The sequence below is a fragment of the Hesperophylax consimilis genome, chromosome 28 (assembly GCF_061612785.1).
Source record: "Hesperophylax consimilis isolate HC1 chromosome 28, BYU_Hcon_1.0, whole genome shotgun sequence".
NCBI classification, from domain to species: domain Eukaryota; kingdom Metazoa; phylum Arthropoda; class Insecta; order Trichoptera; family Limnephilidae; genus Hesperophylax; species Hesperophylax consimilis.
The window spans coordinates 22,493,155-22,565,243 of NC_142863.1; the positions used below are offsets into that span (position 1 = coordinate 22,493,155).

The following is a 72,089-nucleotide window of genomic DNA, read 5'->3' on the forward strand; positions in this document are numbered from 1 at the left end:
CAAACAGGCCACTTTCTCTTTCATCATTATTTTAAAATCTCTTCCGTATTAAAAATCAAGCAACTTCTGTTTCCGTGCGCATGGTTTGTCTAGTCTGCGCGGGGCAAGTACCTAATTTTAAAATAATCTCATCTGCAATAAGTAAAAAGCGCCAGGCGGGATCTCCTGTCGAACAATAACCGAAACTAACTCTTTTTAACAGGTGGACTTTTTAACTACTGGTGGTTTTTGACAACTCGCGGTCGAGAACGCGCCTACCGATAATTCTCCGACTTTAAGGATTACTGATTAATATAATTACAAACTTTTTTTTATCAAATTAAATTTTTGTAATTTATTTTAATATGGACAGCCAACATTTATTATATTTTACAATGTATAGTAAAAGGGTGCGTATAAGCAGGCAAAGTTTTATCGAGTCGACCCACGAATTAGGGAAAGGAACGAAAATACCGCAATTGGCATCAATCTTATAATAGCTCTTTTTTATCTTATCTTCGGATATATATTATGTTTTCTAAATTTTTGAAATAATCTCTTATCTTTTTGAACTTTACAACGGTTACAATTTTATTTATTTATGTTTAATTTAAAAGAAAGTCAAACACCAAATACGAATAACCCGACAATGTTTGAAATTCTCCCACTACCCCCGTAGTAAGCGGAAAAGGTTGCTTGTGTCATGTTGGAGTCTTGGCCAGCCGAGGAATTGAATTTACGACGCCAGCCGCGATGCCAACTATATAATATTATTTTATTATTTAATATTTGTATTTTTAGAAGAGATATTTTTACATGTTTTATAGTGCCCTTAAGGTGATTTTGCACAAAAAAGGCGCTATAAAAATCATCAAAATATTTTATTATTATTATTTACAAAGGAATATAAAATACAGCCTCATTTCATTACTTATATTTTTTATATTCTATTTTCATTGTAACTTTTCATAAAAAGATATACTGCGTTGCATGTAAAAGACCTATGGGCGTGTAAAAATTAGATAATTATTTATAAATTAAATTGCGCGTTATTTACAAAGGAATATAAAATACAGCCTCATATCATAACTTATATTTTTTATATTCTATTTTCATTGTAACTTTTCATAAAAAGATATACTGCGTTGTATGTAAAAGACCTATGGGCGTGTAAAAAAAAATATATACATACTATATTAAAATATAACTTATTAATTTAGATACATGTTTAAATTACCCGTGAACACGGTGTCCGTAAAATTTGCAAAAATTTGAAACTAATTAAGTAGAACTTAATTTTTTTATGTTATTTTTACCGAGGTTGGACTTATGAACCAAAATCAGGTGAAAAATGAAAACGGAGGTAGGTAGGTATCAAAGATATTAGAAACTCTACTATTAGAACTTATACTTACAAAGATATTAGAAATTCTACTATTTGAAATTATATTTACCAAAGATATTAGAAATTATTCTTACCAAATATATTAGAAATTCTTATATCTTTGGTAAGTATAGTGTGGCTTCTGGAAATTAAAAAAAAATGCAATTTAATATTTTATTTGCGTAGTGCGGGCGCAACAACAATATTTAAATAAATGTGGTCAGCAAACTTTCATCAAATTAAATGAACTAGTTATTAAAAACAAAACAAAACCAATAATTTGATTACACGCATTTAACGCGGGTCTACAATTCCTTCGAATCGTTATTTTATCGTTAATTTTATCGTTTTCTTTCTTGCTTACATGGATATTTGTTTTTGTTTTTACTATCTATCTCATTATACTATAAAAACTCATTATTAGACCATAAATGCAAACGTAAGGTATATTTTCTATAAGAAATAAATCATTAAATAGCTAATAAGCAATAAACCTAACGGTTCCGGTATTTTGAAATAGAAAAATCAACCCGTAAAAAGTTCGTCTACTAAATATATGAAGCATCTATTTTTATCAAAAGATGTATTTGAAAATATTTTTTTTTTGGTTTGATTAAGGATTGAATCTTCCTCTCCAAAGACTGGAATCAACCGCGCTAACTAACTGAGCTAAATCCTGATTTGGTATTACCGGCATTTATTTTTTATATTAACTGCTATAATGGCATTCAATTTCAGAGAAATGCAAATATGTCCGCGTGTATTGACGTGATTGCCGCCAGTTCATTGTAATCAACAACGAGTCTATATGCCGAATTTCAGCTTATTTGGATGTTGGAAAATGGGTGAATTTCCACTTCATTCATACATTCATTTAAGAAAACGCAAGTGAAATTCAAGAAGGTGTATTTAAAAGTATAAAAAAATAATATTTAAAAAAAACACACACACGAACATATCTTCACAGTTTGAGAACTAATAATAATTGTAGACAAAAAATGTCAACAACAAAAAAAACAGTAAAAAAAACATCTGCACATCCGGTCGTCGCGCATCGGCAGTTTATATACTGACCAGCCTCGTTTACTATTGTATTATTATTCAAAAAGTAATATTATCTCATTTGGATTTCTTTTGCGGCAATTATTTGAAACAAATGTCTATTATTAAAGCCCGAACGAAACAGAAAATACAAAAATGACTGTTACCAGTTTCTACTTTGAGATTGAGATAACAATCCTTGGCTATGAATTCGGAGGTCGCGGGTTCAAATTACGGAGTGCGAATGTGAATTGATAAATTTGTATAATTTCACAATATTTATTAGTTTAAAATAATACGTTAATAACTATATCGTATATTTGCGGCACGTTCAAGAATGAAAATAGGTACTTTCAGTATCGCCATGTTAAATTAATAATGCAATATTTTAAAAACTACAAAATAGTTGTCAATAGTATGGTGTTTGAGGTTGAGATTACGATCCTTGGCTACGCATTTTTAGGTCGCGGATTCGAATTCCGGCGTGCGCAAGTAAATTTGATTTGAGCCTAAATTGTTGACGACTTAATGCGTTTGTATGTGTTCATTCCGTGTCATGGGGCATCAGAGAAGCTCAGACGGCTACATTTATATGACACCTCACAAGAGCGTCCCTGCCTGTGCAGTGTACAGACAGGGGAATTTGTCACCACCCGGTTGGGCGGCGTTGTGAGGCGGATTAAGGTAGGGGCTGTAGGAAGATATTTATTAATGCGGGCTTTGAAGAGGCTCGCATTATAGGAGGGAGGACAAACAGATGCCGGTAGCTCAAAATTGCTCGTTGATAAGCTAAAAGTATTGGAGAGAGGAAGGAGATGTGGAAGAGAAAGGTGGGGAAGTACCTGGTCACCAAACACGGCCATTTCAATCAAATTTTCAATTCTGAATGATGGTATTACACCAGGGCAATACTGAGAGTACCCTCCAATCTGGAACGTATCGCAAATATACCTTATATTATTTTTAAAGATAAATTGTGAAATAATACAATGCCATATCTGCTTTGTTACTTTTATCTATGGGTAAAACCATCTAGGTGCCTACCTAACACAAAAGTTAAAATGTGTAATGGAACAAGGAAGATATGCCATTAATCGTTGTTAGTTTGTGTGTAGTGTCGCCAACATCATACAAACTAACAATGCCCTGCATCTACACTCCTAAATAGTCACCAAACGTACCACCCGTGCAGTATGGTCTAAGCTCGATGACAGTTGGCAAGCTTCCATGCCATATCTGCTTTGTTTCTATTATCTATGGGTAAAACCATCTAGGTACCTACCTAACACATAAGTTAAAATGTGTACCGGAACAGGGAAGATAGGCCATTGATTGTTGTTAGTTTGTGTGCAGTGTCGCCAACATCATATAACCTAACAATGCCCTGCATCTACACTCCTACATAGTCACCAAACGTACAACCCGTGCAGTATGGTCTAAGCTCGATGACAGTTGGCAAGCTTCCATGCCATATCCGCTTTGTTTCTATTATCTATGGGTAAAACCATCTAGGTACCTACCTAACACATAAGTTAAAATGAGTACCGGAACAGGGAAGATAGGCCATTGATTGTTGTTAGTTTGTGTGCAGTGTCGCCAACATCATATAACCTAACAATGCCCTGCATCTACACTCCTACATAGTCACCAAACGTACAACCCGTGCAGTATGGTCTAAGCTCGATGACAGTTGGCAAGCTTCCATGCCATATCTGCTTTGTTTCTATTATCTATGGGTAAAACCATCTAGGTACCTACCTAACACATAAGTTAAAATGTGTACCGGAACAGGGAAGATAGGCCATTGATTGTTGTTAGTTTGTGTGCAGTGTCGCCAACATCATATAACCTAACAATGCCCTGCATCTACACTCCTACATAGTCACCAAACGTACAACCCGTGCAGTATGGTCTAAGCTCGATGACAGTTGGAAAGCTTCCATGCCATATCCGCTTTGTTTCTATTATCTATGGGTAAAACCATCTAGGTACCTACCTAACACATAAGTTAAAATGTGTACCGGAACAGGGAAGATAGGCCATTGATTGTTGTTAGTTTGTGTGCAGTGTCGCCAACATCATATAACCTAACAATGCCCTGCATCTACACTCCTACATAGTCACCAAACGTACAACCCGTGCAGTATGGTCTAAGCTCGATGACATTTGGCAAGCTTCCATGCCATATCCGCTTTGTTTCTATTATCCATGGGTAAAAGCATCTAGGTACCTACCTAACACATAAGTTAAAATGTGTACCGGAACAGGGAAGATAGGCCATTGATTGTTGTTAGTTTGTGTGCAGTGTCGCCAACATCATACAACCTAACAATGCCCTGCATCTACACTCCTACATAGTCACCAAACGTACAACCCATGCAGTGTGGTCTATGCTCGATGACAGTTGGCACGCTTCAATGCCATATCCGCTTTGTTTCTATTATCTATGGGTAAAAGTTTGTTGTTACCTATAAAAAAGCAAAAATTAACAATAAGTATTAAATATGTATTTTTTTCGAGATGAATTAAATTTTCACTCTTATCTTTCGAAAAACCCAGCGAAAAAGTTTCACAAAGGATTTCTTGAAGACGAAACATTACTTTATCGTAATGTACCAAATTCACAGCGCGTAAATATCTACATATTTGATATTATTATTTGTGCCATCTGGCGTCAAAAATATTAATAATTACTCATTATTCCAATGGAAGTTTCCTACTTACCATAAGGTCGAAAGTATGCTATATGTACACGAAACACCTCCCTGTGAAAAGCATTATTTGAGACCACGACGGGAAATTATATATAACGCATACATTGAGGACTGTCTTCAAACTATCGTCTGTACAGAATAAAAATATGTCTTCAAAGTATGCTATAGATGTATGTATCGATATATATTTTAAACGGTACATCATAGACGTATATAGCTGTGAGGGGGTAGTTTTTAAGGGTTGATTAAACAAAATGGCATTAAAAAAAAGTGTATATAATGTGGCTCAAAGTATGCTTTATACAATATATATATATATATATATATAAATTGTTAACAATACAAAACAAAATGAACCTTCGTCTATCCAACTGGGAAGAATTCCCGTTTCAGGACAGCCAAATTGTGTATTTAGTACATAATATTCTTACAATGGAATGGCGATGCTGTCAAAATAAATTTTGAGAACATTGTGGATTCCATTCGAAGTGACAGGATGTTTTCTATTTCCTTGAAAGAATCGCAAAGATGTAATTTATTACCAGGCTCAATTTGGATAACATTAGTAATTGCATTCAGAACAGATGAATGGTTTCTTTCTGCACATCACAAGTCTGAGATTCTTTCCAGGGCATTTTGGAAAACCTTTACAATTGTATGTAAAATAGTGTAAAAGTTTTTAAACCTGAGAAATTCTGGTAAGAAAAAGTTGTGAAATTTTACTTTTGATTTAGTTTTCAAACAGCATCCCGATCATTCCCTTTGAAGATACTAGAGGGCACCACTTCCATTTACAACAATCCTAAACTGTACAGGCATTGTGATTATAATATTATCAGAAGTTAAAATTTCTTCAGTGCTAGTTCTTACAGGGACTTTCAGAATTATTTTCATTGGCATTGGCATTTCAATGAGTGATTTTAGGATATTGTCATTTTCTCTGCCCCATCCGATAATACCGAATTCTAACAGCGATTGGTAATGAGCCATGTAGATCTTAATCTAAGTGTTTTTTACTGAGGACTTTTCTGATGGTCTTGAAAAATTAACTTACTCTTTAAAATTTTATTATTAAAATAGTAATATGCTCATCTTAAATTTTTATCAGATTTTAAACCTAGATAAGTTATATGGTCAACGTTTTCCAATGAGGGACAATTATTAATTCTGATTATTGACGCATTATTGCTTTCTTTGCCAATCTCCCATTTTTCACACGATCATCACTACTTGATGCCTGTGCTCTAAACATTACAATCCATTTGTTTAGAGAAGGAAATCTATCAAACGCACCGTCAGTTTCAGCACAAAGTCAGGGGGTTTGTTGGGGCTCCACACCAGAGGTGTCCGCCGGATTCCCCAACAGGAATGTACGGGGTCAGCAGTTGTGTACTGTCTGCATTACCTAAGGGCCCTTTTCTGAGAGGGTAACTTGACTCTGGCTTGGATGGAGTCCCCGTGCCTGAACTGGTCATGGGATAGTCCTATAATAAAATAAATAGCTTTTTTTTTATTATATTTTCTGTCAACTCCGCACAACAAAGTACGACCACCGTCTATCAAGAAAGTGTAAAAATTATAAATTTATCCTACTAGAGTAGTTCCTCCTGATAATATAGTTCTTCTTTGCATTACCTGACTTTCGATTCTTGTTATTTGTAAGGATTTAATCATCTCTATATAGTATAAAATAAAGTCTTATCCGCGTCTGTCTGTTTGTGCGCTTAGTTCGTCTAAACTACGCAACGGATATTGATAAAGCTTTCACTTTCATTTGGGGAATTTCTTCCTTTTCTTCCTTAGGTTTTAGAGATTTAGATTAGCAAGGCTTAAGAGGGTTCTTGATATGTGCCGTTGCCTCGCCCTTAAAGGCGGTGGTTAGGTCCTCGTTTCTGCACCACTTGAGGTAGTTTTATTTTTATTTTTATCAATGAATTTTATGCATTTGTGTATTTTTCTCTTGTTTCTGGCTTGATCTTCCAGAGATCAAGCCAGAAATGGATGATGAATGGAAGATGGCTTCTCTTGTTCCAGAGTTTTATTTCTTTCGTTAATTTATTTACCTTCATCCATCGTTGAGCGTGAAGGCTTTTATTGACAATACAGAATACACCAACACTTACACAATACAGAAAAAAAAGGTTTCAGTCTGGATCAAAACAAAAGGTGCACAAGTAAAAAAATAATTTATTAACATTAAAAAAGTCGAAAAATTTACAGTACATAATATATAAGTACAAACACATAATAAAAACAGATTTTCCACGCAGTATCTACCCATCATCCCCACCTTACTTAATGCGGTATTGTGGTCTAGAAAAAAAAAGGTTTTAGAATTGAGTGTAGACTGTCCAAACTGAATAGTGATAAATTGATGAAATGATAGAGTTATAGAATAGAGGGAAGTATGAGTACTGACAAGTAGTGAGAAGGCAACAAGTAACAAGAACTGAAGGACAGAATGCCAAACTGACTATAATCCAATTTCCAAGAGAGAGGAACAAGTTGTTCTTGGCCCTGGGTTGGCTGATTAGTTGCTAACTATCAATTACGTCATTTTAATCTCACCCAATGGTACATACATTTTACACGCACAAATACAAATCAGCAACTACGATTTCTCACTAACCAGTTCGCCGATTGATCTCAGATTTGTTATTTAACTTCAGTAAACTGGTTTTTTTAAAGTAGCAGAATAAGCTCGATAACATTTTAATTTTATTTTTTATTACTCTGATAGAAGTAAAAAAAAATTGGATATAAGTTTAGTAAAAGACACAAAATTATAAAAATGTGTTTTTCTTCTGTAAAATGTGTTTCCAATTAATAAAAATACAACTGATTTTAATATTATTAAATCATAAAAATCTCCTTTCTATAGAAATAATATAGGTATGTACCTACATTCCACAAAAAGTCATGTTTAAGTACCTTTAACTAATCCCAAGTATGCCTACCCACTGGCCTTGCCTGTGTGGGATTTTTGTTATAAATGTTGTCTGGGAACTCATAGTACAAACGGGAAACTGATGAACCTATCACATAAGTATTTTTTATTATGTGATCTTTCATTTTGGGGTAAATCGAGTCCGAAGTTGGAATTTATATATTTTTTTTTAAATTGGTAGTTGAGGGGTTAACACCAGCTGTTTATTGTATTTTAAAATTTGTTGAAGCGTCGGCCCGGCTACAAAAGTTTTTAATATAATTAATAAGGAGGTCTAAAACAAGGACCTAGACAACAACACCGCTTTCAGGCCACACAATACCCTCTATCCAGGGGATGTAGGTAGATATCCTTATATTGATGTGTGTGTAGGATGAAGCTGCACACGAGGATAACAACCCCACCAACAGGTGCATGCAGCCCACCCTGGGGCTGTTGGGTACCGTCAGCGGGGAGCCGTAGAACAAGTTCTGAGAACAAATAAAGCAATAGGTGAACACACTCCAAATGGCAGATTATTAATTCATTAATTAGTGGTAGGTAGTCAGTGTTTACATTTATGGTAAATGGAAATGGTAAACCTAACCTAACCTAACCTAACTTATCTTAACCTAACCTTACGTCCAAAAAGGATGTTTCCATTTATGTATTATTAAATAAAAACCAAAATTTCCTTTAAAAACTTAAGATTTGTTAAGTACAATCTCTAAAATCATAGAGCAACTTTTCGATTTGAATGATGGCCTTCCACCAGGGTGATACTGAGAGTATCTACAATTCCGGAACGTGCTGGAAATGAAATAAAGATAAATAATTTCACTAAAATTATCCGTGAAATAAAAATAACAATTAATTTTTAACTTATTTACGCACGCCACTGCATAGATTTTTTTTTTTTTTTTTTTTTATATTTACTCCACACAGGAGGCCCTGAAGAAAATAATTTCCCTCAGGGCCTATGTTATCTTTGGGGATGCTGTGTGGAGGGTCTTTTTGTGGAGAGGAAGGAGTGAACATGGGTCTTGAAGAGTTCCATGTTGTAGGAGGGAGGAAACACAGAGGCCGGCAGTTCGTTCCACAGCCGAGCTGTTGAACTTAAGAACGAATCGTAGAAGCGACCCGTTCTCATGTGACAAGTGTCAACTGTGTACAAATGTTGGGCGCGCGTTTGGCGTGTATCCCGACTACGCACCGGTGCCGAAGGGATCAATGACGCTAGTTCTTCAGAGCATCTTCCATTGTAATACCGATAGAACAAGGACAGCATACCTACCTGACGCCTGTGCTCTAAAGATTGCAGTCCGTTTGTTAAGATTGGGGAATCTATCAAACGGACCGCCCGTTTCTGCACAGAGTCAAGGGTTTTTTTCAGGTATTTTGGGGCTCCAGACCAGAGATGGCTGCCAAATTCGACAGTAGGGCGCACTTGCGATTTGTACAGGGTGAGCAGTTGTGTACTATTAAAGTATCTGCGGGCCCTGTACAGTACGCCCAGCTTCTGAGAGGCCAACTTTACTCTAGCTTCGATGGAGCCCCCGTACCTGAGCTGGTCACTTATAGTTACACCAAGCATATCAATGGAAGGCCTGTTCGGAAGATTGCTTCCGTTGAAGGAGACTAGATTATCATTTGGATCCCTTTTAGACGTAATCAGACAGGATTGGGTCTTTGAAACATTAAATTCGACGAGATTATTTTTACCCCAGGAGGAAATACTCTCGAGATAACCGTCCATTCTCTGCTTCAAAGCCCTCCGAGCCGTTGGAGTTTGTGTGCCCTTTGGGGGCTTGTCAAACAAAAAGCTATCATGAACTGTACTGTCATCCGCGTAACAATGAATCGGTGCACATGTCAAAAGGTCATTGATGTGCAACAAAAACAAAGTTGGAGACAGAACCGATCCTTGTGGGACGCCAGCATTTATGGAGTGCGAGGAAGAGGTGAAACCGTCAGCAACCGCCTGAATCGACCTATCCCTTAAAAAGTCAGCAATCCACGTACACAGGGATGCGGGAAGTCCGTAAGAATGCAATTTGTTGACAAGTCCTCGGTGCCAGACCCGGTCAAAGGCCTTGGATATGTCTAGTGCGACCGTTTGGGTCTCACCGTGACGTTCCAGGCACCGCCCCCAAACATGCGTCACATACGCGAGAAGATCACCGCACGAGCGGTTCCGCCGGAATCCGTATTGACGGTTGTTGATAATTTTGTTCTTCTCGAGGTATGTGAGCAGTTTGTCGTTGATCACACGTTCCATCACTTTGGACAGAACTGATGTGATCGCTATGGGGCGGTAGTTGGCCGGGTTGGAGCGGTCACCTTTCTTGGGAATAGGGTGAATTACCGCTTTTTTCCAACCAGAGGGCACAGTGCCACACTTCAGGGACATTTTGAAGAGCTTTGTCAAAACTGGAACTATTTCCGCAGCACACCTCTGCAATACCAGGGCAGGTATTCCATCAGGTCCACTAGCTTTGTTAACATCGAGCCCCCGTATGACGTGGAGTACATCCCGATGCCGGATCCTCAGCTTTTTCATATAGAAGCCGCAGTGAGGAACCGACGGCGGAACAGCACCCCCGTCGTCGAGGGTCGAGTTTTCCGCAAACATTTTCCCTAAAAGGTTTGCCTTTTCGGTGGCGGTGTTTGCTAGTGAGCCGTCAGGTCTGGTAAGAGGTGGCAAACTGGGTTTGCAAAAATTTCGACCTATTGAGCCCGCAAGCGACCAGAATGCTCTGCTGCCATGCGGGCAGGCAGCCAGCTTTTTGCTGATCTGCAGGTCGTGTTCGAATTTTGACCTATTGATGATTCTCTTGCATTCCTTTGCCAATTTGTTGTATGCTGATCTGCTTTCGGGCGTTCGAGATGTGTTGTAGGCTCGGTAAGCCGCGTTTTTTCGTCGAACTGCTTCGGAGCATTGTCGACTGAACCACGGCTTTGAGCCCACACCAGTTTCTTTAGTAGTCGATTGTATGAAGCCATCCATCGCCGAATTGATGACTTCACCAATCTCCTGGGCACATCTTGAAGGGTCCGAAGTCCGAAAACAAACAGCTGACCACGGAAAAGCATTGAAATGGGCCCGCATACCGAACCAATCTGCTGACCTATAGTGCCACACTTTTCTCCTCAGCCTCTCATTGGTTGGTCTGAGGCTAACGGGGATTGATGTCGTCACTAGGCAGTGGTCAGATGATCCCAGAGGCGCTGTGACGTCAATCTTATAACCGTGTGGCACAGTAGTTAAGAATAGGTCTAACAGATTGGAGCGGTGAGTCTGGACATCAGGAACCCTTGTAGGCTCCTGAACCAATTGCTCTAATCCGTAGCAAATGGCAAAGGATTCCGCCTGTCGGCCAGCCGAGTCCGTTGGGCCTGAGAACTTCAACCATGGTTCGTTATGAACGTTGAAGTCCCCCAGAACAACAAACTCGGCCGAAGGGTAGCGGGGCAAGAGATCATCAATAGTATCGCTCAAATGTTTGAAGAGCTCGGAAGTGTCTGATTCGCTATGGTTCGGTGAGCGGTATAGACATGCGTAGAATCTTGCCGTACTGGCAAGATTGACGCGCACCCACATTACGTCGAATCTGGAGTTTTCCAGACTCAATAGTCGCACACAGTTGACGTCAGCTCGACTATAGAGGCAGACTCCTCCTTTCAGTCGGAATTTGCTTGCGAGGGTAAAGCCCGGGCAGTCCAGATAGGAGGAGTCTGGCGGTTCGGCTATCTGAGTTTCGGATAGGAAAAGAAGGTTGGGACGTTGGGACAAAAGATGGTGATGGACGGAATTTAAATTTGTGTGCAGGCCGCGAATGTTGGCAAAATTTACCAACAGTTTTGGCCCGCACCGGGGACGCCTGCTACTCGCCGCTGTAAAGATGTTAAGTTTGTTTTTATGTATATTCATGATTTTAATTTTTTTTGTTTTTTTTTTTGTTTTGTTTTTTTTTTTGTTTTTTTTTATAGATAATAGGTACTTGAAATTCCTTCCATACAGATTTAAATAGAACTGACCAACTAACACCACTGACTTGGTTTACTTTGGTTCTAGCCCACTAAGCGCGCGCTCTGTCTCATCCCATTTTAATTCCATAATGGTAATGAAACAGTTCTGCATACAAGAATGACGCAAAGAATGGTCAGACTTGTCTATGTCAGGATAGCCCTTGGCACCAGCACCAGGAACTAGAGGGAAACAGCAGGAACAGAACACCAGTGTTTCCTATAGATGGACTAGACTCCTTGGAGACTAACCGATGGTGCGAGGATGTATACTATATGCTATATGCTTAAACCTGGGACGGCTTCGCTGGCCAGAACACCTGCCAGGATAGCCCTTGGCACCAGCACCAGGAACTAGAGGGAAACAGCAGGAACAGAACACCAGTGTTTCCTATAGATGGACTAGACTCCTTGGAGACTAACCGATGGTGCGAGGATGTATACTATATGCTTAAACCTGGAACGGCTTTGCTGGCCAGAACACCTGCCAGGATAGCCCTTGGCACCAACACCAGGAACTAGAGGGAAACAGCAGGAACAGAACACCAGTGTTTCCTATAGATGGACTAGACTCCTTGGAGACTAACCGATGGTGCGAGGATGTATACTATATGCTATATGCTTAAACCTGGGACGGCTTCGCTGGCCAGAACACCTGCCAGGATAGCCCTTGGCACCAGCACCAGGAACTAGAGGGAAACATCAGGAACAGAACACCAGTGTTTCCTATAGATGGACTAGACTCCTTGGAGACTAACCGATGGTGCGAGGATGTATACTATATGCTATATGCTTAAACCTGGGACGGCTTCGCTGGTCAGAACACCTGCCAGGATAGCCCTTGGCACCAGCACCAGGAACTAGAGGGAAACAGCAGGAACAGAACACCAGTGTTTCCTATAGATGGACTAGACTCCTTGGAGACTAACCGATGGTGCGAGGATGTATACTATATGCTATATGCTTAAACCTGGGACGGCTTCGCTGGTCAGAACACCTGTCAGGACAGCCCTTGGCACCAGCACCAGGATCTAGAGAGAAACAGCAGGAACAGAACACCAGTGTTTCCTGTAGATGGACTAGACTCCTTGAGGACTACCTGATGGCGCCGAGGATGTATACTATAGATGTTTCGCGTCTTTTACGGACCTGCATGGATCTAGAATGTCGCTAGATGTTTCTGATGTGAGCTCCTGCTACGTAAGTGTGAATGTGTAGTTTTATATGGATTAGCGCCCTATACCTGTTTTCCCGGCATCTTACTGGGAAGTGCTTTAAAAGTGTTCATCTCTTCATTTTTACACTATGGATGTCATTGTGATTGACTCGGACTATTTCAAAATGAACTCGCAAATTGTTTTATTTTAATTCGAGATTCAAGATATACCAAACAGATACTTGGAGGAATTCAGAAATTTATAAAAATGGACTCGCCCAAGTGTGTTTCAATTTTTGATAATATGAAGAAAGTTACCCAAATGATAATCCACGGGAGGAATTAATTAATAGTGGGAACATGATAAAGGAAGTAGTTTCTCCTTAATATTAGATACATTCTGATAGAAGTGAGTAATCAGAAGAAGAATAAGGACGGGTTGTTTCGAGGAATTTTAACAATTCATCGAATTTCAAAATTCATTTTCAAGTTCTGTGTAGGTTCTACTCAAGTTCTATTATTCTATAATAACTGGCCAGAGGCTTCACATAACTGAGAACAAAACTTGGATAGAACCTTCACAGAACTTGAAAATCAACTTAGAAATTTGATGAATTGTTCAAATTCTATGAAACAACCCGTCCTTAGAGATTGAATCTTGCAATACATAATTTAAACATTATTGTGAAGTCATAACTAATTTTTATATGTAAAATGATTATGTGTTATGTTTATTGAATTAAAGAAAAATGGTAGACCTTGTAGACAAGCTGCCATGGAGCAGGCAGCGGGACTACTCTTTGTTATTTATAAAATTCTTGTAATATCAATGTTTTATTATCAAAATATTAAATAATAAATACATCAGTATTATAATGAGCTTGGTTTACAATGCATCCCAGCGTTACATACCCAACATCCTTCAGTTGTGTTGACTGGGCGGCTGCAAATCTCCAGGTCATGTTTTACGCCGGCAGGGTGTCCATAGTTGCCAGCGGGGAATATTCTAGAGCACTCCTCCTCAGATACTCTCTGCATTGTCGTCTGAAATGTTGAAAAACGTACCAACTAATTGTTTTATCCAATGAGAACAATCCGTATAGTATTACAATGTGAAGTGAGGTTTTGAAAAAATGTGTTTTTTAATGTAAATACTGCACAAGTGTTACAACTGCTCCCAACCGTCTAGAATCAGTGGGACTATGACATCCTCAGTTGTGTAAAAAGGGAGGGGAAGGAGATGGCAAAGAGGAAGGTGGGGAAGTACCTGACTAATTAGATCTGGTCACCAAACACGATTACAGCCATTTCAAGATACATTCGATCTGAATGAGATCTTTCACCAGGGCGATACTTGCCACAAATATATATGTAAATTACTTTTAATAAATTTATTATGAAATTTACCACTAGGATTTGAACCAGATACTTCTAAGTGTGTGCTTTAATTAAGATTTCATTTGAATAAAATTAAATATTATTTAGTATATTTGCTCCTCTTCAGAGTGGTAAAATAGGAGAATATAAGACGCGCAAGTGGATGGTAGAAGAAGACCGGGACTCCCAAGGTAGACACGGCAAGTACTTGAGTCATCTCAAGAATCAAATTAACAGAACCTTTGTATGAATGTGCATGAAACAAGGTATGTTTGTTAAAACAGAGTTGTATGGCGGTCCATCCTCTCTGCCTACCCCTGGGGGAGACAGCGTGATGGTTAGATATCTATTTAAATACATAAACATTTAGTACCAGCCACAGCGGTCAATCTTATCGTTATCACATCATCAGTCATTGTTCATCATGAAGGCAGAGAAATGTGTTCTAACCTTCTGGGGAAGTGTGTTGAGTGAGCCACCCCACGAAGTGTGGATGAGGCCACTGTCAGGAAGAGTTGTGCCGGTGTGGAGACAGGCTGGGATTATACTGCTTGTGAATGTTACCCTGAAATGGATATAATTTATTTTTGTAAAACTGTCAAGTGGTAGTGCGATGCAATAATATTCCTTAACCCTTTAGGTGCGGTATGCCGATATTCCGGCATGACGCATGACACTCGTGAGACCCTGTCACCTGTTATTTGACATTGGAAATAATGGTAATAAAGTAACAATAAATTATAAAAATTTCATAAAAATAATAAATATCGTGACATTACTTTTCAACAGATTATTGACTGTAACATTGTAATAATAATTACGAATGGGTTCTAATGTCAGTTGTGACTCTGTCTGTAACTCTGGTTCAATGAACTCCAGAACTTACCTACATATAGAACTAACTTTAGAAAAAATTCACCAATTCCACGTAATATAATACTAAATAATATTTTATTACGTGGAATTTGCACATTATAATACTACATAATACATTCGCCCAATATAATACTAAATTTCAAAACATAGACATTTTTAGCAATAAATACACTTCACAAATATCGATTAGAAGTAACACGTACGATCGAAAATTATTACAATAGTATGGAATGAATCCAGAGCATCTCCTATCCTCATCCTAAATTCCTATTCCTCCCTTCCTCACCTAAAATATATATAAATATATTTTTTTTTTTATGCAATAAAACTCCATCTCCAATCAATTTTAATATAGGAGACTTTTTTGGCTTGACTGTTTTTAACATGTATATATTTATATTTTATGTATAAGCTGTTTGTCTCTTACCTTTACCAATAAATAAATAAACTTTGTTAGTGATTTTTTTAGGGTGTTATGCCATATTGCGCTACCTCATTCTTTAGCCCACTTCGGACAGCATTAAAGTAATTACAAATAAACATGTAATTTCATATTCGATTACACATCTGCCCTGATGATGAACACTATAATGCTGTCCGAAACTTTGTATAAAGAAGGAGGTAGCGCAACATGGCATAATACCCCAAAAATAAATCACTACAATAATTTTGGCCGAGAAATTCTCAAATCGTATCCAGAACTTTGGTTTTGAATTTAAGTGTCATTATTTTCGAAATTGGAACTGATTTTTCGACAATTCAGACTTTCTGTAATTTTTGAAGGGTCTGCGCTAGGTATCTTTCTACATAAGTCTAAACTGTTTAGTGTGGCGCACAGTTTCCACCCGCGCTATGCAAGCGAGTTCCCTACAGAGCATCAGACCATGTGAAGCAACAGTGGGCCTGTTCCGCTAGCAGGGCATGTAGCAAGAATGGAAGATAGGACAGGACATAGGAGTGTTTGTTGGTCGACCTACACTGAGGTGGCACTATACAGGTGGACCATGTATCCATGTACCAGCATCAGACCATGTGAAGCAACAGTGGGCCTGTTCCGCTAGCAGGGCATGTAGCAAGAATGGAAGATAGGACAGGACATAGGAGTGTTTGTTGGTCGACCTACACTGAGGTGGCACTATACAGGTGGACCATGTATCCATGTACCAGCATCAGACCATGTGAAGCAACAGTGGGCCTGTTCCGCTAGCAGGGCATGTAGCAAGAATGGAAGATAGGACAGGACATAGGAGTGTTTGTTGGTCGACCTACACTGAGGTGGCACTATACAGGTGGACCATGTATCCATGTACCAGCATCAGACCATGTGAAGCAACAGTGGGCCTGTTCCGCTAGCAGGGCATGTAGCAAGAATGGAAGATAGGACAGGACATAGGAGTGTTTGTTGGTCGACCTACACTGAGGTGGCACTATACAGGTGGACCATGTATCCATGTACCAGCATCAGACCATGTGAAGCAACAGTGGGCCTGTTCCGCTAGCAGGGCATGTAGCAAGAATGGAAGATAGGACAGGACATAGGAGTGTTTGTTGGTCGACCTACACTGAGGTGGCACTATACAGGTGGACCATGTATCCATGTACCAGCATCAGACCATGTGAAGCAACAGTGGGCCTGTTCCGCTAGCAGGGCATGTAGCAAGAATGGAAGATAGGACAGGACATAGGAGTGTTTGTTGGTCGACCTACACTGAGGTGGCACTATACAGGTGGACCATGTATCCATGTACCAGCATCAGACCATGTGAAGCAACAGTGGGCCTGTTCCGCTAGCAGGGCATGTAGCAAGAATGGAAGATAGGACAGGACATAGGAGTGTTTGTTGGTCGACCTACACTGAGGTGACACTATACAGGTGGACCATGTATCCATGTACCAGCATCAGACCATGTGAAGCAACAGTGGGCCTGTTCCGCTAGCAGGGCATGTAGCAAGAATGGAAGATAGGACAGGACATAGGAGTGTTTGTTGGTCGACCTACACTGAGGTGGCACTATACAGGTGGACCATGTATCCATGTACCAGCATCAGACCATGTGAAGCAACAGTGGGCCTGTTCCGCTAGCAGGGCATGTAGCAAGAATGGAAGATAGGACAGGACATAGGAGTGTTTGTTGGTCGACCTACACTGAGGTGGCACTATACAGGTGGACCATGTATCCATGTACCAGCATCAGACCATGTGAAGCAACAGTGGGCCTGTTCCGCTAACAGGGCATGTAGCAAGAATGGAAGATAGGACAGGACTCTATACAGAAGAGTGTTTGTTGGTCGACCTACACTGAGGTGGCACTATACAGGTGGAACTATTCCTGCTAATAAGTAATAAGGAACTGGCGTTGCTTGAACTAACCCTTGTTTGTAGGTCAGTGTGGAGATGCCATTGTCTTTTGTATCAGCACTATTATTTTAATGACAAACTAAAAACAAGTAAATTACCGACTGACAACCCAATTGTACACCATTTTAGCAGATGAGACAAACCTGATGAAAAATGAATAAAATTCGAATATCGCACAAGAGTCCTAACTGCTCCCAACCACCCGGAGTCAGTGAGACGATCGTATCTCCAACAGTTGGTGTATGTTGAGAGGCTGAAGACAGTGGGGAGGGAAATGAGATGGGGAAGAGGAAGGTGGGAAAGTACTTGGCTATTCAGATCTGGTCACCAAATACGGCTAAAGCCATCTCAAGCAATGTTTCAATTCCGAATGGAGAACACCAGAGCGATACTGCTACTTTGGAAAGAGCCGCAAAAATACTAAAATAAGATTTACTATTTGAACCTGCGACCTCCGGATTGCTAGTCGAGAGTCTTACCACTCGACCACGGTGGCCGTCAGATTTGTAATGTTGATAAAATAATATGTACACACTTCAGGCAGGTCTGAAGGTTCAGGAGATAGCTCAGTTGCTAGAGTAAACGCCGGAAAAGCAAATAGTCTTTAATTCAAATTCCGGTCGCACCCATGAATAAATATTTTTTATTTTTACTAAAATTATTCCAATGTTTTGTATAATTATGAAAGCTTACTGTCTGTCAAGCTGCAGAAGGGCGATGTCGTTATACATGATTGAGTAAGTACTGTTGTATAGTGGGTGGGTGTGTGTTTTTATCACATCATATATAGCGTCAGGGTTGTACTGAGGTGTAAAGTTCCCCCCCAATCCGACGAACTTGACATTCTCTGATCTGAAACAAAAGAAGTGCAGGTTAAGTAGGTCTAATTGTCTAATACAATCACTACGTCATATGAGATTCACCACCATAATATATTTGTTATGATTTTATATTTCAAAGGAAAACCGCTGATTCAATTCAATTCAATTTAACATTCTTTTAAAAACATTACAAAATCGTTAATTTTAAAGCGTCATAAAATAAATTGCATTAATATAAGTCGGTACATACATATTATAAAGTAGAATTTAGTGTAGCTATACACTATGGTGTATAATTTGTAAACATGGAGTGGAAAATAAAATTACTGCCTCGGAGTAGCGGCAACAAAGATAACTGTTTAAAAGCAACTTCTTAAATACTAAATATATATGTGGATATCTGAATTGATTCTATTCAACTACTGACTCATCTCGCTAACTTTACTCTCCAAACAGTTCGAGAGAGTTCTTAAGGCTCCGAAGTAAGTGTTCAAAAAGATTGTTTGAAGGGAGATATATAAATACAAATGTGAGCGCGCTAATATTATAAAAATAAGACAATAAATTTGCGAAAATTGTTAAAATATATAATGAAACACAACTCGTTTAATAAAAATTCCTTCTACAAATGCCTAAGTTGCATTTAAAGATACACTGTGAATTTTTTAATGTCTACAAAATGTTAAATAACAAAATCAAATGTGTTTGTAATCATTTTCGGAGCACACTTGAGATTTTATTTTCATCTATGGAATTTCGTATAGTTACTGCTAGTTACTGTTTTGTAATTATCTTCAAAAACAACATGCATTTTTTATAAGTGTTCAAGAGAAATGTGTTACAAATTGGTAGAAATACGAAATGCGTGGCTTAAAACCACTCGGTTCATTTGGTGCTATATCTGTCACCACTCATCTCCTTTTCTACTATGGTCAGATATTATATAATATAAACAGAATAATAAGAAGGAGTGATCACCTGGCGATCACGGGCGGCCGCGGAGAGGAAACCAGGTGGGTGACGAAAATTTTATTTTATATAAATCTACAGTTTTGTTCTGAAATTGATGAAATTTTGCAGACTTTACTTTCAAAACAAGAGGAAGGCTACAGTCTACATAAGATTTCAAAAAACTCTATGGAAACCCGGGCAACGCCGGGTACATCAGCGAGTATATTTTTATAAAATGGTTGGTCTGTGGTTGTGTTATAGCGCGGGATAGTTATTCAGCCAAAAATATTTAGTTTATTTCTGTTCGAAAGTGGTTTTATGTTTTCATTATCGAAACAAGTGAATTTGTAAAAGGGCTATTTTTATAAATAACTAGCTGTATTTAATTAAAACTAATAAAGAAACCCGGATTTAAAGCATTATTTTGAAACCACCCTTCATTTAATCCGGTGTAATCATAAAATGTTTCTACTCTGCAGGGTTAAAACATATGACGAACAAAATTTAACCCTGAAATAGCCGAAATTTTTTTTTTTTTGGTTTTTTTTTTTTTTGGTGACGATGCTCAAATCAAAAAACCTTATGTTTATTTGGGTTCCCCATGTGGTGTAGATTCTCCAGTTTCCCGCTTGTACTTCGAGTTTCCGGACACCGTGTATAGATAGATTTGCAGTGAAGGGACTTTAAAGTTTTGAAATAGTCTGATAGTGGGGTAATAATACGGAAAATTAAAAAAAATTTTCATTAAAATTTTTTGGATAATTTCTAATTGCAAGATGTAATGAATACAGAGATAGAATCAGGGAGAAATAAATGATTCTACTCTAAAATTAAATATGTTTCTTGGCCCGTTGTCCCACAGGTCATTAAGGAATCGACATAAACCGAGTGCTATAAGACCCTATGTCGTTTGCTTACTGATCCGTGGGACGACGGGCTTATTCTAATAAAAAATATAAAATAATTTTTTTATCCTTTCTATTGTTTGTAATTTCCACTCCATATTATACCATGGTATTTTAAATTAGTTTTAACGGTGAGCACAAAGCAGTCATGTTTACATTATTTGAATTGATATTACAGTTATATGAGTGTTTACCAGCGGCGGTCCGTGACTTTTCATTTAGCTATCTAGAGTGGTTGGCTAGTGGCTAAAGATTGACAAAAACGATATATTTTAATAATTCAATAACAGAGATTTAAAAAAAAACAACAACAACATTACTAAACTAGGCCCCGGAAAATAATTTCACTTAGGGCCTACGCCATCTTTTGGGATGCTGTGTAATTCTTGAAGAAGGTCTTGAAGAAACCCATATCGTAGGAAGGAACAAACACAGAGGCCCGCAAATTATTTCACAGCCAAGCTGTAGAGTTAAAAAATAAATCTTAGAAATGACCTGTTCTCATGTGAATGTGACAAGTGTTAACCGTGTACAAATATAGGCAGCATCTTCCATTGAAATACCGGTACTTACTTGTAATACTTGTATCGAAAATGAAACGGAAACACTCCTAAAACAATCTGTATCTCTTAAACTTGCTGGAGGTCTAGCACGGTCAGTCGCTAAAGCCATATGTCATATATGGTCAACAATTGATAAGAAATGATCCGACGGCCGATAAACATATTTTAGGCCTCCATAGCATCAGATAAGTTTCGTTTAACTGTCAATATACACATCTTCTTTAATAATGTCGTTCTTTATGCAAAATTACTGGCTTATTAACGAACAGAGTTGAACTAACGAAGCTCTTAGAATTGGAAAAGAAGTCGTATAAGTGGTGAATTGAGGCGGGTGTGGGTACCGCCGACCCGAGAACTATTTATAACATAACCAACACCTCTGCCCCAAGTGGTTCGCTTCGTTTGGTGACTTAGCAGGGGTGCCTGGTTCATCAGGTTTATCGGGATCTTGGCGGCAGATGTGTCTGCCCACCAACTGCATGACAGGCCGGATCGGAAGAGACCTTTTGACCTCTTCAGCAGGACTCTTTCGGAACATCGCACCGCAGTGGGAGGGATGGATTCATACATCTGTTATTCCTGGACTCACTAACCCCCAGATTCTAATCCACCCCTTATACCTTTTTCCTTCCCAGAACTTCCCATCCTTCCTTTCCTAAAGAGAAGACCCACACAGCATCCCCAAAGAGTTAAAGAGAGGCCGTGAGGGGAACTGTTTTGAAGCTAATACCGGTCGGTGGCCGAGTTGACATCGCGTTTGGGTCCCACCCAGGCGTAGTGTGTTCAATTCCTCGGCTGGCTAAGTCCTCCATCACAACACAAGCAACATTTTCAGCTTACTGTGGTGGTAGTAGGAGATTTTCAAATATTGTCAGGTTATTCGTAACCCGGGAATGTTTGTCTTAAGAAACCTTAAGATTTATTAGCAGATACTTACTTCGTGTTTACTTATAAAACAAATATAATATGATTTATTTATCGTTTTTAAAATTTCAAATAAGGAATTAAACAAATACGTCACTATCTCAATGACATTTCTATTTTGAAATATTTTCAGGTGGATAGGCCCCATAATATTGAAAAAATGCAAATACGAAAGTCAAACACGATGTTATCACATAAAAAAGTAATCTTTGCTGAACCATTAAAATGGCAACCATTCTGAACTCAAAACTAAACGTACAGACAGATGGTAAGTTTTTAGATTCTCACGGCCAAAAGCATTTTTGTTGTTTGTTTCACACATCTTCGGATCTACCGGATCTGCCCTGATGATGGACACTGCAACGCTGTCCGAAACGTCGGCTAAAGAAGGAGTTAGCGCAACACGGCATAACACCCCAAAAACAAACAAAAAAAAAGTGGGTGTGTCAAGCCTACGCAAGACAGAAGTGAAACTTCTAGTTTCAGCTGATGCTTGGCGTGGCGCAGTTCGCTGGTGTCTGAGAGAGAGGAAAGAAGAGAAGAGAGAGAACGTTCGTGAGCGGCTCCCCCACCTCAACAAGGTTTCACTTCAAAAATGCCACAGCCGAGAATCGAACCTCGCTTAACTGATTGAAAGCCAACCACGCTGAGCACCAACTGTAAGCAAAGCCGCATAAATTGATTATATTATGTAGGTTCTGAAAATATGAGAGCTTGTTATGTTTTATAATGTTACCTACATCACACCCAAAATATAATATATTTTTAAAAATAATGTACAATGTACAGAAATAGAATCCCACACAAGATCGCGTAGTGCGCTCTAGCGAACGGATATTTTATCAGAGGGAGATAGTTTTAATTTTTTTTTCTGTAAATTATTACATATTATCAAAATAAATAAATTAATTAAATAAATGTAATACAATTATCATAATATACGGATTAGATAATAATTTTAATCCAACACAATAACGCAAAGCGCGCTCTAGCGGAGTAATGTTTTATCACAGTGAGATAAGTGTTTTTATTATTTTGCAATATTATTTTCTTTTAAAAAATGTTCTGACCTACTAAAAAATAAGATATTGAATGAAAAAGGCGTTAAAAACAAAAAAATAATGTGCGATGGCCGAGAATCGAACTCGGATCAACTGCTTGGAAGGCAACTATGCTGACCATTACACCACCAACGCCAGTTGTCGGGATGAGCTAAGAAGCATTTATATGTTACTTCAAAACTTTGACTAGATCAAATGAACTTTAATCGGTGGTGGGGGTACCCGCATTTTCGTTTCGGTCATGAGTCGGTTTTACTCCGGTCCTCGAAATTGCATGACGCGCGTAAAGAAGTTTCACTTCAAAAAAGTACAGACAGATGAATTGCAAAACGGTCGAGTTAAAACAGGACTTCGCAACGCAAAGTCAATTATGTGGGTTAAACTCACTTGTTCGCCACTTATACCATGAGTTTTCAGACACCTTTTTACAACGAGTTTGTGAAATATCGTCTAAAATGTGCTTCAATCTTTAAGGTTAGATCGTTCAAATATCAAATCCAGAGGCGGATTTGCAGTCTTGGCCGCCCTAGGCCCCAGGGCCCCAGACCATGTAGCCGCTCCTTTCTCAGTACCCATCATATTGACCAGGAGTATCCAAACTTTTCAGTCAGTTCCTGCGGTCAAAACCGTTTTAATTTTCCTGCCATTATCATTCATGGTTCATGGGGTGAGATTTGTCCAGGTCTTGGCGGCGGATACGTCTTCCCACCTGCTGCGTGGCGTGCCGGATCGAGGGAGGCCTTTTGACCTTTCCAGCCGGACTATCTTGACCCATCGCCTTGCACCGCAGTTGGAGGGATGTATTCATACGTATGTCACTCCTGGACACACTAATCCCCAGATTCCTACCCACCCCTCATACATTTTCCTTTTCAGAACTTCCTATCCTTCCCTTCCTTAAAAAGACCCTCCACACAGCATCACCTAAGATGACATAGGTCGTGAGGGAAAATATTTTCCTCAAAGCCTCCTGTGTGGAATTAATGCAAAAAAATACGCTTGCTAAATTCGCTAGTTCAATTACTGTATAATTGTCGATTGTCGCAGGCCGGATTGATGACATTGGCGGGCCGTTGTTTGGAGACCTCTGATATAGACTATAGACTACATAATGAATTTACTTTATTGACAACTTTTATCAAAATCGATTCAGAAATTTAGTTAACTATAATAGCTGCTAGTTTGTAATACTTTCTAAGGTTTCAAGGATTTGAATAAAACATTTAAAACAGTTTTAGGTTTAATTTATTTAACTAGTTTCAGGTTTATTCTCATACAATAATATACAGGGTGTCCGGAAACTCGTAGTACAAGCGGGAAACTGGTGAAACTACATCACATTTGGAGTCGATTTTGTAGTATATTTTTTTTTTATTTGAGCTTTCGCTATCGAGTAAATCGAGTTTGAAGTTGATTTTTTTTTTTTTAATCAAATTCTTATAAATTATTACTGAAGATCAAAGTACCCAACTAATTAAAACTATTTGAAAGTAAAACAAATGAAGAAACTCGGATTTGAAGCATTATTTTGAAATCACCCTTCATTTAACCCGGTGTAATCATAAAATATTTCTGCTCTGCAGGGTTAAAACATCTGTTATTCAACCCTAAACACCAGAAAAAACTTTAACCCTAAAATAGCCGAAAAATATTTTTTTTTGGTTTTTTTTTTTTTGAAAATTCTCAAATCAAAAAACTTTATGTTTTTTTGGGTTCCCCATGTGGTGTAGATTCTCCAGTTTCCCGCTTGTACTACGAGTTTCCGGACACCGTGTATAAGTGTTTCACAGTTACAATTAGGGTTGCCCGATACGGGATGAATAAAAAGTTATTATTAAGTCTCCAAACAAATAAAAGAAATCACCACCTCTATTAAATAAAAATCAACTTAAGGTACATATTCGAATATAATAACTAAACTTAAAATACAAATTAAAACGTTGGTAAAAATTTTTACGTAAAGCATTATCTAACATAAAAAAAACTCAACTCTGTAGGGATTGGAAATACGCGAGCGGACGAGCGACGGAGCATGATAGGTGTGGCGAGGGCGGCTGTGGGGCGTGGGGGCGCGCTGTGTGCTGTGTGTGAACACGCTCTTGCATATCGCTATTTCGTATGTAGAATATTTAGGTACTTAGGAAGTAATTTCTTGTTATCATCTGTGACTTTTTTGTCACGATTGGCCGCCCCTAATATCTGGCCGCCCTAGGCCCGGGCCTACATAGGCCTAAGGGCAAATCCGCCTCTGATCAAACCAATTTGTTTTTTCTATTTTCATCGTTGCAATTTTCATTATAACAAGGAAGAGTTGAATTTTAAAATGAAGAAACAATAAACTCACCCAATCACTGTAATGGCGGATGCAGAGCACAGCACCCACCTGTCACTCAGTAATGTCACTGTATACCCCCGCCAGTAGATCGCTTCTCTCGGACCTGATGCAATTCGTCCCTGGGAACACAACATATCTTCATATTAATCTTCAGCCTCATAATAACATCTGCCCCGATGATGGAAACTGTAATGCTGTCTGAAATTTTGGATAGAGTTGGAGGTAGCGCAACATGGCATAGTACCCCAAAAAGAAATCACCTCAATTAAAAGATGTAATTTACATGTTAGTATGGGTGAATAATATTAATTGAAAAACAATACATTAAACTGAAGATAAATATTTTGTACATACATCACAATTTTTTTTTAAATTTAATTTTTAATTTGATCCCATGACCACTGAATCCAGAGCCAAGGACTTTACCCGCCCGCCGATGTGTTCAGAGAAAAGTCAGATCTATAGCCTAAATTTAAATAGTGTTAATTGAAATTTTAGTTCCTTTCTATTCATGGGCTTTCAATTTTGTTTAACAAATTTAGTTTTTCTCCAAAAAATAATTAGTTAATAAATAATTACATTTCAAAAGTAATCGTTGATAAGATTTTTGATCACCTAAATAAATGTTTTGCAATGAATAAGCAATTGAATTTGAATTGAATGTTGCTTATTTCAAGAACGACGGACTCTCGTGTCTAAGATGAATGAAGTTTGTATATACTTGACTGGCCACGCACTAGGCAGCTGAAATGATCTGCAATTTGTATTCAAATGTATTCAAGCAACGTCCTAGGGCCCTATGGAAGCCAAATATAGTCGGCTAGTCGGTCGAAACATTGCGATTGCGCAACCAGCCTCAAATGTGACTAGGGTACATGTGTGTGGATGCCTCAGTCCTCAGTCCTCACGCACTTGTCGTGGCAGCCAGTAGAACAGGTGATATTAGCTGCTACAAGCTACAACTGGCTGCTGCTTTATAGGGCGGCTGCCTGGTGCGCAGCCAGCCCAACTCTAAGGTCATGCTATTTCAAAGAGAGATTACAATATAGACAGTGTAATATAGTTGAGAGTTTGTTTATTTGGGAAGTATGTTTAGAAAAGATGGAAAGATTATTTAAAATACAGCAAAATTCAGATTTTTTAGTAAAATTTTTTTTTTTCTTTTCAACAACAATTTAGTTAAGTAAAGCAGCATTTTGAAAAGATGCAGAATTTTTTCATACCTACAGGACGTTAAATAATATAATTTCATATTAATTTTTATTTTTTATTTATTTATAGAATACATGATAGTACAATAATACATTTTCTTACATGTGATACATTAAATCACCACACTAGGCGACTGCCTGTCTCGTGGCGACCAATGGTATATAGTTAGTATGTGAGGTCTAGTGTTAACATATGAATTAAATATTTATACATGTTTAAAGTATGAAAGATTATATTAGAATGAATTATAATGGAAATAGAAAATATAAAAATGTTAAAGTAGAAAGCAGAAGACAAAAAAAAAGGAAAATAAAAAGAATAAAGAAGAAATAAAAATAAAAGAAAAACAAAAAAATAAAAAATTTAGAAGTCTAAGACATGCTATTATGCAGGAAAAGATCAAATACATAACTCTCTTTTCTGGTTGTGTAAGTGTACATGCACGTATGAGCGCGTAAATACGCGTGTACACGCATACATCCACACACACACTTATTCATATTTATAGATGCATACATATTCATACAAAGATATACAAATATATATGTATACATACATACATACACATATATATATATATATATATATATATATATATATATATATATATATATATATATATATATATATATATATATGTATGCATACATACATACACACATATACACATGCCTACTTGTACATAGTTGTTTATTCACTATATCACTCATTTTTTATGACAAAAATTGTTTTCTTATTTTTTTGTATGGTGATAATATTGAGCAATACAATATGAAATAAGACATTTTTTAAGGTTATTATGATAGAAGCAGAGGAATCTAGTTCGGAGTGGAAGAATTTATATTGAGTACACATATAATTATTATTGCTATGACTCATATAAAAAGTTGCCAGGAAAGTAGTGATAATTAGATTATATACTTGATTCTCAAAAGATATTAAAAGACTTGAGATTGGAATAAGGATGGTAGTAATTGTGTGTGTTTCAGAATGGTTTAGCTGTTAGATAAGATATTTAATACATATTTTAGTTGTTTTTATGATAGAGCTAGGAGAGCAATAATTAGAATAGTTAGTATATTGATGGAAATATTTAAAGTAAATATACTTCAATTTCTTTTTGTTAAAAGTTACAAAAAAAAAATGTTTGTGATAAGTAGAGCACTAGTGATGTTATATATACTAATTACAACATAAGTAAGCTGGATGAAAATATGTTTTATATTGGTTAGATATAGTTTTTCTGTAAGAATGGGATTACATAATATAAACTCACTAATTGTGTTAAAAATGGATGAGCTTGATAGATTAAAGAAAAATCCATTATATCTCATGTAGGGTATCCTGGTGGTGGTGTGATTCATAAAACAAAAACAAAAAACAATCGATTTAAATAATAATAATACTAAGAAGAAGGAGAGTACACTATTTTGAGAATGTGTTAGTTTGTCGAAATTCGTGGTATGGCTCATGGAAGAATCAGAGAAAAAAGTTATGTTTACAGAATTAACAATATTAAAATATATATAAACAATATACTGAATAATAGTAAGGTAAATATTTTTGTTTTAGTTGGACCTAGTTTGGTGAGGAAAATAATTTATCATCGAGGATGCAACTAAATTAACAAGCGAAACATACCACAATGCGAATGAAAAGATGCATATGATTTTGCAATAAGATTGTTTATGAGTTTTAAATGCTATTGGAATGTCTTTATGTATTTTCGCGATAGATGAGATATATATATATATATATGTTCGAAAGCAATGTAATATAATATTAGAAGACATACTAATAGCCATTAGGGAAAGTAAGAATACACATTGAGTATAATAAAATATGAATGTCTGGTATAATGGAGTGATATAGCAGCATAGTAGCTTGTATCGTCAGTCACAGTAATTGACGTTTAACACGGTCCAGATCAGCAATATTATTTATAGAAATTATCTTGGAAGTATCCGTTTGTCTCAAAAGAATGCGCCCTCCGGTGGACCAAGAGTGTTTGTAATTATTGTCTCTGGCAAAATTTTTTGTTTGAGATAGCAAAAATTTTCCTTTTTGAGTTAATTGATCGGATACATAGATGTGTTTGGCGGCTTGTGATAATCCTAGATCCCTTGTATTTATTTTATTTGTCATAGTGGTTGTGGATTTTTTGTAAGTTTTGAATTTTGATTTGGTGTTGAACGTCGCTACGATAGGTCTTGGATTTTTGTCGGAGAACTTCGGTCCCAGCCTGTAGATTTTTGTAAATTCAGAATGCACGCCGGTATTTTCGTAGTTGATAATTTTAGAGATTTTTTTGAGTACTTCTGCATTATTTTCAATGTCGGACTCCGGAACACCTCTTATCTCGATATTACAGATTTGGCTTAAATACTCCAATTTATCGATTTTTTCATCTTGTTTAGAGATAGTACTTAGTAGCATATTATTATGATTTTTTTGTGTAATTAATTCCTCATTGGCTATTTCTTGAGTTTTTTCGATAACATTTATACGTTTTCTTAGGTCATCTTGCTGATCTGACATAAATTGGATAGATTTTATTATTTCGTTATTTTGTGAGATGAGAGCTTCATATTTGCGTACATATGAATCAAATTTGTCTTCCACGAATTTCATAATGGATGTTTTGAAATCAGTCAGCTCTTTAATAAACAGTTGAGAAGTTAAAGGACCATTAGCGCCATCTATATTTGTGGTTGTTAAGTTGTCCGTGTCGTTTGGTTGGTTTGCAGATTTCGGCAGTTGAGTAGACTGTTTTGCTTGTTTGATGATAGATGGCGGTTCTTGCTCGTTGTTCAATAGTATGTCGTTATTAGTCTGTTTTGGTTTGGTATTTTTAGCATTTTTACTATTACATTTCTTGCATTTCCATTGTAAACTTCTTGCACTACGGCGTGAGGTTTCAGTAATATCCGCACAGCCAAGATGGTAGTTCATTTCACAGACACTACAGCATATAAAATCTGACGGAGTGTCAATGTTTTTTTCGCATACAATGCACTTTGTATTCATGATTATGTTATTTTATGCGATCTTTACGTACAAAGAGTTATTTTTAAGTGGATAAGATAGTAATCGGTATTCACTATTGCGTCACGTGAAGCGGAATAAGAGAAAAATAATGTTGATTTTTTTTCCAGTAGGTAGAGTTTGACACTTCGTGGCAGTTTTGGAAAGTAGGTAAAAAAACACTAAAACAAGCCACTCCACTTAATAAAAATTATCTGGTTAAACGCGCGGTCTACGATTTAGAAGAAAAGAGCACTTTAAACTTAGTTTACTATTGTTTTGTTAGGTAATTTTTAATAATTTTATGTAGACATAGAAATACGTCAACACTAGACTTGTTGGTAATTGTTTATTAAGTCGGCATTTTGACGCTTAGACGGTTTGGGCATGTCGAGCGGATGAACCAAGAAAGTAGTGTAAGGAGAACATACGACGTGGAAGTTACTTGAGTCGGGTCGGGTCAAAAGTCAGAATAATGCAAGAGTATGTGAGATGAATTATGAATGTGAATAAAGCAAGAAGTCTATTCTCTCTGCCTACCCCTGCCAGGAAAAGCCGTGATGGCTAGTTAGTTATTTCAAGAAATTAATTAATATAATAATAAATAAAGCTAACTAATGTCTGAAACTTACATAGTACGGGACCTCGGCGGCAGTCCTCATGGGAGTCCTGTGATATTCTATGTTGGAGTCTGGTGCGTGAAGAGGACACAGGTTTCCCCGACTCCAACCGATCCTTGTTTCTTGGCATGGGGAAATTTTACCTGCCAGCTTTATGCAGTCTATAGAGGAAACAAAAAATTACAAGTAAATGTTTGAAGGGCCTACAGTTATTCATGGGATTAACTAACTCACAGAGCGGACGATATTTATAGTATTTTTAGCAGATGTGTATATTAACACATTCTTTTTAGGAAACGAGTAAATTAGTCATAAGCGTTTTTACAGTAAGACGCGGAGACGAGTTTACTCGTTTTGTTTGTAGGAAACTTGTAAGCAAGGGGTTCTAAATGGGTGCGGGGTCATGTGTTTTCTATTGTTGGCGGTACCCGATCTATCTACATGTCAATACAATGAGTTTGAAACACAACAAAAAATAACAAGGGTATAAATAAACAGTCAGAACATTGCTATTATTTTATTACCTGATAATTTTAACAAAGGATTTTGTTTTTGAATTTTCGTTTGTCTCGCCAGTAATTACTTTATACCGCTTTCGTACAGACGTCTTATATTCGTGTTTCTGAGTTCATTTTGCTTTTAATACACATTTTTCTATGTTAAATTTTCGTATTAAATACCTAACAACTATTTTGTGTTGGTGAAAAATCTTTTTGAACTGCCTCTTGTTTCTTGAGTGATATTGTTTTTGATAAATATTATTTTTGAATGTTATACATAATTTAACTTTCCTAAAGATTATAATTTTACTTTCCCCGAAAAACAATCAAGATACATACGAGAGTGACGATGAATTGTTTGCTGACAATTTATCTAATTGTTCCTGAAGTTCCAAAGTGACGTAAAAAGTTTATCCGATTTCGATCCTTGTGAAGAAGATGTTATTCGTCTTCCATCGACGTTTACCCGAAGAAGAATAAGTTCATCATCTAGTTCTGATTTAGACCATGGCGAAGAATGGTCATCAAGAAATACTCCACCAGTTTTGGAGGAGTTTCTAGGGCAGCCAGGAATAAATACCAAGGACGTTCCTGACAGCGTGGTAGATGCCGTAAATTTGTTTATCGACGACATATTGTTTGGGTTCCTTGTGGAGGAATCAAACCGTTATTAACCGTTAACCGGCAAAAATAAAAACGTTTTACGTCGTCGCGTATGTTCCGCTCACAAACTACGCAGTGAAACGCGGTACATGTGCAAGTTTTGCAATGTGCCCCTGCATAAAAGAAAGTGTTTCGAACGCTATCATACATTGAAGCACTATTAGGTTATAGTTTTTTTTATATGTAATGAAAATTTCTAAATAATCTTGTAATTTTGTATGAATAAAGTTATTTCGATTGTGAAATACTGTTTTTTCTATGATTCCCAAGAAAGTAGAATGTTTTTGTTCATAAAAAAAGGAATTACACATACATTGCTAAGTAAATAAATACAGACATCTTTTTTAAGTAAAACACTGAAAGTTTCATCGAAAAATATCAAATAGATCATAAGATGAATATTTTGCGGAAAGTCAAATTTTGGCGCTAAAATTAAAAAAAACACCCGCGCTATGCCGTGATTTGGCGGGAAAATGCCCGACCATATAGTGTTAATATAGTGCCTCTTGTTTCATTACCTCGGTCCAGTAAATTTGAACATATTATTTTGAAAAATAAGATTTTTTTTTTTACACTTACATTAAAGGAAAAACATAACATTATTTTTATGAAATAAAAACAATATTTTTTGTTTAAAACCACGATTTTTTTTTATTAATTTTAAGACCGACCGGTTTCGCTACACTCGAGCATCGTCAGGGTACAAAATTAAACAAATTTGTTTAATTTTGTACCCTGACGATGCTCGAGTGTAGCGAAACCGGTCGGTCTTAAAATTAATAAAAAAAATTCGTGGTTTTAAACAAAAAATATTGTTTTTATTTCATTAAAATGTCAAACCACAAAGTGATTGCTTTCTACGAAAACATTATTTTTGCTGATGCGTGGTTTGGTAGGATGTCTAAAAATAACAAATTGACGTGCCCTACTTAAGGTTGAGAGTAACTCTAGTGTTTAGTCTGAAAATTTATTAATTTAAAGAAAACAACTTTGAAAAACAAAAAAATGTCACAGTTTTGTTGTAAATCATCCTATTGCATTGTTTGAAATTTGAGAAAATACAATACTAATTGTTAAATTTCAAACTATGTATTAGGTGTATTTATAACAAAACTGTAAAAAAAACTGAAACAGATTTTCAGATATGCAACATAATTTTAAAATATTTATGGTCAGGCTTAGCAATACTCACAGTCTGCGGCCTTGAAGCCAATCGGTAGCTGAGTGAAAAGTCCCTTCGGAAGCGGCGGACAGGCAGCCTCCGCGCAGCACACCAACTCCGACTCGTTATCAGTTAAGTCACATTTCTGTAAGCAAAGAAAGGTCATGTTAGGGGCGCAAAGTCAAATATGTTGTTATTGTCAGAGACACATAAAGGGAGGAACAGTACCTGTGGTAAAATGCCTTCACTGGCGGCCTCCTTCGCTGTCTGGCAGTAGGCGAATGGTCTGCACACTCCTGTAGTCCTCGTGTCCTTCATCGTGCAGTTCATCCCTTCAAACAAACAGATACACCAGGGTTAAACAATACAACACAACATGACGATGAATATTCTACTCGCAATCCAGATTCCGATTAATATTTTCCGGTCTACTGTAAGATGTGTCATCAAAAATTCAGAAGACTGGCTGCTTTTTGCAATGATGGTATCGTGGTGATGAGTGAGCCCAGGGAATCAACGAGCCATCGCATCGCCTACTGGATTTGTAATGAATGATGATTAAGTTCTGGGTGCTATACCTGCAACAACCCCCTCGCAGCAGACAATCGGAACAGAGCCATGTAAATCGCAAATCTGAAAGTAAAAAAACAAATGGTAAAAAATAACTTGCACTAAACTTGTATCCAGATGAAGAAACCATTACTTTTGAATTAAGTTCACGATTAAAAATAGAGATAAAAGAGACACGAGACTGTAAAAGTTCACCTGAGGAGTGATTCCCTTAAGGGCAGCGTCTACGGCAACGGGGCACTTTGATATACGAAGGCACTTGCCGGCCCGCCCTGTTTCAACTACCGAGCATTGATCACCTGCAAAAGCAATATACCGTTTATGCAAGAATAGGGACATTTTATTGAGAGAAAGATGATTATTTTAATAAATTAATTATTGAGTACTATACCTTCAACTACTGTCACCAGAGGGCAGCAGACAATCTGAACCGTTCCCTCTGAAATCTGAAAAAGAATTGGTGTAGTCTTCATTGTGATTTAAATAATTAATGAAACAATGTTAATAAGATTTAAAGAACAGAAAAGATTAAAGAAACAGAACATAAGAGATTAAATCTCAACCGAGAATCGAACCCGGGTTCGCTACTTACTCCGGGAGGAATACATGTGCTACTTAAAAAACTTATTTTAGCCGTCGAACCTTTTGATCCTCTGATCTTCCCTCTAACTAAACCGTATAATATTATTATCTGTTTTGGGTTATCCTTGCCAAGAGTTTCTTAATGTTTTATTTTTGTAGCAATATTATTTATTCTTTAAAAAGTCTCCGATTTAGCATTAGTGCAGACACTGTCGTGTACAGTTGTACAGATTTCTAATCTGCGTAGTATTTGATGCCTTTTTCACACGGTGCTAGTATTTTAGTCGTAATGCCAGTGCTGTCCAAACGTATATTAAGTATGTTGATGTCCCCACCAATACCACTATCCGGTGCACAGGAGGCGATTCTGGCTTACTAGCCTGGCTTGAAATAAACAAGAGCGGTGTACACGGTGCTAGGAAATTTCAAGCTAGTATAATTGCAGTGACTACGGTAACCACACGTCCGCATCTGTTTATAGGGAAAAATGAACAGCTTACTCCTCTTTAGCACCTGCTCCGGACCTGGTTGATTTTCCATTTTTCACAACTCTTGACGATATATTGCTTTTAAATTTAAATAATGTATTTATCGCTAGCGGAATCTATCAGACACAGAATAACGTCTTGGGGAAACTCTTGCGAGACAAATATAAGTTAGATTTAAACAATCCTAAACTCTATGACTAAGCTTTCGGTAAGTATAATTATAATTATTAATTATACCTGATGCTTGGAAAAAGGAAAGCATAGGTGCTCTTCGTAAATCGATCACTGTCTGGCTTCACCAATTAGGGAGAAAAGAGTGTGAACTCACACTTTTAAAAAAATAAAACAAACAAAATATCAAACACATTAAGAAAACAAGAAAATAAACAAAACTAAAAAAGCCAAACAACAAGTTAACATCAGTTAACTTTATAACTTTTTGCTTTTAATCTTTTGTAATAATTTTTTTTTTATGTATCATTATTTTTTTATATATATATTTTATATTTTTTTCTTTTAGTTATGTATATATTATATTATTTTTCTTTTTTTTCCTTTCCTTTTTTGTTTTTGTTCTTACAAAATATGTATGCGTGCATGAATACTAACTCAATTTTGACTGTCCTAAAACGGGAATTCCTCCTAGTTGGGCAGTCAAAGTATTTTTATTTATATATACATGTGTCATTGTATCATCACCTGTACTTAATAAATAAATAAATAAATAAATAAATAACTAAATAAATAAATAAATAAAGTTAAAGTCAATTAATATATTACTTGTTCGAGGGATATTATGGTTTAAAATTGTATGCCAAAACCCCTTGACGAATTCCATATATAAAGTTAAAGTAGATCACACACACAACACAAGAATGTCCATTCTAAAAATCTATATATATTTATATATAGGTATACAAAATAAATGCTTGTTTGTTTGTTTGTCTCCTATAGACCGAAAAACTATGGGACCGATTTTGCTGAAAATTTCAAAGTTTATTCCTATAAGTACCAGGATGGTTTAGAAAGTGGTTTGAATAGTGGAAGTCGGGGACGCATGAGAAATACTTAACTAATTATCTCTGCATAAATGTTCACATAACATAGTTTTTTAAGACCACACCCTGCATAGTTATCCTTATTTGTTAATTTATTATATCTATTATACAAAAAAAAAATGTATATCTAAATGGGACGTGTGGGATTGCACTAACCTCAGTCTGTCTCAATCTAACAACATTCTGGAATAAAATTATTATTATTATTATAAAGGGTTACGATGTGAATTTAATAATACTACATGAATTAAATTGTAGAAAAAGTTGGGTATGCCCGAGAAAGATACGAATCAAATAGTTATTTGTGGTAAAACGAGGCGAACGTGATGAAGGAAGAAAGAGGCATGGGACAATGTACGACTAGGAAGTGAATGTCTTGAGAAGTCGGGGACACCCGAGGAAGATATGGCACGATGATCGAGTGAAACCAATACTTATAATAATACAATAATAATCCTTCCGCATTTAAAATACACCCAGTTAACAGGTACACTAGAATTCACAACCTCAAACCATTTCTAAGTGCCCGAGCGATGCCGGGTAAACTTCAGCTAGTTACTAATATATACGGCCAACAAACATTTACTTATTTTATGCATTCTAGTAAGTTAGTAATAGGTGCGTACCTTACTATGATCTAGCAGATCTGTTTAACTGCACAGAAGCTAAGTACAAAAAGGCTATACTATCATATCTTCTAAATTATTGTTAATTAAACCTAAGTCTACTCATACTTTTATCATATTTTCTATGTACTTGTATCTCCTTTTAGAGCTTGTATTAATTTTATACATTCTGTCGTCACAGTTAATTGTTATTTTTGTTTCAATTATTACAAGTGTTTTATTATGCTTGTATTCTGTGACATGAAATTATTTTGTATGGTATATTTATACCGCGGATATTAAATAAATAAATAAAATGCCAATGAAGGTAAAAGCGAATCGGTCTGCAGCACTGAACTAAAAAAAAATTTAAATGGATCAAGATTTTCTATGTTGTGATTGTGTATAAATACATTAGTATCCATTGATTTTATGGCTACTAATCAGTAGGATTAGGAATAACGGCCGCAAGTATGTTGTGAACCTTTGGTTTCTGTATGTCTATGAGTATGTTGACTGTGTTATATCTATCTGTCTATGTATTTTAGGTGTTTGTATTGTAGAATCTTGAAATGTTATTCTTTTGTATGTATTTTATATATTGCGGCTACTCGTTATATGTGTGCTTTAGTGTCATAATTAATATTGTGAACATGGCCTGCTAACAAACTGCTTTGGCATTTTAGCGGGTGCTTATAAAGGATAATGAAAAATAAATGTCTTTAGTGGTCATTATTATGCAGATTGTAATTATTTCTGTATAATATTTTTGTAATGCTACGTTACGCATAGATTTTTCTTTATAAGAAGGAATAATAGCATTAGACAGACATTATTTTACAACTGTAAAAACTTTAAATTAATCTTGTTACTTGGTTTTCGCATTTTTAGAATCGTATCGTGTCAAAAAAACATAGCGCATCGTCACCGAGCACTAGCCGATCAGGTACTAGCTTTGGACGGCCACACAAAGATAACAAGAAAGCTAGGATATAAACTTCGGTGGTGGGGGACGTTACCAGTGGCGGATCCAGGGGGGGGTCACGGTGGTCATGACCCCCCCCCTGGATCCCAGCCCAGGGGGGGGGTCATGACTACCTAGGTCCTGGGCCCATCCAGGACCTAGGTGGACCACTAATTAAAATTGTTAAACATAATGTTTTTATATATTTTTTGTCACAATATAAATTTTATTTAAGTACTTTCAATATTTAATTAATTTAATATAATACTTTGTTTGACGGCAAACGCATTATTCGGGAACGAACGCATCGAAAATTTGAATTTCATCACCGCCACCGGCGCGCGCTTCGGCCGCCACCTTTCATATTATTATGACACATTTCGTGTAACCACGTGTGACGCTTGCGCGCGCTTTGTTTCGACTAACGTCTAGCGTCTAGCAAAACCTAACCTCAATCGGAACGACTAAACTTTATTAATAAAGTGTTTACTTTTATTTGTTTACTAAGTTAAAAAAAAAAAAGTTCCAATATAAGTAATAGTGTTCTTAAAAATTGTTGCTGCAAATTCAATTCATTACAAGAAATGGTAAGTAATCTAATCAGTTTCTTCATTATGCCAGTGTATGTGTGTTTAAACTCAAATGTTATTTGTTAATGTTCTAAGGCTGGGGTTAGACTCGTAAGTTTTTTTCCTGTAAATCGCTCTTGAAGGCGAGTTTGGCCAAATTCCCAATGTAAACGACACCAAAAGTCACTTAACGTAATTTTGGTAAGTTACAGAACTTATTCTTTCGGAAGTTTTTTGACAGGTCTGGACAGGTCTAACGCGCCCGCGCGAATTAACAGCCTTCCTATACTTCCTAAAGCAATTCTTAAGGCGAGACACAACCTCGTTCATCGAGGTTTTCCCAAGGCTAACATTTTAATTTATTTCGGCGAAATTATAATTGAATTTAAAAAAAATAAAATTATGCCGCACGAGGGATGCAAGTTATTTATATTTTAGATTAATAAAACAATACCTTACAATTAATATATTTTACGTTCAACGATTTTAAAACTTTATAACCCGTGTATAACTATAAAGTTAGCGGACTTAGCGGTAAGTACCAGATTTTATTTTTCTAGATGATGAATTAATAACTTCGGAAGTGGACACATTTTTAATATTTGTAACAAATTCTTCAGAATCAATTAAAATGAAGGCTAAAAGTGTGGTTAATTTTTTTACTAAGATTACGAAAACGTTAGTAATTTTTTTTAGAAATGCATAGTATTATTTTTAATGATGGATTTTGAATGATTTACATGAAAATGTTCCGTCTCCGATTATGTTCGCTTAATTTTGTAAAATTCCACACTGATTATTTTTTTTATACGGCAACACTTTGATATCCGGCGAATTTTTGAATTTGACGTTTAACGTTCACTAGATTTATTGTTTGTTCTCTGCGAACTTAACCACTTAACCTTTGATTTGACTTTTTGCATGAGTAGGTGATTTGGTATATTTATGCTTTTTGCTAAAGATGGCGGTGTTTTGACAGATGTTATGAACAGAACTCCGTACAATTTCATGCCATTTTTGTGACATTCGTGTGGAAAACGTTCTTTTTTAAATGACTTTCGGCTAGTTAATTACCGTTTTTTTGCACATATAAAATTATGTCCCGTCTTTCCGGTTTATAAAAAATTGTCTGATTTTTCGAGTTGAAATTTTAAAAAAATCACCAGGGTTTCAAAAATACGATTAAAAAAAAATACGGAACGTCTTAGAATATTTGTATATATTATTATCAAAATTAAATTATAACTTCTTGTAACTGTAACTGACCGGACCTAAGTCCTCCATCACAACACAAGCAAGCATTTTCGGCTTTCTGTGGTAGTGGTAGGAGTTATTGTTGGGTTATTCGTAACCCGGGAATGTTTGTCTTTCTTTAAAAAAAAAAAAAACTTGACCACGACTACGTGACCCCCCCCCTGGCGCCAAAGCTGGATCCGCCCTTGGACGTTACTAGCTCAAATAATAGAATCACATCCTATTAAACTATCCTGTCTTGAGACGATATCTTACTGGCTTCCTCTAACTTACTAGATTAAAAGCAAAGCTAGGTTGAAATTAAAAATTGTGCAATGTTTTACTTGTTTTTACCTGACACTCCTATTTTAAGAATATTGATTTTAAATATTCAAACCGATGCTGGTATAATTAAAATTGCAAGTGTAAAAATCATTAAGAGCAGATTAAATTTCCGCGAGTGTATAAAATTGGTATTATTGTCAGATTCAAATAAAGAGGGGAACATTACCTGTGGTAAAATGCCTTTACTGGCGGCCTCCTTTGCTGTCTGGCAGTCGGCAAATGGTCTGTATACTCCGGCTATCCCCGTGTCCATCGTGCAGTTAACACCTTTAAACAAACAGATACATCAGGGTTATACAACACAACAGGTGATGGTGACTGATAAACTTTATGAAATGAAAGTGATGTACCTTCTCTAGGGGTAGCTGTTTTTGCCTGGCGTCTGGTTTCCAGTCCTGTGTTTTGCCCCGGTACCCAGGGGCAGCACACTATCAACCTGTTCTCTGGGGAGGCGCACACCTGAAAACGCACTACATCGAATTACCTACGCATTTGTACATCTGCATGGGGGGCATACCTACTTTTAAAATTTACTCTCCACAATGCATTGTTTTTTAACCTTTGAAACATACCAAATTTTCTAAAAATATCAACAATTGGTAAACATACAAGTAGTAGCGAGGTCGGCAGGACAGAGCATACTGACTGACTATTGGGAGATACATAATTAGTTCTGGGAGACATAGTTTTATACATAGTTTGCATATGAACTATGATTTTTATTTAGATAAACTAACTAACTAACAGAGAGGACGGACCGCCAAACAACTCGGTCTTGGCAAACAATCTTTGCCTCATTCACATTCATTTCTCGTTGCATACATATTATTCTGACTCTTGACATGAAACGAGTCAAGTTAAACAGTTATAATTGCTACCCCAGGAATCGAATGTTGACTCGATCAGTAACTGGGAACTGATGTTGACTTGATACAAGCACCTAGCCCTATCGTTTGTATAGCCGCTCATTTGCTTTACTACGGAACAGCGCCACTGGCGGAGAACGAGCGAGCGAGTGCTCAGCGGAAAGCCTACGGAAGCGGTCTTCTTATAAGGATTCGATGGGTGATCTCTAGACGACATGGCCACGAGTTAGCTAGCTTGCATGTTGCTGGACATAGCGTTTCAAGTTTTTATTATATTTTGTGAGGTCAATCTTTGATTCACATGGCGCCCAGCATTTTGTAACAAGGTTAGTACTAATGGTTTAATAATGTCAAATGTACGAATTAATGCTTTGCACTTACTCCAACCTACAAGCGTTTCCAAAAAGAAACCTTGAACACACTCTGAGATGTAATTAGTCTTTTCGTTTTATTATGTATTACATATTTAATTTCGTAATGCACGTAAATGTACACTTGCAAATAAATGTTTAAAATTTGAAATCATTTATGTTATTTTGATTCTTACCCACATATGAGTAATAAAATATGTCAGATGAGTGTATAAATGTTACAAAGTATCTGATTCACTTGATCGTGCCATGTCTTCCTCGGGCGTCCCCAAATTCTGCTATTATTCACATTTGCAACATTTTTATTCTCCTTACATACCTTTCTTTGCTCATTCGCTCTATTTGCCCAAACCATCTAAACGTCTCTTTCTTTGCTCATTCGCTCTATTTGCCCAAACCATCTAAACGTCTTTTTTTTTTTTTTGTTATTTGTTTTTGGGGTGTTATGCCGTGTTGCGCTAACTCCTTCTTTAGCCAACGTTTCGGACAGCATTGCAGTGTCCATCATCAGGGCAGATGTGTTATTTGAGGTTGTGTAAAAATGTGAGCTTATGTATGAGGTTGTGATACCGTGTTGCCAGCTCCAACCCTCTGAGCTAACATTAACGAATTATTTTTTTATTTATTTAAAGTGGTTTTCTTCGTTTAGCTCTGGTGTAGCCGTCAATTACCGGATACCAAGAACTATTGAGCTTAGCTCCATCGTCTCTATTAATGTTTACGGGATTTTTATGTATTTCAATGGCCTCCGTAATCAGCCGTGCTCTATAAGTTTTGGGTCTCCCCAGGATTTCAGGAACAAATCCAAAGTAATGCCCGGTGTCAATCAAATGCTCGGCAATTGCCGATTTGTCAGGGTGGCCGAGTTTACAGGCTCTGAAGTGTTCTGAAATCCTTTTGGAGATAGTCCGCTCTGTCTGGCCTACATAGACCTTGTCACATCCGGAACAGCTGAGTTTATATACTCCATCTGTTTCCAGAGGAAACTTAGTCTTTGCAGACCTCAGTAAGTCCTGTATCTTTGTTGTTGTTCCGAAGACAGTCTTGATATTTTCCTTTCTCAATAGCCTGGCAATTCTGTCTGTCACATTGTGCACATAAGGCAGGAAGGCACAGCCTTTCGACTCTTGTTCAATTCTGTCTTCGTTTGGTGCAGATTTGGCTCTTATGATTTGCCTTATCTGACTTGCTGGGTAGCCGTTACGCTCCAGTGCATCGGTCAGCTTCGTAAGTTCCGCTCCGATTTTATGTTCTTCACATATTCGACGAATAGAGACGATGGAGCTAAGCTCAATAGTTCTTGGTATCCGGTAATTGACGGCTACACCAGAGCTAAACGAAGAAAACCACTTTAAATAAATAAAAAAAATAATTCGTTAATGTTAGCTCAGAGGGTTGGAGCTGGCAACACGGTATCACAACCTCATACATAAGCTCACATTTTTACACAACCTCAAATAACACATCTGCCCTGATGATGGACACTGCAATGCTGTCCGAAACGTTGGCTAAAGAAGGAGTTAGCGCAACACGGCATAACACCCCAAAAACAAATAACAAAAATACTTTTGGCCGTGAAAATCTCAAATCATATTTCATCTAAACGTCCCTTTCTTTGCTCATTCGCTCTATTTGCCCAAACCATCTAAACGTCCCTTTCTTTGCTCATTCGCTCTATTTGTCCAAACCATCTAAACGTCCCTTTCTTTACTCATTCGCTCTATTTGCCCAAACCATCTAAACGTCCCTTTCTTTGCTCATTCGCTCTATTTGTCCAAACCATCTAAACGTCCCTTTCTTTGCTCATTCGCTCTATTTGCCCAAACCATCTAAACGTCCCTTTCTTTGCTCATTCGCTCTATTTGTCCAAACCATCTAAACGTCCCTTTCTTTGCTCATTCGCTCTATTTGCCCAAACCATCTAAACGTCCCTTTCTTTGCTCATTCGCTCTATTTGTCCAAACCATCTAAACGTCCCTTTCTTTGCTCATACGCTCTATTTGCCCAAACCATCTAAACGTCCCTTTATTGATCTTACTCATTACGCTTACATCAGCCTTGCATTTTTTGCGGATCTTTTCTCACACGATTATACATGGATTTGCTACACAAAAGTCTCAGGGATCTCATTTATACAGCATTTAGTCTACTTTTATCCTTCCATTCCGTTTATTCTTTCTGCCAGTTTCATTCCTAACTTCAAGACATCAGGTTGGTACCAACACTCCATTGTAGACTGCTAGCTTTGATCATTTGGACATTTTTTTTGCTAGTGCCAACTGCGTTCAGTCCTCCATTAATGAAGTTACCTGCATTTACCCTTCTTTCAATATTTCTGTCAGCCTTCCCATCTCTCGTAAGTATACTTCTTAAATACACAAACTCTTCCATCTGCTCTAAGTATTCCTCATTCACAACTATAGTGCGCACTGTTTTCGTTATCTCTCTTTCAAACACTCTTATGACTTTAGACTTACTTACATTCATCTTTAACTCATTCTTCATACATACTTGGTTCATCCCAGACACGAGAGACTGTAGATCTTCCATACTGTTGGCAATAAGCACCGCATCATCAGAATACAACATGCCACATACTTTTAGATTACTCAAATTCGCACCCAGTCTCTTCTCTTCTTTCAATTCTTGCATACAATTATCAATGCATAGATTGAATAACCATGGTCACATAACCATGGTGGCCTTGTTTAACACCTTTTGTAAATATCAAACCAACCCGTAAAACCACCGTTCACCCTAACAAATGCAACACTTCCCTCGCGAGAGACGCAATTGCCTGTGTGAGATTTTTTTTCACTCCATACTTGGACAACACCCTCCATAGATTTTTCCTGTCGACTCGGTCGTATGCTTTTTTTAGATCTACAAAGGCACAGAAAAGTATCTGTTTTTTTTCCAGAAACTTCTCAGTGAGCATACGCAATGAGAAGATCTGGTCCATGCACCCCCTTCCACTCATAAAAGCACCTTGCACATCCCATATTTTATCCTTTGTTTCCTTTCTTACCCTTTCAAACAAAATTCAACCATATAGCTTGCCAACTGAACTTAGCAGGCTAATAGCTCTATGTTTCCCACATTCCATAAGTGACCCTTTACCTTTGTATAACGGCATGATCAGAGCCCTTATCCAATCTAAAGGCGTGTAACCCTCCTTTAAACATTGGTTAAATTTCCTTTAAAATATTCAGCAGCAATATTGTCGAAACCGACAACTGTTCCATTCTTCATACATTTAATCGATTTTTTTATCTCATCCATACAGATTTCGGTAACATTCACCCCTTTATTATTCATATCTGATTTGCCACTGGAATCACTGTCAATCGGGTTACTTTCGAAGACTTCCCAAAATACTTCGTGCATCTCTCTTTTATTTCTTCTTCATTCGTCAACATTTTTCCTTCTATCGATTTTATCACTTTCATGCTTCCGTTTTCTGGACCACTCCGGGACCATTTGACTTCCTTCCAAAATTTTTTAACATTTTCTTGGAAGTTGTTTGTCATTTTGATTCCTTCTTCCTTTTCCAGGCGTTTCTTTCGTTATTTCACTACAATTCTTACACTTTTCTTGCATCCCTTTTAAACATATTTCGCACGATCCCTCTCTTCACCAGAAGCACTGCCAGCTTTATTACGATCATATTTAGATACTCTTAGATGAATATATACAATATGAAGATGATTTCAATAATTAATTTATTATTTTTATTCCTCTACTTTCTTCCAGTAGTTAAATGCAAAAAGGCTTTCCTTTAATTATGCAAATGAAGCACGTTTTGGGCAAATACAATATTAACACATCATAAAGATTATTATGTATGATCGCTAGAGCCGGAGAACTATAATTAAGTTTATGACATCAAACAAACGAGTGGTATGTCTAAGAAATTTATATATTAAACCGTAAAATGGAGCAAGTGGTAGGCAGGGTCGTTTCTAAAATTTTCAGTGAGCTGAAGTGGTAAGATTGAAAAATTCCATATTCAAGCTATTTGTTATTGTTGGAATAAAAAGAATAGAAAAGATGCAGCTCGGAAACGGATAGAAAATCTCTCTTTTCTGATACACATGCTGGTCATAACTGCAACGTTAAATATCGCTGCTTCATTCTTGTTCACAGAAATAAAACACCCTGATATTAACACAATTGAACACAAATTTCGAGAATTCAAACTTTCCTGGAATCAAAAGAAGGACGAAGAATTTTACAAATCATTTTGTGTAGTGCACAAAGAGTTTTAGGTCGTGAAAGACATGTCATAAGTCATAAGAACTGCCATGTCAAATATTTTCTATTTATTGTATTAAAGTACTCGTGTATTTTTGTTGTCACGATTAGTTGAGATAAAAATTTAGCTCTTTTAATATGTCTTACGTTAAGTTTGTTTTAAAAAAACTATCGTTTTACAAAAAAAAATTAACCTTTTTTTCTGTTGAACATTCAACGAAATACCGACTAAAAATAAGCTTTAAGTAAAAAAAAGTCCAGAGGAAGTATGTATGGTTGATTGGTGTATGTTTTCTTGCTACTAAAAAATAAGAGATATTTCTCTTAGTTTTTTTATTCTGAAATTATTGACAATCATTTTTACTCGAGATCGTAATGAAGTTTACCTACACACTATAATTTAGGAGATATTTAACAAAAACATTTGAAAAAACGTTATTCATTGGCCTGGATAACTTTTTCACATTTATTAAAAAAAATCCCGCTTTACACAAAGTTGTATCTCGGAAACTTCCAAACCTGTTTGTACTACACAAAGTTGTATCTCGGAAACTGGCATATATATATATATATGTTTTACACAAAGTTGTATCTCGGAAACTGCCATACCTATATGTTTTACACAAAGTCGTTTATTGGAAACTGCCATACATATATGTTTTATAAAAAGTTGTTTCTCAGATTATATCTACATATTGTATATCTTATTTTATGTTTAAATAGTAGCAAATGAACATTTTTCGACAAACGTTTATTTTTTTAAATATACGGAAAAAACAAAAACAAGAGCCTAAATTTAGCTGTTTTGCCAGATAACGCCAGGCGCGGTGGTGAAAACTCCGTTTTTAAATCACTGTGGCAGTTTAATTTAAAAATTCAAAGTACCCAACCTTTTGCCAGAAACGTGCACTATAGATACATAAAATAATAGGAATAATAACATAACGACTTTTGTAGAAAATATGTAAAGAACAAAATTAACAATACCTATCTACATTCTGGATCTTTCGACCTTCAAAATTAAAGTCTGCATTGGTGACTAATTATTATCTATGTGACTTTACCTGAGGTGGTATTCCTTGAAATGCCGCTTCCAAGGCGGCGGGGCACTTGAAGATGTGTCTGCAAACGCCAGGCTGAATAGTTACAGCCATCACACACAGGTCTCCTGCAACATACAACCAGAACGAAGTGAGAGAAAGGAGAAGAACCCGCAACCTATGTATTCCTAGTTTAAGTTCCTAGTAGTAATTCCTAGCTTTGCCCAATTTTAAACAAACAAATAGAACTAACTAAAAGCCCTATTTTAAAGATGTTTCCTTTCTCCCTGGGTAATTCCCACCCCTCCCCGACCCCACTACCTACTCCGCTGCCCTGATGCTCTCTCCCTCACATGTATATACTTTCTCTTTCTTTATTGTTTACTTAATAATCTTCCTCTGTATTATATTTTAGTTTATATTTGTACTGTCCTGATGAAGGTTGAGTTCAACCGAAACCGGTCGACGTATATAAATGTAATAAAGTGGTTTAAAACAAAGATATTCTTTCATTTGTGTAATAATGTCAAGCCACAAAGTGTTTGCTTCCTTCGATAATTTAAAGTATTACTTGATTTAATACGTATGACATTGAAAAGAGGGTTTATTCCTTACAACTGAAGTAGTATATATATTAAAACTAGGTTTTATTTCCAACTATTTTCTACGGTATCTACCAACATATTATGTAGTTATGCGATTGCATAATATTGTATTGCTTTCATGTATTTGTTTTCATGATTAACGGAGCGACCTTACTCGTCTAATTTTCGAAATGTTATTAAATACACGAGGTAAATTTCGATTGAAAAATCATAGGTAAGTATGTCAAAAATAACTTCGTCTTTTTTCCCAAAACAAGAAGCTCAATTCACAATATGACATTATGAAACTGACAAAAAGTAACACAAAAAATATTAAATATTTATTTATTAATCTTAAGTTAGCTCACATCTTCGTGTGTGCTAATAGTTTTATAAACATATAAACATGTACATTGTTTGGCAAACATAATCTTTCTTTAAATATTTCAATAAAGTCACAAAAAAAGAAACATTAATAATTGAGATAGACATATTTTCTTAATTCATTTTTGAACTTATTAATATTTTCTATCACAGCAATTTCCTTCGGGATTTTGTTATAGAGTTGAACGGCCTGGTACATCAGAGATTTTTGGGTGCTTGTTTTTTTTCTTGTTGGCAATCTAATTTGCTTAGAATTTCTCGTCCCGTGTCCGTGTATCTCGTTACTATAATTTATTTTTCTTTTCAGTTCCTTAGACATCATCCCTAAGTTAATTTTATGTATAAAAATAAGTACATTCAAATACACAGTTTGCTTCACCGTCAAAATATTCAGCTCCTTTAACATGTCTCTTATCCGTGTGTATATGTTGCGCTTAAGTATTATTCGCATTGCTTTATTTTGCAGTAGGTATTTGCATTTTTTTCATTTTCTCTTTATTGCAGAGAAAAAGAATACTTGAACAGTAATTAAAGTGTATGTTGAATTATATCAATGTAATAGTGAACTGGACAATAACATAGAAATTATGAACAATAAAATGATTTGAATCGCACATCACGAATCGAAATTCATTTGGTTCGTGGCACTTTTTGACCACCAATCACAAATAGTTTCACGTACTTTGGCATAAGTTTTAACATTTATACATGAAACATCGATGACAGACATAAACTCCTGATAGTCCATAGTTGATTCTTTTCCCTGGAAATTAAACAACACAAAATTATCGCCAAATGTTATAAAAAATATGTGCTCAATCTGACTGATTCTTTCGAACGACCCTGTAGCATATAAGTACGTACAATGTACACGGATAATTAAATATCACTTACCTTTGTTTTTTATACGTGGGAGATATATAAATATATCTCCCACGTACGTTTTTGATGTCGTAATTTGTGTTTTCTAATAAAACTTTTGTTCCAAGGGTATTTTCCTCCCCATTTTTAAGCAAGGAATTTCTTTAAAATGTTATTAACTAGACCGGCGTGGACTACACGTCCGCTCGCCGCCCGGTCGCGGCGGAGAATAACAAAATTTTGTCTTGTGCCGAGTTAATAAAAATGCACAAACGCGAATCGAACTTAATTACTATGATATACTTTAAGAATATATTTTCGGTCATAAATTATTTATAATGTTTCAATAATGTCTTGGTAAATTATTTTTGTAAAAAAATCTGATCTATACCAATATGTAAGACCATAAATAAATAGTCTAATTGAGAGATTTTCGTCACAAAACGCGTGTTCGGATTTATTTATTAGTAATATTATTTGAAATAAAAACAAAATTCTTATACATACTTATGATAGATAATTTATTGATTGTTTATACTGTATTATTATATGATTTGAAATATTTGTTGTATAATACAAATTCACCTTTGAAAATGCAACAAATCAGCGCAACGTCCAACGGTAAGACTTTATTATGATATGAAAATAATATTATTTTTCAAAATTTAACATCTTGCTTTACTAGATAAAATAACGATCTTTCAAAATTAATTTGTGCTTTTTTCTAGAAAAGTGTCCATACGTCTAAAACTGGCCTCAAAAATGCCAAATTTCTGGTCAAGTCTACCTATTTCGCCTTAAGCTGGGCAACACCGGTGACTGTTATCGGAGGAGGTTGTATTTTATACTAGTTATTCTGAAGTAGGCTCGGAACTGGTACTGCCCCAAGCACTCTGCATTATGGGAGTTATTGAGTCATTCATGGGCAAACTGCCTCTCACTATTATTACGGACTGCACCTCGCGGGAAGAAAATTACAGAAACGGACTACGCCTTGCGAGGATCGATGAATTTTGTTAAATATTTATGTGTATCACCAGTCATTAGATTTCACCTCACGAAGGAAACGGACAGCGTTTTTCCAGGATTAAAAAATATATATTTCGTTCTATTGTTTTTGTTACGAAAAAGTCGAGTTCGTTTTCCAAACCAAAATATTTCTGAAAAACGCAAAGTGTTATATCATTTACGTTTATAGGTATTTTATGCGGAAACTTCATTGGTTCATGCAACCATGTTACGTGTATAGAGTTTCGTGTTTCGAGAAAACCGAAAAAAGATGATTCGAATAATGTTAGCGGTTGGGACTCTTATGCGGTATTAGAAAAAATAACGAAATATTTAGGTCACTAATTACGCGTTAGATTTTTTTTTAAATGGAATTTTTCTCACATACCTAGAGTGAACATAAATATTATTTTAACTGAGCCCCACGAGACAAAATCCTGGATGCGTTAATTACCTATCAAAATGACGGAATTTAGTGAAACAATAGTTTTTAATAAACCCCAGTATATGTATTGTATAATGATTTAAGTACATATTTGTGCGGAATGGGTTTTTTGTAAAATGTTATATTAAACTCCGGATGAAGCAACTTGAAATAAAATGAATCAGTTTAATTAATCAAACTGCATTTGAATGTAGCCATAACAATAACGGGTTTCCTTCAAATTAGTCAGCATAAAAGTGCATCAAGACAGTTAAGGTCACCTTATCAAAGTCAAAATGTCAACAGTCATTCGTCAAGTCAGAAAGTCAAGTCAAAGAGGGTCAAGTCCAAGAGGATCAAGTCATTATGGTCGTCAATTCAATCGTCACGGGTCACCGTCTCAGTCATCATCACCGCCAACGTCAAGTAGTCATATTATACCCTGTTGAAGATGTGGTCAGCAACACAGATATAAATGTCCAGCGGTCAATGTCAAGTGATCATATTATACCCTGTTGAAGATGTGGTCAGCAACACAGATATAAATGTCCAGCAGTCAACGTCAAAAGGTCATATTATACCCTGTTGAAGATGTGGTCAGCAACACAGATATAAATGTCCAGCAGTCAACGTCAAAAGGTCATATTATACCCTGTTGAAGATGTGGTCAGCAACACAGATATAAATGTCCAGCAGTCAACGTCAAAAGGTCATATTATACCCTGTTGAAGATGTGGTCAGCAACACAGATATAAATGTCCAGCAGTCAACGTCAAAAGGTCATATTATACCCTGTTGAAGATGTGGTCAGCAACACAGATATAAATGTCCAGCGGTTAATGTCAAATGCAGGTCATGTAATTTTGTTGGTCAATTTGCTAAATTTTGTTTCAAAAATAATTATAATTGTCGCAATAATGTCAGAAATTTAAATTTACAAGCATCAAAACCTAATAAAGAGAGTGCTTATTGCTCTGAAGGTCGTTACGTTGGAATAATAAGAAACATCAATAATAAAAATTATTCAAGTCAAGCATGACGCTTACATTTAATAAGTTAAATTCTATTTTACAAAAGGGTTATGTAAATGTGTCTGGTTTTGTATGTAATTAAATACCGATTATTGGTCAATGTGATCTTGTATGTCAAATTAATAATGTTTTAATATTCGAAACTGTTATTTCGTGGTGGAATTCCATTATAAATATATATAAAGAACACAATTTTAAACTTTTTTCCACTTGTAAAAAACAAGTGGAAAAAAGTTTAAAATTGTGTTCTTTAAATTAATAATATTATCTTTTTTGTCACACATAAAGAACGTCAATCAGTTTTAGGTCTTCCAGCTTAGTATTTCAAAAAGAGTTTTTATAAGACAAGGTTTAATGCACAGCATAAAGGATAACAAATAATTATAAGCAATAATTAGTCGCCTGAAATATAAATACAAATTGAAAATATCTCCCGAGTATAAATAAATGCCGCCAACGGGAATTGAACCCGTGCCTTCTGATGTCCAGTCAGGTGCTCTGAAACCACTGAGCTATGTCGGCTTATTTCCAACCCGCCAAATGATTTAATATGTATTGTACTAGTACCTCAATCAACAATTACTGCTTATTTTATTTTTTACCCGGGAGATATTTTATTTTTTACTAGGGAGATATTTTCAATTTGTATTGATATTTCAGGCGAATAATTATTGCTTATAATTATTTGTTATCCTTTATGCTATGTATAAAACCTTGTCTTACAAACATTAGTTTATCATTAAAAAATAGCAATATTTGACAAGTCAAAAAAAAAAATATATTTCACCAATAAATGAAGATATAATATGTCTCGACGCCATCTAGTGAGAAATTTAGCACTAACAAAGCCTTTCCTACAAAAATAAAGTTGGTTGTTTACAGGTAGAATAAATAAAATAAGCAGTAATTGATGATTGAAGTACTGGTACATATTGAATCATTTGGCGGGTTGGAAATAAGCCGACATAGCTCAATGGTTTCAGAGCACCTGACCGGACATCAGAAGGCATGGGTTCCCTTTGCTTTATAAGACTTGTGCTAATTACTTATGCTTTATAAGTAATTGAAAAGGTTACTAAACCTATGTCTTGGGTGAATTCTATGGTTTTTTTTTTTTTTTTTTTTTTTTAATGAGTTTTTATTATTCACAATGTATAATATTATTATAATATGTATAATTTATTATTCATAATGTATAATTTCAATAATGAAATTAACATTATAAAACAAATAGCTCTAAACAACCGATATAAACCTGACATAATTAATCGTTTAGTTAATAAGAAACAAACCAAAATATTTTCTAAAAAGTACATTTATAGTGGAGATAATAACACTCAATCTAGTAAAAATCTAATTTATAAAAAACTTCTTTATACAGGCGACTTATCCTTAAAAATATCCCGCATGTTACCAGTTAATATTTCGACAGCTTTTTACACTAATTCTAAAATAAAAAACTTAATTAATAACAAGGATGTTTCAAATAAATTAGATACAAATGGGATATACACTTTAGAGTGTAATGATTGTAACTCGCAGTATGTAGGTATGACTACAAGAAATTTCAAAACCAGAATTAGGGAACACGAACTATGTTTAAAAAATAATAATTTCTCCGAGTTCGCTAATCATTTGATAGAGACAGGCCTTAGCTTCAACCGGGATAAAACTAAGTTTGAACATTCTAACATTAATAAATATTTTAATTTGTGCGCATTAGAAACATTAGAAATCAACAAAAAAATTAATTCAAACATTAATATAGTAAATAAAATAATAGCACCTTGCAAATCACCTCTATTGACAATGTTCCCCGTTATGTTGACTCCTCACTCCGTTTCCCTCTCAACCCCCTCCCCCTCCCTCAAATCCCTCCCACCAAAGAACCAAACTCAATAAAACCCCATATTTCTGCACTTAAAAATTTAGTTTTAAAATAGCTAGTTAATGACACGGACGTGTCGAAACCGGTCGCTAATTTTATAAAAAAAAAAAAAATTATACGTAACAAATGTACATTGTGAATAATAAAAACTCATTAAAAACAAAAAATGTCTAGAAATTGTTACACAGTGAATGCTAAAGAAATACAAAAAAGAATTCTATGGTAATTACTGTCAAAGAGTCAGGTAAGTTAAGGATTTGGTCTAGTCTAGATCATAGAAAACATCTAACATCAATATTCAGCTACGCCCAATTTAGTAAAGTTCCCTTATAGTGGAGTCTTGCCCCTTTGTATGTACAATAGTAGTTATTAGAATGTGTGCAAAGTGGCTTATCACATAGGTACCTATCTATTCAATTATGTATCCAAATTAAAACCATTTTTTGAATACCTACGTAACACGTACATACGTCTTCAATTAAATCGGTTCATTTTAAATTCACTGGACGAATAAATACTAATTTTTACTAATTATGGGAGTTTCAATTTACTACCAATAGACTCGAGAAATTAAAGAATTTGCCGAAATTGTGTATTTTGAAATAAAATGCCATAAACATAATTGCCAGTTTTGTCAACTCAAGTCAGTGCATTGAAGTTTTTGGTATAAGTCTTAGGACGGGTTGTTTCATAGAATATAAACAATTCATCAAATTTCAAAGTTGTTTTCCAAACTCTTTAAATGTTTTATTCGAGTTCTGTTATTATTACAGTTTTTTGAAACAACTGGTTAGTACTGATATAATAAAAGAACTTGAAAATTAACATTGAAATTTGATGACTTGTTCAAATTCTATGAAAAAACCAGTCCTTACAAGAAACGTAACCTCTAGCGATCCAGTGGCAGAAAAGTCAGCGGGAAAAAAAAACAGGAAAATGGTCTCATATGATGTTGGATTCATAAGTTACATTTTTCAGTACAATTACTATTTTTAATGTAGGAAAAGTCATGTTTTTTTTTTTGACTTTGTTATTCGAGTTCGAAAAATTTGGAACTTTTTCATCCTGGAATACTTTTTTTTCTGTTGGGAAATTTTCTACCCTGGATACATTATTTTTCTGAAAAAATTTCCTCGTGACAAATTATTTAGAAAAAAGGTCGGGAATTTTTTCAAAAATAATTTTTATAATTTATATTTTTGATATAACGTAAAGTTTAGGAAATGAAATAAAATTCTTTCAAGAAAATGGGAAAATTTAAGTTCGGAAAATGTTTCGGTAAATTTTTTAAAATGTGTAACAATTTTCCATGTTGGGAAATTGCTATTTTCGGGAAAAAAATCCCAGAAAATTGTTTAATCGAAAATTGGCGAGGAAATCTTTATTAAAGCATTTTTTTGATATTTTGTGATTTTTGGAAATTTTGCGTGTTACAAATTTTTTATTCTTTGTGAAAAATATTCTTTCCGGAAAATTGTGAAATTTTTTCATAAAAGAATCATTCCCCCGACCTGCGTCAAAAAGTGATTTTCATGCTAAATATTCACTGTATTATTAGCACAAGTAGCTTTAAGCTATGGCATTACTAAGTTCAAATTTCAGAAATAATCAACACTGATTACAAAAATGAGTCCAGCGGACCACAACATATGCATTATTTGGGACAAAGTTTAAGGTTTTCAAATGAAAATTTAAAGTTAGTTAATTATTTAGTAATGCCACAACTTAAAGCCACTTTATCTAATTATATAGTAAATATAACACTAACTAACTAACTAACTAACCATCACGCCGTTTCCCCGCAGGTAGGTAGGCAAAGAGGATGGACCGCCAAACAACTCGGTCTTGGCACACACTCCTTGCCTCATTCACATTCATACATCGTCTCATACATACTCTTCTATTGTTCTGACTCTTGACATGGCCTGACTCAAGTATCTGATTCACCTGAACGTACCATGTCTTCCTCGGGCGTCCCCGACTTCTGCTACCATTCACATTTGCATCATATATTCTCATTACACTCCTATCTTCGCTCATTCGCTCTACATGCCCAAACCATCTAAGCGTCCCTTTCTTGATCTTACTCATTACGCTTACATCAGCCTTGCACTCTTTGCGGATCTCCACATTCCTCACACGATCATACATGGTTTTACCACACATACGCCTTAGGGATCTCATTTCAACAGCATTCAATCTACTTTCATCCTTTCTTTGCTAGTTCCATACCTCACTTCCATACATCAGGGTAGGTACCAGCACTCCATTGTGGACTGCTAACTTTGCTTCTTTGGACAATTTTTTGTTAGTGCCAACTGCGTTCAGTCCTCCATTAATGGAGTTACCTGCATTTACTCTTCTTTCAATATTTCTGTCAGCCTTCCCATCTCTCGTAAGTATACTTCTTAAATACACAAACTCATCCATCTGCTCTAAGTTTGCCTCATTCACAACTATAGTGCGCACTGTTTTCGTACTCTCTCTTTCAAACACCATTACTTTAGACTTACTTACATTCATCATTAACTCATTCTTCATGCATACTTCGTTCATCCTAGACGCGAGAGACTGTAGATCATCCATACTATTAGCAATCAGCACCGCATCATAGGCATTCAACAGGCAACATACTTTCAGATTACTCAAATTCGCGCCCAATCCCGCCTCTTTCAATTCTTGCATACAATTATCCATGTATAGATTGAATAACCACAGTGACATTACGCAGCCTTGTTTAATACCTTTTGTGATATCAAACCACCCCGTAAAACCACCGTTCACCTTTACACATGCAACGCTTCCCTCATATAGAGACGCAATTGCCTAAGTCAGATTCGTATTCACTCCTTACTTGGACAACACCTTCCATGGCTTTTTCCTGTCGACTCGGTCGTATGCTTTTTGTAGATCTACAAAGGCCCAGAAAAGTTTCTAGTTTTTTGCCAGAAACTTCTCGGTGAGCATACGCAATGAGAAGATCTGGTCCATGCACCCCCTTCCACTCATAAAAGCACCTTGCACATCCCATATTTTATCCTTTGTCTCCTTTCTTACCCTTTCGATCAAAATTCTACCATACAGATTGCCCACTGAACTTAGCAGGCTAATAGCCCTATGATTCCCACATTCCATAAGTGACCCTTTACCTTTGTATAATGGCATGATTACTGCCCTTCTCCAATCCAAAGGCGTGTAACCTTCCCTTAAACATTGGTTAAAAAGATTGCACAACCATGTGAGAATTACACGGCTACCTCCTTTAAAATATTCAGCAGCAATATTGTCGAAACCGACAGCCTTACCATTCTTCATACACTTAATTGATCTTTCTATCTCATCCATGCTAATTTCGGTAACATTCATTCCATCATCATTCATATCTGATTCGCCGCTAGAATCACTGTCACGCACTTCGCTTTCAAAGACTTCCTCGAAATACTTCATCCATCTCTTTTATTTTTTCCTCATTCGTCAACATTTTTCCATTTTTCGATTTTATCACTTTCACGCTTCCGGTTTCCTTCCAAAACAACTTAATGTTTTCTTGGAAATGGTTTGTCATTTTCATTCCTTCTTCCTCTTCCAGGCGTTTCTTTCGTTCTTTCACTCCAACTCTTACTTTTTTCTTACATTCCTTATATACTTCTTTCGCTCGATCCTTCTCTTCGCTGGAAGCACTGCCAGCCGCAATCAGACATAACCATGCTTTCTTTTTCTCTGAGACCAGTGATTTAATCTCATCATCCCACCATGTATCACCTTTCTTCCTACCTTGCGTACTTAATCCACAAACCTCTCTAGCAGATTCACAAAGACTCACTTTTATGTGGTTCCATGTTTCGTCTATGCTTAGACCGTCCATTTTCTTCTCATTCAATCTCATCTCTATACAATTCACATACTTACTTCTCTCATTATCGTTTTGCAGTTTTTCTATTTTGACTCTTGTTGGAGTTAGTACCGTTTTCACTTGAGCGCCAACCGCGAAAGAGGTTTACTCTTGACACCACCAAAAAATGGTCAGTTTCAACCTCTGCCCCTCTGTCCTCTCGTGTCCTCGGTAACGGCTCTCAAACTAGAGTCAATTACTACAAAATCGATAATTGACCTCTCATTTCCTCTTTCCCACGTATATTGGTGGATACCTTTATGATCGAAAAATTATTGAACACAAACAGGTTCCACTCTAAACATACTTCAAGTATTCTGTTCCCGTTGTAATTCGTTCTTTTATCCCCAAACATACCTAAGGCCGATTCAAATCCGTCACGTCTAATTCCTACCCACCCATTCAAATCGCCTGCCATTATAATCCTTTCATTAATATTTTTCAGTCTCATCACATCATTCACACCAGTCCAAAAATCATCTTTCTCTTCGTCACTCTCAGAATTGACAGGGACATAACAAACAACAAGAAATACCCTTGTCAAACCAATTTTGAACCTGATCCACATTATTCTCGGACTTACACATTCATACTGCAACATACATTCAATCATTCTGGGAGACAGTAGCGCTGCAACACCTTGACAAGCCCTCTCTGTATCTGTTCTCCCAGACCAAATGACGAGCCTATCATTATGCTGCATTGTACCGCTCCCTTTTTTCATACTCTCTGTTACACAAAGTATGTCCAAACATTTGCTGAATGTGTCACACAATTCATTCAACTTTCTTTCCATACCTCCTCTAATATTCCACGTACCAATTCGACATTGTTCGAGTTCCTTCCTCCTCTTTGCGCCACCGAAGGGTTGGCGATGTGATGGATAGCGAGCCTCATCGACACCTGTGTCGGCCATTCCCTTCTACGAACTGCTTATCTAGTCTAACATACTTAGGTATAAAATAAGAAGTTTGGGAAAATAACCCAAAATTATTTATCTTCTTGATATTATGTGATGTTTGGGAATTTTCCATGTTGAGAAATTGGAAAAAACAGAAATATTTCACTAGGAAATTTGATCTACAAAAGGGTCGGGAATTGTGTGAAAAATTTTTAAACTGAGAATTTGTTAATTTTCTTTTTGACATTTTCTAATCAGGAATTCTGATTGAAAACTTCAACGGTTCATTTTTTAAATAACAGAGGGCGCTAATTCCGTTTACAACAATCCGAAACTGTACAGGCATTAGCGTCATAATACTATCAGATATATTTCCTATTTTATTGATCTCATTATCTTATTTATTTTTTTATGTATATGTTATTTCTTATTTTTTTGTTGAATTATATTAACAGATTATTCTCACACAAATATGAGGTTTTTTTGGTAATACATTTGTGTGTATTAAAATTGAGAAAAGATGATGGTCATTTAATAATATGTCAATTTGTGACAGAAAAAGGAGACCTGGTTGTTCATATTATAGGTAATCTTATTTGGTTGGTCAGAGGGAGAAAACATATGTCGGGAAAGCAGAATCTCGCTGGCAACGGTTTGTAACATTTAGGATTTAGCAGGTATGCATGGATTTTGTATAGAGACCAGTGGCGCACCACAAAAATATACATTTATAGAAGAGTTTCCAAGAAGACAAAGAGAAGCATTGTGTAATGGTATGTAATTACTTCAACTGGTGACTGTACTGGTACTGCCTCAAGCACTCTACATTATAAGAGTTAATGAGTAAATCATGACAAACCTTCCTCTCACTAATATTAAGGACTGCTCCTCGCGGCAGGAACAGTACAGAAACGGACTACGCATCGCGAGGATCAAAGAAGTGTGTTAAATATTTTAGTGTATCACAAGTCATTAGATTGCACCTCATAAAGGAAAACTAAATAATTCTTTCGTGCTTATATTTTTCACCAGTCGTTTTATATGAAAAAATCGAGTTCGTCATTCAAAATCAAATTATTTCTGAAAAACGTTGCGCAAATTGTTATATCAATTATGTTTTTTGTATTTTATGCGGAAACTTTATTGGTTCATGCAAACATGTAACATGTCATTATTTTGATTACATATGTATTCGTTTGTTTCCCTAATAAACTAAAATAAAAATAAACCGAAAAAAGATGATTCAAATAAAACGTTAGCACTTGGGACTATTGTGCGGTATTAAAAAATAACTAAATATTTAAGTCACTAATTGAGTAATCGTTTTTTTGGATTTCTTATGTATTAACTATTTAACAATTTGTAGACATTTTTGATTTTTGAGTTTTATTTTCCAATGAACATTTGTTACTTAATTTTGTTTTCTTTGCTAAGTGAAATTAAAAGTAAGAAAATTGTCACACCTGCCTACAGAGAATTTTCTAAATAATAATAATGTATTGCATATTTCAATTCTGTAAAGTAGGCCGCAACAAGACAAAATCCTATGTGCGTGATTGTAGTTAAAAACAACCGATTTACATTTTTCAATTGGCTGTTGAACTATCTTCCAATACTTATTTAATATTAAAAATTCTACCAGATTGGATTTACGTAACAATATTTGTGAAGTAAAAAAGTAAATGAAGTAAATTTGTGTTAAAAATATACACAAAAATCTTTTTTTTTTAATTTAAAAGATATTGATTAAAGAATATTAATGACTTTTTATTTAACAAATGACATTTGTCGAAATGACGGATTTTAGTAAGAAAAAATAGCATTCAATAAATGTCAGTAAGTCTATTGTTTAGTGTTGTAAGTATTTGTGTCGAATTGATTTGTTTTGTAACAAATATATTAATAAACCTCTTATTAAAAATCTATCAACTTGAAATATAATTAATCAATCTAATTTATTATACTGCATTTGAATGTTGGTACTAGGTACCCATAATAATCACGGGTTTCAGTAAAAATGGGTACATCATTGTCAATGGTCAATGCCAGTTAATCTAGTTTTAATATTCAACAAATTATATAGTTGTTAGGTATATAACTTGTTTCCAATTTCTATGTAACACAGAAAAATAGACAACACATTATATTCTACAAATTGTTATCAAGTTTAATTTGCGGAACTCCATTTTAATTTGAAAGTTTTCTTTAATCTACTCAATATGTGTTATTTAATTTATTAAAAAAAGCTAAATAAATGTTGTGTAATTATTAATGAGCGTGACAAATGTTACGCCTTTAAAAGGTGCTATCAATAAGTTTGAATATGTAAAAGAAAAATTAAAAAAGACAATTCTTAAAATTTTAAATTGAAAATTTAAAGTGCGTATGTTTTTAAAGTGAGAAAATATTATTATAATTCTTACCTTGCAGCTGTCCCGAAACTAAAGATGTAATTACTAACACAGTGAACGCGATTTCCTCTAAGAAGCTCATTTTGAAAAATACTGTGAAGTGAAGTTATTTTTAAAAACCGTAGGTACTCTACAACGTTATGTCTACAATGGTTGGAAACAGCCAAGCAATCATATTTATAAAGTATTTTTATCTGTACACTCAGAGCATGAAAGAGATAACGATTTGGTTTATTCCAGTAACTCTTATTTTAAGATAACCCCGATATGGCGTAACTCCAGTTATTTTTTCGCAAACAGGAAAATATTTGAAATTATTTAAGGAATTAATTTCAAACAGGAAAACAGGAAAATATTTGAAATTATTTAAGGAATTAATTTGACTGTCTTCTTCGAGCATGCTGTCTGGAGGGACTTTTTAAAGATTAAACTTTGTTTGTGAGATATGCGAGATCAACGATGATCGTTCTTGACATGACCTGAATCGAGTAACTAAATACTTGATTCACTTGATCGTGACATTTATTGCTGGTTTTTCTACCAGTTTAATCAATATGTATATGCAACCTTACAATGGGTATTGTAATTTATTTTGTCTAAATTAAAGAAACTGTGTTGATTTTTTGCCAAAAAACTCAACACAAAACGCTTAAACAGTGTATTAAAGTTAGTACAACAATACGACAGTAAAAATTGATTCAATATTCTGATGTACCTAACTTACCTACTTAAAAATAAAGATCTTAAATTTTTGATTTTGCCCACAGGTCCGCCGTAAGCGTGCGAATAGGGCATGCACTGCACACGGGCGGCACTTTCAGGGGGCGGCAAATACACTGAACTCGGAATGTTATAAGTTATAACTCGTTATCATTAATCATTCCAGCATAACGAATGTCATTAGATTTATTGCATGCATTATTTAGCAAACAATTTGTCCATAATTATCATTGAAATTGGCAATAAAGAAGTTTTATTTTCGATAGATACGGATGTTTTTTCTGAAATGTAGCCATAGCAACGAACCAATTTTTTTGGGTGAATACTCATAAGCCCTCCCCCCACCTCAATACACCCCTCCGAACTGCTTTCTCGGAGATAACTGTCTCAAAGAAACACTATTCTAGTCGCATAGAAATATGGAGGTATCTTTTGAAACAAGCTTTAAATTATTTTTAAACATAAACGCTAATGTTTTATTTGGCAAAAACTTGTATGACCGAGACAATCTTGGCATTGGATTAAAATATGCAGTGTTATTGATAAACATTCGGTCCAAAATATCTTAGGGCTTTTCGTGGATATGGGCCTGGTATATAACTCGGTAGGGTTTCTCGTAGATATGGGCCTGGTATATAACTCGATAGGGTTTCTCGTGGATATGGGCCTGGTATATAACTCGGTAGGGTTTCTCGTAGATATGGGCCTGGTATATAACTCGGTAGGGTTTCTCGTAGATATGGGCCTGGTATACAACCCCTTAAGGCTTCTTGTAGATATGGGCCTGGTATATAACTCGGTAGGGTTTCTCGTAGATATGGGCCTGGCATATAACCCCTTATGGCTTCTTGTAGATATGGGCCTGGTATATAACTCGGTAGGGTTTCTCATAGATATGGGACTGGTATACAACCCCTTCAGGCTTCTTGTAGATATGGGCCTGGTATATAACTCGGTAGGGTTTCTCGTAGATATGGGCCTGGTATACAACCCCTTAAGGCTTCTTGTGGATATGGGCCTGGTATATAACTCGGTAGGGTTTCTCGTAGATATGGGCCTGGTATACAACCCCTTAAGGCTTCTTGTGGATATGGGCCTGGTTTTTAACTCGGTAGGGTTTCTCGTAGATATGGGCCTGGTATACAACCCCTTAAGGCTTCTTGTGGATATGGGCCTGGTATATAACTCGGTAGGGTTTCTCGTAGATATGGGCCTGGTATACAACCCCTTAAGGCTTCTTGTAGATATGGGCCTGGTATATAACTTGGTAGGGTTTCTCGTAGATATGGGCCTGGTATACAACCCCTTTCATTCTTCTTGTAGATATGGGCCTGGTATATAACTTGGTAGGGTTTCTCGTAGATATGGGCCTGGTATACAACCCCTTAAGGCTTCTTGTAGATATGGGCCTGGTATATAACTTGGTAGGGTTTCTCGTAGATATGGGCCTGGTATACAACCCCTTAAGGCTTCTTGTAGATATGGGCCTGGTATATAACTTGGTAGGGTTTCTCGTAGATATGGGCCTGGTATACAACCCCTTAAGGCTTCTTGTGGATATGGGCCTTGTAAATAACTCGGTAGGGTTTCTCGTAGATATGGGCCTGGTATACAACCCCTTAAGGCTTCTTGTGGATATGGTCATGGTATATAACTTGTTAGGGTTTCTCGTAGATATGTACCTGGTATATAACCCCTTAAGGCTTCTCGTGGATATAGGCCTGGTATATAACTTGATAGAGTACTCGTCGATATGGGCCTAGTATATAATCCCTTAAGGTTTTTCGTGGATATGGGCCTGATATATAACCCCTTAAGGCTTCTCGTGGATATGATATAAAACTTGATATGTTAGGTCTTCTCGTTGATATGGGCCTGGTACGTAACTTGATTTGACTGACTAAATTACTATCTCCATAATTATAATCACTTTTATATAACAGAGAACTTTTATATTTCTTCGTTTTTCTCTCTCTCTTATTTGAAACATTATGTAAGTTTATGTGGGTAACTCTCAAGTAGATGGGGGACACTTGACCTATAAGATTAAATCTGTGAAATATTTTTTTGAACCGATTCCCTAGATAACTATAAATATATATTAACATAATACAATGCGGATTACAGACTTTTAATTATAGACAAAACACTGGAATTGCCGTAAATTGTAATTAAATATAAAGCTGTTAGAGTTCTTGAATGGTTTAGTTGATCTCACAATCTAGCCGAATAATTTATTTGAATTTTTATTACGAACGTTATTTACTGTTGAATATTATTCCTATTATATAAATAGAGTTTTATTGGTGTTTTTAGAATGATAACTTTTCACTTAGCTACATACGATTCCATTTCACTTAGCTACATACAATTCCATTTCATTTAGCTATATACAATTCCAATTCACCAGGCAGATAAGGTGATAAGTCTTATCGTTAGAGTTCACAAACTTCTTTACATTTAATAATGGATAGAATCTCAGACTTGTGATGTCCCGAAAGAAAACAATCATCTATTCTGAATGCAATTACTAATGTTATTCAAATTGACCCTGGTAATAAAAATACATCTTTGCGATTCTTTCAGGGATAAAGAAACCATCCTGTCACTTCAAATGCAATCAACAATGTTCTTAAAATTTGTTTTGACAGCATCGCCATTCCATTGTAAGAATATTATGTACTAAATACACAATTTGGCTGTCCTGAAACGGGAATCCTTCCCAGTTGGACAGACAAAGGTTCATTTTGTTTTGTATTGTTTGTAATTTATATATATAAAATAAATAAATTGCAATATTAAATTTGAGGTTGTCAGCATATATGGAGAAAAATTCTACAGAAGTATGGTCGTTAGTAAAAAATATAAAAAGTAAGAGTCCAAGGTACAATCCTTGTGGTACGCCCTACATAACTTGTGACTAACTAGCCAGTTTTTTTTTCAAAGAGTGATTATGACTAACTTTGTCGAAGGCTTTAATGAAATCGGTGTACACGGCATCTAATGCAACTTACGTTGATTGTTCACGGTTATAATATGCAATTTATTCAAGTAATTTTTTAACTAGTTCCTCTGAATCATAAATGTAATCAGTGAGTATAAGATTATTAATTATTTTCGGTGAAAACTCTTAAAGTTGGTAAGTAAAGTACGGATGGGGGGTGGGGGCGGCATTGACGGATATGTACACGGGCGTTCGAGCGGCTAGCGGCGGCCCTGATTGTAAGTAAAGTACGGATGGGGGGTGGGGGCGGCATTGACGGATATGTACACGGGCGTTCGAGCGGCTAGCGGCGGCCCTGATTGTAAGTAAAGTACGGATGGGGGGTGGGGGCGGCATTGACGGATATGTACACGGGCGTTCGAGCGGCTAGCGGCGGCCCTGATTGTAAGTAAAGTACGGATGGGGGGTGGGGGCGGCATTGACGGATATGTACACGGGCGTTCGAGCGGCTAGCGGCGGCCCTGATTGTAAGTAAAGTACGGATGGGGGGTGGGGGCGGCATTGACGGATATGTACACGGGCGTTCGAGCGGCTAGCGGCGGCCCTGATTGTAAGTAAAGTACGAATGGGGGGTGAGGGCGGCATTGACGGATATGTACACGGGCGTTCGAGCGGCTAGCGGCGGCCCTGATTGTAAGTAAAGTACGGATGGGGGGTGGGGGCGGCATTGACGGATATGTACACGGGCGTTCGAGCGGCTAGCGGCGGCCCTGATTGCCCAGCATTATTCATAATTATAATTAAATTTAGTAAAATCAAGTTAACAGTATATTAACTGGCCAAATAACAATAACAGGAAGGCAATGCGATAACAATATCAGAAAGTCAATGCGATAACAATACCAGAAAGTCAATGCGATAACAACAGTAATTCTATTTTTAAACACATTTATTTGAATTTCACATTTGCTTTCGAGAGTGAATCAAATTCATCGAATTTTAAGCAAATATTGGAAACACACATAAACCCACTTCCTAACATCCAATCTAGCTGAAACTCGTCAACGACTCGTTGTCGATGACAATGCACTCAATGCAACTTTTGGTGGCGAACACTTACACAAACGCATTTCTCTGAAATAAGCTGACATTACAGCAGTTAATACACGAAGTAAATATCGGGCCTACCCGATCGGCATTTGGCTCCAGTTTGGGCTCATTTGGCTCCGTTGACTCTAGACCCTGAGAAATAAGATACAGTCCTCAGTCAAACCAAAATAACGTTTTTTTATTTAATTTTATTAGGTATAAAAAAACTTTCTTTTGAACGGGTTGATTTTTAGTATTTGTGGCGTTCAACAATCCGTTGATGTTTGAGGTAAGTACGTATATAAATAATTTAATGTATTCTGAAAATTGCAACAACGATTTGGCTGGGAAGGCCGGCATTTGTGCGAGACGTACACCAATACAAGCGCACTCTTCCCACCTATACACACACATTCCCCACGACCAGACTTTGGCTGGTAAGGCCGGCATTTGTGCGAGACGTACACCAATACAAGCGCACTCTTCCCACTCATACACACACATTCCCCACGACCAGACTTTGGCTGGTAAGGCCGGCATTTGTGCGAGACGTACACCAATACAAGCGCACTCTTCCCACTTATACACACACATTCCCCACGACCAGACTTTGGCTGGTAAGGCCGGCATTTGTGCGAGACGTACACCAATACAAGCGCACTCTTCCCACTCATACACACACATTCCCCACGACCAGACTTTGGCTGGTAAGGCCGGCATTTGTGCGAGACGTACACCAATACAAGCGCACTCTTCCCACTTATACACACACATTCCCCACGACCAGACTTTGGCTGGTAAGGCCGGCATTTGTGCGAGACGTACACCAAAACAAGCGCACTCTTCCCACTCATACACACACATTCCCCACGACCAGACATTGGCTGGTAAGGCCGACATTTGTGCGAGACGTACACCAACACAAGCGCACTCTTCCCACCTATACACACACATTCCCCACGGCCAGACTTTGGCTGGTAAGGCCGGCATTTGTGCGAGACGTACACCAATACAAGCGCACTCTTCCCACTCATACACACACATTCCCCACGACCAGACTTTGGCTGGTAAGGCCGGCATTTGTGCGAGACGTACACCAATACAAGCGCACTCTTCCCACTCATACACACACATTCCCCACGACCAGACTTTGGCTGGTAAGGCCGGCATTTGTGCGAGACGTACACCAATACAAGCGCACTCTTCCCACTCATACACACACATTCCCCACGACCAGACTTTGGCTGGTAAGGCCGGCATTTGTGCGAGACGTACACCAATACAAGCGCACTCTTCCCATTCATACACACACATTCCCCACGGCCAGACTTTGGCTGGTAAGGCTGGTATTTGTGCGAGACGTACACCAATATAAGCGCACTCTTCCCACTCATACACACACATTCTAACTTAATTAACTTTAATTATTTCATAATATGTATATATTCTTTATTTATAATATAGGTGGCAGATACGACCGAATCTTTTTCTGATTTTTCTATTTTACATTTACGTTTGGGAGTCACTAATCTTACCTTCAAAGATAAAAAAATAAACAATTATTTGTTAACTGATTACAAACAGGACTGAAAATATAATTGTTGGGTTTTTTGGTAAAAGTGCTGCCGGTCAGCATTTGCCTTTGGGTCGGAAGACAATAGGTTCGATTCTTTCAATACTTGCGCAGACCCGTGATAGCCATATAGGCGCTATTGCGTGCTAATATCTCGTTGAAACGTGCTCCACTATTATCGCGCGAGTAGCAGTGCGCGAGGACCGGATGCGGTACTAAATATAATTTAATACACATCAGTGGGGATAGGCTGAATTCTCGACATATCAGTTCCGATTTTGAAATAGCCTCTTAAACAATTTTCTGTTATATATAATTTTATATTATAGTTGGGTACTTTATCGCTAGTCCGAAGTCGACAGCAAACAAATTCAAAGCAAAAGTTCTAGAGTTCATTGAACTGGATTTACAGGCAGGAAGACAACGGAAATTAGTATTTTTATTACCTAGCACAGACCAGAGAAGAATCACGGGATATTATAATTAACATTTTGAATATCAGTGAATAAATTAAAATAATTTTCTGTTCAAATATTATGTTTTCGGTAGGTACCTACTTTATCGCTTGTTAGAATTTTTCCCAAAATCAGTTCAAAGTTTAAAAATGAGGCCTTAATTCAATGCGAAATTTCTAGAGTTCATTGAACTGTAGTAACAGACGCAATAAAAAATAGTATTTGTAAAAATAATTACAGTTCAGAAAGCAAATATATTAGAGATTGACTAAGAAATCAAGGTAAAGTGAAAGAGAAAATTCATTCAAAAAGACCCTCCACACAGCATCCCCAAAGATGACATAGGCCCTGAGGGAAATTATTTTCTTCAGGGCCTCATGTGTGGAGTTAATATAAAAAAATTAGGGATAGGCTGATGAATGAAGGTGAACATCAGATAAGATAAGAACAGGCTAAGTAATCAAGGAAAAGTTAGCAAAGCAGATAAACTAGGGATAGGCTAAGGAATCAAGGTAAAGTTAGCAAAGCAGATAAACTAGGGATAGGCTAAGGAATCAAGGTAAAGTTAGCAAAGCAGATAAACTAGGGATAGGCTAAGGAATCAAGGTAAAGTTAGCAAAGCAGATAAACTAGGGATAGGCTAAGGAATCAAGGTAAAGTTAGCAAAGCAGATAAACTAAGGATAGGCGAAGGAATCAAGGTAAAGTGAAGAAAACAGGTAAATTAGGGAAAGGCACTGTAAAATATGAGTTTGGTGTAGATGATTATGTAGCACCAACTTTTCTTCGTTATAAATACTTGTACATTTATTTAAATGAATACAGAGATTACAGAGTCTTTACAAGTTGACAGTTGGGTAGCGAGAAAGTAATCACTAGGGATTTTAGATCTCAAGGAAATTGGTTATGGGTTCCAGGGGTTTATTTATCACATTATTTATTGGCTGCAAATTGAATTTATTTAGTATTTGTCGGCGGTGTTTTGCGATTTCTAATTTGTATTTTGACAATTATGGTTAAAAAAAATTTAAAATTTAAAAAAAAAGTGAGGTCGTTTTCCCTTCCATGTATTCTTTCAAGATGTCAAAAAATGTCGACAGATTATAAGTAACACATAAAATATTCTTGATTACTCAAAACGTGGATTGAACTGTAGCATTCTGTGTTCAAGTTGATGTTATAAACCATCGTCATGTTGATGTTCAAAACATTGTTTTAAGTGATACCTCACAAGAGCGCCCCTGTCTGTACAGTGTTAAGGTAGGGGAGGTATGTCACTACCCGGTTGGGCAGCCTCGTGAGGCGGGTTAAGCCGGGGGCTGTAGGAAAGGATTTATTAATGCTGGTCTCGGAGAGGCTCGGATTATACGAAGGAGGAAAAATCGAATTTTAAAATCAGAAAAAAGGTCTTATGTGGCATATTTACTTTTTAAAAAATTGACGTCTTTAATTTTTTAATGTAAAATAAAGAAAATAGTTTCACATTAAATCCATAAAAAAAATGCAAGAGAGAAAACCAAGGCGCACAACTCATGCCGCTAGAAGGCGCTAGTGTAGCAGGTTGCCACCAGAATTTATGGGAAACGTCAGAAGTTGGAGGCATTATTAATATTATAGGATATTTGGCGATAATTAAAATTAAAAACATTTAAGGTATAAAATTTAAATCATTCGTATGGAAAAAAATATTTTAGTATGGAAAAAAAAACGGAATTAAAAAGAAAGTTGTTCATATTTTTTACTTTTATCAACATGTAGAATCACCTCCCAAAGTTTGTGTACTTTACCTACAGACATCCTGTTTTTGTCAATTCACTAAATCAGTTAACGACACCGGCGAGGAAGGGTTAAAACGTACGGGGCTAAACAATAAAGAATTGTTATCATTATTAATTTCATATAACGAAATGTGCTTTGTGCATGACAAGCAACAAAAACATTCTTCCAACGTTGCCATGTGCACGGTTAATACACAAAATGCCAACATTTTGGGCAGGATAAATATGAACAAACATTTCAACGCAGGAAGAAACATTATTCTTGCTTACTTTGTCATGTACAAAGCAGGATATTCGTTTTCGACTATAACTATGTCGAAGGACTAATTTTCGACATAGTTATAGTCGAAAACTAGTCCTTCAAGGCGTGTAGAGTGCTAAACGAAGAAAGAAGTGTAAGGAGAAATGAGATCCCTGAGGCGTATGTGCATTCTTCCATATTATCCTATTGAATTCTCCGTTACAAATGGAGTGGGGTGGTTTTCCGAAATCTCATGCAGATGCAATGTATATTTGCGGCAGGTTTCAGAGTAGAAGGTACTCTCAGTATCGCCCTGGTGCAAGACCACCATTCAGAAATGAAACGTTGCGTAAAATGGCTTTAGCCGTGTTTGTTGACCAGATCTGAATAGCCAGGTACTTCCCAACCTTCATCTCACCCTCTCCACCACCTTTAGAACGCCATAGTATCACCGTTGCTGACGGTTGGGAGCAGTTTGGTGACCTTCATCCTGTTTTAAACGTTAAGTGTGCAAAATTTCATCAATTTCAGAATAAAACTGCAGATTTGTATAAATAACAAAGCCACGACGACACTATATAGACATATTTATTTATTTATTGTTTGAAACATTTACAGAGTGTTAACAATTATTACATTTATATTATTTGGGTGGGAATTTGCACAGATATTAACACCCCGATTAAAAATGTTCACAGCATGCGTAAACAAGGTTTAGTTGATATTAGGCGGAGATGCTAGTAGTGAAAGAAAAAAAATACATATATAATAATAATTAAAAAGAAATATAAAACATGAATATTATATATGAAATATAAAATAAAGTAAATTTACAGAGAAAGGATAAGGAAGAAAAGTAAAGAAAATAATAAAGTAATTATATCTCTTAACTGTTCTCCATAACATATCATGGTAGAAGATTGCTAATTTGTTTTTTAAAATATTTTTTTTTTATTTTTATATTTACTCCACACAGGAGGCCCTGAAGAAAATAATTTCCCTCAGAGCCTATGTCATCTTTGGGGATGCTGTGTGGAGGGTCTTTTTGAGGAGAGGAAGGAGTGAACATGGGTCTTGAAGAGTCCCATGTTGTAGGAGGGAGGAAACACAGAGGCCGGCAGTTCGTTCCACAGCCGAGCTGTTGAACTTAAGAACGAATCGTAGAAGCGACCCGTTCTCATGTGACAAGTGTCAACTGTGTACAAATGTTGGGCGCGCGTTTGGCGTGTATCCCGACTATGCACCGGTGCCGAAGGGATCAATGACGCTAGTTCCTCAGAGCATCTTCCATTGTAATACCGATAGAACAAGGACAGCATACCTACCTGACGCCTGTGCTCTAAAGATTGCAGTCCGTTTGTTAAGATTGGGGAATCTATCAAACGGACCGCCCGTTTCTGCACAGAGTCAAGGGTTTTTTCAGGTATTTTGGGGCTCCAGACCAGAGATGGCTGCCAAATTCGACAGTAGGGCGCACTTGCGATTTGTACAGGGTGAGCAGTTGTGTACTATTAAAGTATCTGCGGGCCCTGTACAGTACGCCCAGCTTCTGAGAGGCCAACTTTACTCTGGCTTCGATGGAGCCCCCGTACCTGAACTGGTCACTTATAGTTACACCAAGCATATCAATGGAAGGCCTGTTCGGAAGATTGCTTCCGTTGAAGGAGACTAGATTATCATTTGGATCCCTTTTAGACGTAATCAGACAGGATTGGGTCTTTGAAACATTAAATTCGACGAGATTATTTTTACCCCAGGAGGAAATACTCTCGAGATAACCGTCCATTCTCTGCTTCAAAGCCTTCCGAGCCGTTGGAGTTTGTGTGCCCTTTGGGGGCTTGTCAAACAAAAAGCTATCATGAACTGTACTGTCATCCGCGTAACAATGAATCGGTGCACATGTCAAAAGGTCATTGATGTGCAACAAAAACAAAGTCGGAGACAGAACCGATCCCTGTGGGACGCCAGCATTTATGGAGTGCGAGGAAGAGGTGAAACCGTCAGCAACCGCCTGAATCGACCTATCCCTTAAAAAGTCAGCAATCCACGTACACAGGGATGCGGGAAGTCCGTAAGAATGCAATTTGTTGACAAGTCCTCGGTGCCAGACCCGGTCAAAGGCCTTGGATATGTCTAGTGCGACCGTTTGGGTCTCACCGTGACGTTCCAGGCAACGCCCCCAAACATGCGTCACATACGCGAGAAGATCACCGCACGAGCGGTTCCGCCGGAATCCGTATTGACGGTCATTGATAATTTTGTTCTTCTCGAGGTATGTGAGCAGTTTGTCGTTGATCACACGTTCCATCACTTTGGACAGAACTGATGTGATCGCTATGGGGCGGTAGTTGGCCGGGTTGGAGCGGTCACCTTTCTTGGGAATAGGGTGAATTACCGCTTTTTTCCAACCAGAGGGCACAGTGCCACACTTCAGGGACATTTTGAAGAGCTTTGTCAAAACTGGAACTATTTCCGCAGCACACCTTTGCAATACCAGGGCAGGTATTCCATCAGGTCCACTAGCTTTGTTAACATCGAGCCCCCGTATGACGTGGAGTACATCCCGATGCCGGATCCTCAGCTTTTTCATATAGAAGCCGCAGTGAGGAACCGACGGCGGAACAGCACCCCCGTCGTCGAGGGTCGAGTTTTCCGCAAACATTTTCCCTAAAAGGTTCGCCTTTTCGGTGGCGGTGTTTGCTAGTGAGCCGTCAGGTCTGGTAAGAGGTGGCAAACTGGGTTTGCAAAAATTTCGACCTATTGAGCCCGCAAGCGACCAGAATGCTCTGCTGCCATGCGGGCAGGCAGCCAGCTTTTTGCTGATCTGCAGGTCGTGTTCGAATTTTGACCTATTGATGATTCTCTTGCATTCCTTTGCCGATTTGTTGTATGCTGATCTGCTTTCGGGCGTTCGAGATGTGTTGTAGGCTCGGTAAGCCGCGTTTTTTCGTCGAACTGCTTCGGAGCATTGTCGACTGAACCACGGCTTTGAGCCCACACCAGTTTCTTTAGTAGTCGATTGTATGAAGCCATCCATCGCCGATTTGATGACTTCACCAATCTCCTGGGCACATCTTGAAGGGTCCGAAGTCCGAAAACAAACAGCTGACCACGGAAAAGCATTGAAATGGGCCCGCATACCGAACCAATCTGCTGACCTATAGTGCCACACTTTTCTCCTCAGCCTCTCATTGGTTGGTCTGAGGCTAACGGGGATTGATGTCGTCACTAGGCAGTGGTCAGACGATCCCAGAAGCGCTGTGACGTCAATCTTATAATCGTGTGGCACAGTAGTTAAGAATAGGTCTAACAGATTGGAGCGGTGAGTCTGGACATCAGGAACCCTTGTAGGCTCCTGAACCAATTGCTCTAATCCGTAGCAAATGGCAAAGGATTCCGCCTGTCGGCCAGCCGAGTCCGTTGGGCCTGAGAACTTCAACCATGGTTCGTTATGAACGTTGAAGTCCCCCAGAACAACAAACTCGGCCGAAGGGTAGCGGGGCAAGAGATCATCAATAGTATCGCTCAAATGTTTGAAGAGCTCGGAAGTGTCTGATTCGCTATGGTTCGGTGAGCGGTATAGACATGCGTAGAATCTTGCCGTACTGGCAAGATTGACGCGCACCCACATTACGTCGAATCTGGAGTTTTCCAGACTCAATAGTCGCACACAGTTGACGTCAGCTCGACTATAGAGGCAGACTCCTCCTTTCAGTCGGAATTTGCTTGCGTGGGTAAAGCCCGGGCAGTCCAGATAGGAGGAGTCTGGCGGCTCGGCTATCTGAGTTTCGGATAGGAAAAGAAGGTTGGGACGTTGGGACAAAAGATGATGATGGACGGAATTTAAATTTGTGTGCAGGCCGCGAATGTTGGCAAAATTTACCAACAGTTTTGGCCCGCACCGGGGACGCCTGCTACTCGCCGCTGTAATGATGTTAAAATTGTTGTTTTGTATGTTCATGAATTTAATTTTTTTTTTTTTTGTAAGGGTAGGAGGTGAAAGGAAAGGTCTGGAAAGGAAAGGTATGAGGGGTGGGTAGGAATCTGGGGTTCAGGCTGTCCAGGAGTGATGAGCGTTTGGTTCCAGCCCACCCACTGCGGTGCTAGGCGATAGGCTGGGAGAGTCCGGCTGGAGAGGGCATCCAATGAGCCCCAAACGCTGCTGCTGGGTCCCCTCCGGTCACGAACCGGCACAACAGCAGTGGCGGGGTTCTTTCACTCGCTGATGGGGCAGCCCACCCTTAGTCGTGAGCCTGAGGGTCGGGCCCCTGTACTATCGAGCGGCCCGGACAGCGGTAACCGGTTGTAAAGGGTCTCCCTCAACCAGCATCTCCCAACCGGCCCGCCACGCAGAAGGTGGGCCGACGCACCCGCCACCAAGA

General features: G+C 36.9%; 1 protein-coding gene and 1 non-coding gene across 2 annotated transcripts; both read right to left on the minus strand.

Annotated features, from left to right (window-relative positions):
- Nucleotides 1–7,287: 7,287 nt before the first annotated feature.
- On the minus strand, nt 7,288–59,070 carry LOC149410378 (clotting factor B-like). Its single transcript, XM_089648870.1, has 15 exons — nt 58,921–59,070; nt 45,549–45,652; nt 39,344–39,452; nt 39,160–39,260; nt 33,541–33,595; nt 33,345–33,448; nt 33,158–33,212; nt 32,808–32,911; nt 32,610–32,724; nt 30,267–30,415; nt 25,408–25,517; nt 18,532–18,690; nt 15,054–15,168; nt 14,139–14,270; nt 7,288–8,535 (listed from the first exon to the last, which is right to left on the minus strand). Exons 1-15 carry the CDS (start codon nt 58,988–58,990, stop codon nt 8,353–8,355), a joined length of 1,665 nt encoding a protein of 554 aa, XP_089504996.1. The 5' UTR covers nt 58,991–59,070; the 3' UTR covers nt 7,288–8,352.
- On the minus strand, nt 23,127–23,198 carry TRNAG-UCC (transfer RNA glycine (anticodon UCC)). Its single transcript has one exon. It is a non-coding gene; the product is annotated as a tRNA-Gly (tRNA).
- Nucleotides 59,071–72,089: the final 13,019 nt, after the last annotated feature.

Coding starts and splice junctions, on each gene's coding strand:
- LOC149410378 (XM_089648870.1), bottom strand. CDS start 58,990: ATGAGCTTCTTAGAGGAAATCGCGTTCACTGTGTTAGTAATTACATCT. Junction 39,453..45,548: donor TTCAAGGAATACCACCTCAG/GTAAAGTCACAT, acceptor GTGCGTTTTCAG/GTGTGCGCCTCCCCAGAGAA. Junction 39,261..39,343: donor AACAGCTACCCCTAGAGAAG/GTACATCACTTT, acceptor GTTTGTTTAAAG/GTGTTAACTGCACGATGGAC.